The 71,199-nt window shown below is 37.8% G+C and overlaps 5 protein-coding genes and 2 non-coding genes across 14 annotated transcripts in view; 2 read left to right on the top strand and 5 right to left on the bottom strand.

The window, feature by feature from the left end:
- Nucleotides 1-2,190, top strand: part of LOC130945292 (protein MAIN-LIKE 1-like) — a 2,749-nt gene extending 559 nt beyond the window's left edge. Inside the window, exons 3-5 of the mRNA XM_057874023.1 lie at nucleotides 185-927; nucleotides 1,010-1,097; nucleotides 1,192-2,190. Coding sequence (XP_057730006.1) covers nucleotides 185-927; nucleotides 1,010-1,097; nucleotides 1,192-2,190 — 1,830 coding nt within the window. The remainder of the gene's footprint in view (nucleotides 1-184; nucleotides 928-1,009; nucleotides 1,098-1,191) is intronic.
- A 3,701-nt stretch (nucleotides 2,191-5,891) lies between these two features.
- On the bottom strand, nucleotides 5,892-5,999 carry LOC130947185 (small nucleolar RNA R71). Its single transcript, XR_009072586.1, has one exon. It is a non-coding gene; the product is annotated as a small nucleolar RNA R71 (small nucleolar RNA).
- Nucleotides 6,000-11,840: 5,841 nt separating this feature from the next.
- On the bottom strand, nucleotides 11,841-14,464 carry LOC130945290 (uncharacterized). The gene is made up of 2 exons (XM_057874022.1): nucleotides 14,160-14,464; nucleotides 11,841-14,112 (listed from the first exon to the last, which is right to left on the bottom strand). Exons 1-2 carry the CDS (start codon nucleotides 14,462-14,464, stop codon nucleotides 11,841-11,843), a joined length of 2,577 nt encoding a protein of 858 aa, XP_057730005.1.
- Nucleotides 14,465-15,743: 1,279 nt separating this feature from the next.
- LOC130944680 (uncharacterized) lies at nucleotides 15,744-21,424 on the bottom strand. 8 transcript variants are annotated; one of them, XM_057873127.1, is made up of 8 exons: nucleotides 21,369-21,424; nucleotides 21,173-21,257; nucleotides 17,881-19,134; nucleotides 17,263-17,329; nucleotides 17,089-17,189; nucleotides 16,428-16,518; nucleotides 16,295-16,342; nucleotides 15,744-16,188 (listed from the first exon to the last, which is right to left on the bottom strand). In XM_057873127.1, exons 3-8 carry the CDS (start codon nucleotides 18,972-18,974, stop codon nucleotides 16,129-16,131), a joined length of 1,461 nt encoding a protein of 486 aa, XP_057729110.1. In that variant the 5' UTR covers nucleotides 18,975-19,134; nucleotides 21,173-21,257; nucleotides 21,369-21,424; the 3' UTR covers nucleotides 15,744-16,128. The 8 variants fall into 8 exon arrangements, with proteins under 8 accessions (XP_057729110.1, XP_057729113.1, XP_057729114.1 ...); XM_057873130.1 differs by having other exon boundaries at nucleotides 17,881-19,130; nucleotides 21,369-21,400; XM_057873131.1 differs by having other exon boundaries at nucleotides 17,881-18,980; nucleotides 21,369-21,400.
- An 8,162-nt stretch (nucleotides 21,425-29,586) lies between these two features.
- Nucleotides 29,587-34,525, top strand: LOC130946328 (uncharacterized). Its single transcript, XM_057875023.1, has 5 exons — nucleotides 29,587-29,816; nucleotides 30,046-31,983; nucleotides 32,114-32,339; nucleotides 33,280-33,356; nucleotides 34,385-34,525. Exons 2-5 carry the CDS (start codon nucleotides 30,076-30,078, stop codon nucleotides 34,454-34,456), a joined length of 2,283 nt encoding a protein of 760 aa, XP_057731006.1. The 5' UTR covers nucleotides 29,587-29,816; nucleotides 30,046-30,075; the 3' UTR covers nucleotides 34,457-34,525.
- Nucleotides 34,526-45,689: 11,164 nt separating this feature from the next.
- Nucleotides 45,690-50,132, bottom strand: LOC130944695 (probable sodium/metabolite cotransporter BASS3, chloroplastic). The gene is made up of 5 exons (XM_057873157.1): nucleotides 49,599-50,132; nucleotides 48,404-48,499; nucleotides 48,004-48,310; nucleotides 47,662-47,909; nucleotides 45,690-46,348 (listed from the first exon to the last, which is right to left on the bottom strand). Exons 1-5 carry the CDS (start codon nucleotides 49,979-49,981, stop codon nucleotides 46,111-46,113), a joined length of 1,272 nt encoding a protein of 423 aa, XP_057729140.1. The 5' UTR covers nucleotides 49,982-50,132; the 3' UTR covers nucleotides 45,690-46,110.
- Nucleotides 50,133-59,097: 8,965 nt separating this feature from the next.
- Nucleotides 59,098-59,201, bottom strand: LOC130947113 (small nucleolar RNA R71). Its single transcript, XR_009072523.1, has one exon. It is a non-coding gene; the product is annotated as a small nucleolar RNA R71 (small nucleolar RNA).
- Between the last annotated feature and the right edge of the window lie 11,998 nt (nucleotides 59,202-71,199).

Here is a 71,199-nt window from a genome sequence, read left to right as displayed (position 1 = left end):
GCATCTGGTTTTGTTAATGGTATTTGCACGTGGTTTGAGTGAGCGGTTTGTGTATAAAATGTTGGTCGTTTGTTTCATATATCTTTTACCCATCACGATTTATTTTCTGGTTCCTTATGAAATATATTGTATATGTTAGTGGTTTGTGCATCTGTTCTAATTATGCGGTTTATGTACTGGCCAGCCTCATCGTTGCATATCCAGCGTTAGGCGGCAGCAGGGGATGCGTCTTGATGAGAGGTACGTTCCGTACTTGCAGATGGCCGGATTGTACCATCTTGCGAGACTGAATGACAGATGGTTCCGACTAGACGAGCCCCTAGTCAGCGCATTCGTCGAGAGGTGGCGGCCTGAGACGCACACCTTCCACATGCCATTCGGAGAGTGCACCATCACGCTTCAGGACGTCGCATACCAGCTGGGGTTGCCAGTCGACGGAGATTACGTTAGTGGTTACCTGACAGACTTCCACCTTTACATTGAGGGTGGGAGACCTACTTGGCAGTGGTTCCATGAGTTGCTCGGTGTTTTACCTCCCGAGAACCAGGTGCAGAAATTCGCAGTCAACTGCACCTGGTTTCAGGAGACATTTGCTGAGTGTCCAGACGGGGCTGATGAGGAGACAGTTAGGCGCTTTGCCCGGGCCTATATCATGATGTTATTGGGCACGCAGCTGTTTGCCGACAAGTCCGGCAATCGTATACACATCAGATGGCTACCTTATGTTGCTCGCCTTGAGGAGATGGGTCGCTACAGTTGGGGGTCGGCGGCACTAGCATGGTTGTACAGGTGCATGTGCCGAGTCGCCAACAGACATGTGGTGAAGTTAGCTGGCCCTTTACAGTTACTACAGTCTTGGATCTTCTGGAGGTTTCCCACTCTTAGACCATCTGGGTATGATGAGATTAGCTGGCCCCTTGCCTCGAGGTACCGTTATTGTTTTGTACTATATATTCTTCTTGTATTTATTTTCGATTATGCAACCAATTTTTATGTTTCTCGTACGCAGATGGTCTGGTTACAATCCTGGGATTAGCAACAAGGGACCTCGGGTACAGATGACCCGCATGAAGATCGACTTGTTACAACCTCGGCAGGTAAGTACGCAGAACATATGTGTATCTGAAGTCATTGTTTCAGTTTATAGTGTCTAACATAAGTGTACAAACATTTTTATTTTGATTTTTTCAGTTCATATGGATGCCCTATAGCGCACTCGACGTCATCCAGGTTGTCCATCCGGAGGTCTTGGAGCCTCGGCATACGATGTTATGGCGGTGCAGGACGTCCCTGATTTATTTTGCGGTTGTCGAGTGGCATCAGGTTGATAGAGTTTTACCTCAGTTTGGCGGCGTTCAGCCCACACCGTCTCCCGCCCTGAACATCGACTTCTTGATGTCGAAGGACGGGAGAGGAGGTGACCGTTGGTTCCCGGCACAGTACGCTGAGTGGCATCTTCACTGGCAGGAGCGTGCGGAGCACATTCTACAGTTTGACATCGTGCCCGACCCCGGTCCGTCACATGATTTCTTGACATGGTGGTATCAGCACGGAAAGAGGTTTTTATCGCCGGAGATGTTATTGGGGGATCCGAGAGGTATTCCTATTCCAGATGAGGCGACGCAGAGGGGTGCAGGCCGACTTCCAAATATGGACCGGGTCGAGGATGTTCCTGACAGACGTCGTATTGAGCGGAGAGCACGAGTTGGGACACGTCGTAGCCAGCGTGAGTGGAACTGGGTGGATCGGGCTATGGATGACGTCGACGACCCAGTTAGGGGTGGGGGGAGAGTTCGTGGTCGTGGAGGCAGGAGGAGGGTGGGTGCTGCTAGAGAGGGTGCCCAGATGCCTGGGGGAGGTGATGTTGCGGGGGTTGATAGGGCCCATCAGGGCGGGCATGATGGTGGGTCGCGTGGATCTGGTATGGGAGATCCCACGAGTCACACTGATGCTGGGCTTGGTGGTGGAGGTCTTGGAGATTATTTCGTAGGTGTTCCCGGTGATGATCATACCCTTCAGGAGAGTACTCCATGGGTGAGTCTGGGCTCGATGTTTGGAGACTTGCTTGCTAGTGATGGCATTGTGGCCGAGTTCGGTGGACCGCATTTCCTTGATGATATCCAGACCATCATGCAGGAGGATGAGGCTGCAGTCGGACGGGTTCAGACGACAGGGACACAAGCACCGTGATGAGCGGATAATTTGTACGCTTTTTGGCATTGTTTTTGGTATGTTTTTGGTTGTTTTAGTTGAGTTTTTATTATATTTTTATTAGTTTTTAGTTAAAATTCACTTTTCCGGACTTTACTATGAGTTTGTGTGTTTTTCTGTGATTTCAGGTATTTTCTGGCTGAAATTGAGGGACCTGAGCAAAAATCTGATCCAGAGACTCAAAAGGACTGCAGATGCTGTTGGATTCTGACCTCCCTGCACTCGAAGTGGATTTTCTGGAGCTACAGAAGCCCAATTGGCGCGCTCTCAACGGCGTTGGAAAGTAGACATCCTGGGCTTTCCAGCAATATATGATAGTCCATACTTTGCCCAAGATTTGATGGCCCAAACCGGCGTTCAAAGTCACCCTCAGAATTCCCAGCGTTAAACGCCCAAACTGGCACAAGAATGGGAGTTAAACGCCCAAACTGGCACCAAAACGGGAGTTAAACGCCAAGAAGAGTCTCTACACGAAAAATGCTTCATTGCTCAGCCCAAGCACACACCAAGTGGGCCCGGAAGTGGATTTTTATGTCATTTACTCACCTTTGTACACCTTAGGCTACTAGTTTTCTATATATAGAACCTTTTACTATTGTATTTTAATCTTTGGACATCTAGTTCTTAGATCATTGGGAGGCTGGCCTCACGGCCATGCCTAGACCTTATGCTTATGTATTTTCAACGGTGGAGTTTCTACACACCATAGATTAAGGTGTGGAGCTCTGCTGTACCTCGAGTATTAATGCAATTACTATTGTTCTTCTATTCAATTCCGCTTGTTCTTGTTCCAAGATATCACTTGTTCTTCAACTTGATGAAGGTGATGATTGACGCCCATCACCATTCTCACCCATGAACAAGGAGATTGACAACCATTCTTGTTCTACAAGCATCCGAGGCTTAGTGAATATCTCTTGGATTCTTTAATCGGAATCTTCGTGGTATAGGCAGGACCTGATAGCGGCATTCAAGAGAATCCGGAAGGTCTAACCTTGTCTGTGGTATTCTGAGTAGGATTCAATGATTGAATGACTGTGACGTGCTTCAAACCTGCAACCTACTGGGCGTTAGTGACAGACGCAAAAGAGGGATTCTATTCCGGTAGGGGAGGGAACCAAACCGGTGATTGGCAGTACTGTGACAGAGTGCGTGCATTAGCTTTCACTGCGAGGATGGGAGGTAGCTGCTGACAACAGTGAAACCCTACACGAGCTTGCCATGGAAAGGAGTAAGAAGGATTGGATGAAGGCAGTAGGAAAGCAGAGAGACGAAAGGGAAGGCATCTTCATACACTTGTCTGAAGCTCTTACACCAATGATATACATAAGTATCACTATCTTTACCTTTTATGTTAATTTCGTTTATATCACTATATCCATTTGAGTCTGCCTGACTGAGATTTACAAGATGACCATAGCTTGCTTCATACCACCAATCTCCGTGGGATCGACCCTTACTCGCGTAAGGTTTATTACTTGGACGACCCAGTGCACTTGCTGGTTAGTTGTGCGAAGTTGTAGTGATCACAATTTCGTGCACCAAGTTTTTGGCGCCGTTGCCGGGGATTGTTCTTGTGTATGGACAACTGACGGTTCATCTTGTTGCTTAGATTAGGTATTTTTTTTTTCTTCAGAGTTCTTAAGAATGAATTCTAGTGTTTCAGGGTGATGTTCTTATCATCGCCAAGGCTGATTGATTCTCATCAATTTAGCTCTTGAATGCAATGTCCCGCTGAAGCTTGGCCGGCCATGTCTAATTCCTTTAGACTAAAGCTTTAGACTAACATTGCATGATTCCTGGAATTCTAATTAAGAATTTTGATACCTTTATTTTCCTTTTCACTTAATTTTCGAAAAAGCACAAAAAAAAAATACAAAATCATAAAATCCAAAAATATTTTTTGTTTGAGTCTAGAGTCTCATCTTAAGTTTGGTATCAATTGCATGTTTCTGTTTTTCTTGCATTTTTCGAATTTATGCATGTGTCTTCACTAATCTTCAAGTTGTTCTTGATGATTTCCTTGTTTTGATCTTTGAATTCTATTGACTTGAGTGTTTTGTTGTTTCTCATATGCATTCTCATTTTGTTAGTGTCAGTAGTACACAAACTGCTAAGTTTGGTGTCTTGCATGCATTGTTATTTGATTTTAGTTGCATTTTGATTATTCCTCATTATTAAAAATCTAAAAATATTTTTAATTTGTGTCTTCTCAAGTCAATAATACAGAGAATTGAAGATTCAGAACATACTGCAGAGGAAGCACACAGAAAAAGCTGGGCATTCAAAAATGCCCAGTGAAGAAGACAGACTGGCGTTTAAACACCAGCCAGGGTGCCTGGCTGGGCGTTTAACGCCCAAAAGGGTAGTAGTTTGGGCGTTAAACGCCAGAATGTGCACATTCTGGGCGTTTAACGCCAGGATGGTGCTAGGGGGAAGATTTTGTTTTCAAAATCAATTTTTTTTCAAGTTTTCAAAGTTTTTCAAAATCAAATCTTTTTCAAATCATATCTTTTCAATCAAATGTTTTCAAAATCAATTTCTTTCCTTTTTCAAAGATACTTACTAACAATTAATGATTTGATTGAACATTTTTTGCCTCTTCTATTAAGAAAGGTTTTATGTTTGAATCATATCTTTTCTTGTTAGGCAAGTCATTAACTTTTAAAATCATATCTTTTCAAATTGTTTTCAAATCATATCTTTTAAAATTGTTTTCAAATCATATCTTCTCAATCACATCTTTTTAAAACCATAACTTTTCAATCAAATCTTTTTAACCTCATCTTTTTCAAAATAGTTTTCAATCAAATCTTTTTGACTTCTAATTTCAAAATATTTTTCAAAAAACACTTGATTTCTTTTCCACTTTCAATTTTCGAAAATTATCAATCAAATTTTCAAAATGTTTTCAAAATCTTTTGATTGAATTTTCGAAAATTCTCTTCCCTCCTCCTCACATCCTTTTATTTATGGAGTACTACTCCTTCTTAAATGCACAATTCGAACCTTACCTAATTAAAGTTCGAATTCTTCTTCTCCTTCTTCTTTCTATTTCTCTTTTCCTCTGACACTTCAAGGAATCTCTATACTGTAACATAGAGGATTCCACATTTTCTTGTTCTCTTCTCTTTCATATGAGCAGGAGCAGAGACAAAGGCATTCTTGTTGAAGCTGATCCTGAACCTGAGAGGACCCTGAAGAGAAAGCTAAGAGAAGCCAAAGCACAACTCTCTTTAGAGGACCTGACCGAATTCTTCAAGGAAGAAGAACCCATGGCAGCCGAAAACAACAACAATGCCAACAATGCAAGGAAGGTGCTGGGTGACTTTACTGCACCTACTCCCAATTTCTCTGGGAGAAGCATCTCTATCCCTGCCATTGGAGCAAACAACTTTGAGCTTAAGCCTCAATTAGTTTCTCTAATGCAACAGAATTGCAAGTTCCATGGACTTCCAATGGAAGATCCTCATCAGTTTTTAGCTGAGTTCTTGCAAATCTGTGACACAGTCAAGACTAATAGGGTTGACCCTGAGGTCTATAGACTGATGCTATTCCCTTTTGCTGTAAGAGACAGTGCTAGAATATGGTTGGACTCTCAACCTAAAGAAAGCCTGGACTCTTGGGAAAAGCTAGTCAATGCCTTCTTGGCAAAGTTCTTTCCACCACAAAGATGGAGTAAGCTTAGAGTGGAAGTCCAAACCTTCAGACAGAAGGATGGAGAATCCCTCTATGAAGCTTGGGAAAGATACAAACAATTAATCAGAAAATGTCCTTCTGACATGCTTTCTGAATGGAGCATCATAGGTATTTTCTATGATGGTCTCTCTGAACTATCCAAGATGTCTTTGGATAGCTCTGCTGGAGGATCTCTTCATCTGAAGAAGACGCCTGCAGAAGCTCAAGAATTGATTGAAATGGTTGCAAATAACCAATTCATGTACACTTCTGAAAGGAATCCTGTGAACAATGGGACTAGTCAGAAGAAAGGAGTTCCTGAGATTGACACTCTGAATGCCATTTTGGCTCAGAATAAAATATTGACTCAACAAGTCAATTTGATTTCTCAAAGTCTGTCTGGAATGCAAAATGCACCAAGCAGTACTAAGGAAGCTTCATCTGAGGAAGAAGCCTATGATCCTGAGAACCCTTCAATGGAAGAGGTGAATTACCTAGGAGAACCCTATGGAAACACCTACAATTCTTCATGGAGAAATCACCCCAATTTCTCATGGAAGAATCAAGAGAGACCTCAACAAGGTTTCAATAACAATAATGGTGGAAGAAACAGGTTTAGCAATGGCAAGCCTTTTCCATCATCTTCTCAGCAACAGACAGAGAGTTCTAAGCAGAATACTTCTGACTTAGCAACAATGGTCTCTGATCTAATAAAGACCACTCAAAGTTTCATGAATGAAACAAGGTCCTCCATCATAAATTTGGAAGGACAAGTGGGTCAGCTGAGCAAGAAAGTTACTGAACTCCCTCCTAGCACTCTCCCAAGTAATACAGAAGAAAATCCAAAAGGAGAGTGCAAAGCCATAGACATGGCCGAATATGGAGAGGAAAGAGAGGAGGAGGACGCCACTGAGGAAGACCTCAGTGGGCGTGTACCAATCTCCTCTGAGTTACAATGGGAATCTGAGGCTCTAAATGAGACCATAGAGATTCCATTGGACTTACTTCTGCCATTCATGAGCTCTGATGAGTATTCTTCCTCTGAAGAGGATGAGTATGTCACTGAAGAGCAAGTTGCTAAATACCTTGGAGCAATCATGAAGCTAAATGACAAGTTATTTGGAAATGAGACTTGGGAGGATGAACCCCCCTTGCTCACCAAAGAACTGGATGACTTGTCTAGGCAGAAACTGCCTCAAAAGAGGCAGGATCCTGGAAAGTTTTCTATACCTTGTACCATAGGCACCATGACCTTCAAGAAGGCCTTGTGTGACTTAGGGTCAAGTGTAAACCTCATGCCCCTCTCTGTAATGGAGAAATTAGGGATCCTTGAGGTGCAAGCTGCAAGAATCTCATTAGAGATGGCAGACAATTCAAGAAAACAAGCTCATGGACTTGTAGAGAATGTTTTGGTGAAGATTGAGGACCATTACATCCCTACTGACTTCATAGTCCTAGAGACTGGGAAGTGCATGGATGAATCCATCATCCTTGGCAGACCCTTCCTAGCCACAGCAAAGGCTGTGATTGATGTTGATAGAGGAGAGTTGATCATTCAAGTGAATGAAGAATCCTTTGTGTTTAAGGCTCAAGGATATCCCTCTGTCATCATGGAGAGGAAGCATGAAGAGCTTCTCTCAAAACAGAGCCAAGCAGAGCCCCCACAGTCAAACTCTAAGTTTGGTGTTGGGAGGCCACAACCAAACTCTAAGTTTGGTGTTGAATCCCCACATTCAAACTCTAAGTTTGGTGTTGGGAGGTTCCAACACGGTTCTGAGTATTTCTGAGGCTCCATGAGAGTCCTCTGTCAAGCTACTGACATTAAAGAAGCGCTTGTTGGGAGGCAACCCAATGTTTTATAATTAACTATTTCCTTTTGTTATTTTATCTTTTTTTTTGTAGGTTGATGATCATAAGAAGTCACAAAATCCATTGAAAAAGTAAAAACAGAATGAAAAACAGGAAGAAAAACAGCACACCCTGGAGGAAGAACTCACTGGCGTTTAAACGCCAGTGAGGCTAGCAGTTGGGCGTTTAACGCCCAGTCTGGCACCATTCTGGGCGTTTAACGCCAGAAAGGGGCACCAGACTGGCGTTAAACGCCAGGAAAGGGCTAGAACCTGGCGTTAAACGCCAGAAATGGGCACCAGCCCGGCGTTTAACGCCAGAAATGGCTCAAAACGTGGATTTTGATGCCATTTGGTGCAGGGATGACTTTTCCTTGACACCTAAGGATCTGTGGACCCCACAGGATCCCCACCAACCCTACCACTCTCTCTTCTTCTTCACCCATTCACCATTCACCTCAATACCTCTTCACCACCTCCATCTCCTCCATCTCTTCTTCTTCTACTCTCTTCTTTCTTCTTTTGCTCGAGGACGAGCAAACCTTTTAAGTTTGGTGTGGTAAAAGCATTGCTTTTTGTTTTTCCATAACCATTTATGGCATCCAAAGCCGGTTCAACTGAGAAGGCCTGACCTCAAGCCCATCACTAAGAAGAAGATGGAGCAAACAAGAGACCCCTCTCATCAAGAAATCCCTGAGATACCTCAAGGGATGCACTTTCCTCCACAAGACTACTGGGAGCAAATTAACACCTCCCTAGGAGAACTAAGTTCCAACATGGGACAACTAAGGGTGGAGCACCAAGAACATTCCATCATCCTCCATGAAATTGGAGAAGATCAAAGGAGCAACAAAGACAAGGAAGAAACATTGAGGAGCTCAAGCACTCCATAGGATCTTCAAGAGAAAGAAAGAGCCGCCATTACTAAGGTGGACCCGTTCTTTAATCTCCTTGTTCTTTATTTTTCTGTTTTTCGAATTTTAGTGCTTTATGTTTATCCATGTTTGTGTCTTATGATCATTAGTGTCTTAGTGTCTATGCCTTAAAGCTATGAATATGAATCCATCACCTTTCTTAAATGAAAACTGTTTTTATCACAAAAGAACAAGAAGTACAGGATTTCAAATTCATCTTTAAAACTAGCTTATTTAGTTTGATGTGGTGGCAATACTTTTGTTTTCTGAATGTATGCTTGAACAGTGCATATGTCTTTTGAATTTGTGGTTCATGAATGTTAAAATTGTTGGCTCTTGAAAGAATGATGAAAAAGGAGACATGTTACTGAGGATCTGAAAAATCATAAAAATGATTCTTGAAGCAAGAAAAAGCAGTGAATACAAAAAAAAAAGAAAAAGAAGGAGAAAAACGAAAAAAAAAGGGAGAAAGAGAAAAAGAAAGAAAAAGAAAAAAATAAAGTTGTGATCCAAGGCAATAAGAGTGTGCTTAAGAACCCTGGACACCTCTAATTGGGGACTTTAGCAAAGCTGAGTCACAATCTGAAAAGGTTCACCCAATTATGTGTCTGTGGCATGTATGTATCCGGTGGTAATACTGGAAGACAGAGTGCTTTGGGCCACGGCCAAGACTCAATAAGTAGCTGTGTTCAAGAATCATCATACTTAACTAGGAGAATCAATAACACTATCTGGATTCGGAGTTCCTAAAGAAGCCAATCATTCTGAATTTCAAAGGATAAAGTGAGATGCCAAAACTGTTCGGAGGCAAAAAGCTACTAGTCCCGCTCATCTAATTTGGAGCTTAGTTTCATTGATAATTTGGAGTCTATAGTATATTCTCTTCTTTTTATCTTATTTGATTTTCAGTTGCTTGGGGACAAGCAACAATTTAAGTTTGGTGTTGTGATGAGCGGATAATTTGTACGCTTTTTGGCATTGTTTTTGGTATGTTTTTGGTAGTTTTAGTTGAGTTTTTATTATATTTTTATTAGTTTTTAGTTAAAATTCACTTTTCCGGACTTTACTATGAGTTTGTGTGTTTTTCTGTGATTTCAGGTATTTTCTGGCTGAAATTGAGGGACCTGAGCAAAAATCTGATCCAGAGACTCAAAAGGACTGCAGATGCTGTTGGATTCTGACCTCCCTGCACTCAAAGTGGATTTTCTGGAGCTACAGAAGCCCAATTGGCGCGCTCTCAACGGCGTTGGAAAGTAGACATCATGGGCTTTCCAGCAATATATGATAGTCCATACTTTGCCCAAGATTTGATGGCCCAAACCGGCGTTCAAAGTCACCCTCAGAATTCCCAGCGTTAAACGCCCAAACTGGCACAAGAATGGGAGTTAAATGCCCAAACTGGCACCAAAACGGGAGTTAAACGCCAAGAAGAGTCTCTACACGAAAAATGCTTCATTGCTCAGCCCAAGCACACACCAAGTGGGCCCGGAAGTGGATTTTTATGTCATTTACTCACCTTTGTACACCTTAGGCTACTAGTTTTCTATATATAGAACCTTTTACTATTGTATTTTAATCTTTGGACATCTAGTTCTTAGATCATTGGGAGGCTGGCCTCACGGCCATGCCTAGACCTTATGCTTATGTATTTTCAACGGTGGAGTTTCTACACACCATAGATTAAGGTGTGGAGCTCTGCTGTACCTCGAGTATTAATGCAATTACTATTGTTCTTCTATTCAATTCCGCTTGTTCTTGTTCCAAGATATCACTTGTTCTTCAACTTGATGAAGGTGATGATTGACGCCCATCACCATTCTCACCCATGAACAAGGAGATTGACAACCATTCTTGTTCTACAAGCATCCGAGGCTTAGTGAATATCTCTTGGATTCTTTAATCGGAATCTTCGTGGTATAGGCAGGACCTGATAGCGGCATTCAAGAGAATCCGGAAGGTCTAACCTTGTCTGTGGTATTCTGAGTAGGATTCAATGATTGAATGACTGTGACGTGCTTCAAACCTGCAACCTACTGGGCGTTAGTGACAGACGCAAAAGAGGGATTCTATTCCGGTAGGGGAGGGAACCAAACCGGTGATTGGCAGTACTGTGACAGAGTGCGTGCATTAGCTTTCACTGCGAGGATGGGAGGTAGCTGCTGACAACAGTGAAACCCTACACGAGCTTGCCATGGAAAGGAGTAAGAAGGATTGGATGAAGGCAGTAGGAAAGCAGAGAGACGGAAGGGAAGGCATCTTCATACACTTGTCTGAAGCTCTTACACCAATGATATACATAAGTATCACTATCTTTACCTTTTATGTTAATTTCGTTTATATCACTATATCCATTTGAGTCTGCCTGACTGAGATTTACAAGATGACCATAGCTTGCTTCATACCACCAATCTCCGTGGGATCGACCCTTACTCGCGTAAGGTTTATTACTTGGACGACCCAGTGCACTTGCTGGTTAGTTGTGCGAAGTTGTAGTGATCACAATTTCGTGCACCACACCGCTGGATGTAGATCTGAACGAGCCTGCCACGGTAGCTCCTGCGCATCCTTTTGCCATGGGTGGGACCCCAGCATCGGCCCAGACTATTGGGTCACATTCAGTTGCCGGCCCGTCATCATCCAGACCCGTGCATATTGCGCCTATGACCCCGAGACAGCCAGTTCCGGATGACAGCGACGAGTCGATTGAGGATGAGGAGCCACTTATACGTAGGGGTTACCGGACACGGGTGCCACGCCGTTGCGGCACTGGATCGCACCTATTTAGATGATTTATGGATAGTGGTGTATGTCATGTTGTTATATTTATATTGTGTACCTTATTGGTTGGTTATCATTGTTATGGTATGTACTTTGTTGTTATGTTATTTGATGTTATGTTATGTACTTTGATGTTTTGTTATGTCATTTACTTTGACGTCTTCTACTTTTATGTTATGATATATAGTTTGATGTTATGTTATTCATTATCAGTCATCCCATGATATAATGTTGTTTGTTTTAGATATTAATTTCAATCATTTAAAAGACATTCAACAGAAATATTTGGTACGAATAACAAGTTTCATTACTCATTGGAAACAACTTAGTTGCACGGAGAACAATGGTTGCTAACTGAAGTAGAAGACAAGTGCTAATAGATTAACAAATAAAAACAGACAAACCAAATCTCCTATTGATTTCCAGCAGTCCCGCTGGGGCCTACGGCTTGTGGACAACTACGCCTGGTGTGACCTGGCTGCCTGCAGAGGCCACATCTCTTTGGCCAGTTCGGATCTGCTTCATCCATGTTGGTGCGAATTCTTGTGGATCTAGGACGACCCTCCCTCGCACGCCTCATATTCGGATCCGGTATAACGGTAGGCCCGGCATAAGGTGGCCAGAAACCCTCTGGAATGGGAGGTGTAAATCCCATCTGATAGACACCGAAAACGGAACTCAGGCGATAGACCTCGTGGACGTAAGGCTGCCATGTAAGTCGTGAATAAGCACAGCATGCCAGTGCGTGCGGACAGGGAAAATGAAGTGCTTGGAAGTATCCACAATCACAAGTCTTAGACCCTAATGAGACCCTGTACGTACCAAGAGAGAATGAACCTGTCGGAGTCGTCTCAGCAACGGTGTACTCCGAGTTATCCCTGTCGTAAACAGTCACCGTGAAGCACCTGGCTATCTTCAGGTTGGCCTCGATACACTTTACTAGGTATTGACTGAATTGTTGTCTAGTACCCATCTGAGCCTCGGCCTCCCTACCCTTACGGACAAATAGCTCAGCTAGCCTTCCGTATGTGGCCTTCACCAGCGAGCAAACAGGGAGGTTTCTTACCCCCTTCAGGATTGAGTTGACACATTCCGAAATATTGGTCGTCATGTGCCCGAATCTCCGACCCTCATCACAGTACTGTGTCCACAACGAATACTCGATTCGGTTCGCCCAGTCACACATTGCCGGATTCTTAGAGCGCAGAATGTCAAACCAGTAGTCGAACTCCACTTCGGTCTTGGCATATGCGGCGTTAACAAGAAGCCTCCGGGCATCTTTTTCCTTGAACGTCAAGGCAAAATTCGCTGCAACGTGTCGAATGCAGAACGCCCGGTACGCAGCCGGGGGTAGCCATCCCCCATCCGGAGCCTCGAGGGCTGCCTTGATGCCGTTATGCCTATCTGAAATAACTAACAGACCCGGCTGAGGTGTCACGTGCTCACGGAGGTGGGAAAGAAAGAAAGACCATGACTCAGCATTCTCACCCTCAACTAGTGCAAATGCCACGGGGAGGATGTTCGAGTTTCCGTCCTGTGCAATGGCGATTACCAATGTTCCCCCATACTTCCCATATAGATGGGTGCCATCAATACTCACCAAAGGCTTGCAATGACGGAATGCCTGGATACAAGGGGGGAAAGTCCAGAACAGCCTATGAAAATAAACCTGAGACTCGTCAACCTGTCCCCCAACTCGAACAGGGCAAGTCCTGAGGACGGCTACAGTGCCAGGCATCGTCAGCTGAACTCCTAAAACCCACCTAGGGAGCTCATTGTACGACTCGTCCCAGTCCCCATATATGACGGCAACGGCCTTCTGCTTCGCCATCCATACCCTCCTGTACGTTGGCCTGAACCCAAAGTGTGCGGCCGTGGCATTTTGAAGCACCTTGATGTTCACAGCTGCATCAGCCCTAACCATCGGCATAATGAAGGTGGATATCACATGGTAGTCCAGACTCCTATGGTCGCTGGAGATGGAGCTGGCGAGACATGTATGCGGTCCGTTGTATCGCTTCACTTCCCAGATACCCTTCCGCTGTCGGAGACTCAACCGAATCAGCCATGTGCACCCATTCCGAAACTCAGAACACTTTTCCACATACCTGCGGTAGTCAGACTCAACGACCTTGTACTGGACCCCTCGGCGGATACTGTACGTCTTCACACTCAACAACGCCTCATCTTTATCCTGAAATTGTTGGCCAACCTGGAACTCGTTCATACCGGCAGATCCCTCGGTATCTCTAGCGCCAAATCCTGAGGGCTGCAGAGCATTTTCGTCCTGCCGCATGGCATCCAGGTCCAACGAGAAAAAATGGAGTGGATACTGCTGTGTGCCAAAACTAGATCCACCTGTAGCCCTTCTCGGAATAGTAGTTCCAACATCATCGCCGCTTTCATCAGCGATCATATCCGGCTCCACGTCATCGTCATCTGGATCATCAAACAAACCATCACCAACACCAGCCGGTGTGGGACAATGTACCTCGGTGGGAATATGTTCCCCATACCGAACCTCGTCTCCAACATTGCCGCTCAGATCAACGGCAAACGAAGGGGACGCAACAGGCTGCATCGGTGGCTCATACACAGGAGCAGAGGATGAAGCAACAGCAGATCTCGAGCTCGAGCCGGCAACCGCGGCTATAGTATTGGCATTCCGGTTCGAACCACCCGAGCTAGATACCACATCAACCAACTTTGCCAACAACTCTGGTGTCCTTACCTCGGGAAACTACGACAAAGAAACATAACCTGCAAGTCCTCGTCACTACCGATTGTGGAACAATCAAACTTCACGGTGTCATGGAGCACCACTGTTGGAATGCGGTAGAAAAACTTCTTGACCCTTTTAACTCCTTCAAGACCAAGCTTCTCCAGCACAGAGCTAACAAGAGCATCGTAGGTGGTTGTTGGCGTCACGATAATACATAGGGGATCCTTATCAGTGAACTTCACGCCGGACCGAGTTTTTCTCTTAATCGACCCTCTGTAATGTACCAGAACTAGGAAACTCTCCTCACTAGCCATCTCCCCTCTTTGTTGAGAGCATCATGAGTTCACAGCATATATATACAGCTCTGGTTCGCACTATATATATATAATTCGAAACAATTTGTTTCGAATTATGTTGTATCACAAGCTAACCTAGTAATTCGAATTAACTAAATTCGAATTAGTTAAGTATAATTCGAAACAACTTGTTTCGAATTACTTTATTTTGTTTCCTTCCTAGTAATTCGAATTAACTCAATTCGAATTACTTTAATTCATTGCATGCACATAATTCGAATTATATCAATTCGAATTACTTGATAGTATAATTCGAATCTTATTGATTCGAATTATATAATAATTCGTCCTGGTGGATTCAGGTGTGGATTTTTGATTTGGCTGATTTGGGTAATTTGGAGCTCTCCTTGGCTTATTTGGGTTTTTTATCCAAAAAGTTTTATTATAAGAGTCACTTTTCTTAACTTCTATGTAAGTACTTAAATAGTCTTTTAAAAAGTTATAAGTTGTGTTTTGAAAATTATATAAAATATTAATGCCATAACTTTTTATAAGTTAAAAGTTAGAAAAAAAATTACTTATAGAACTATCTATATTGGCCCTTAATGCAATTAACTATTCAAATTTACCATTTTATGAACGTATATTAAAAGTAGGTGTACCTGTTACTAAGAAATATAAATCAATTTACTGGAGTTTGCATAAACATGATTCTAAGATTCAACATTACCTTTCAAATTCTAAAAGAGACAATTTCCATTGGTTGTGTCATTTGCAAGGATCGCTCTCAACATAGTTGCGTTGAACTTACCCAAGTCGGATTTTACACATGAAGAACCATATGTTACTTTGTCAATGATTAAATCTAAATTAGATTTGAGAGTGTTGATTCAAAATAACACATACATATCTTCTTCAACCACAATAAATATTGTATACTTCTAAAACATACGTTAGACTTTAACTCATTAATTATGCTGTATAAAAAATTTCGTTGTTATATCATTTTTTTCAATAATTAATCATTATGTTTGCAATAAATAATTCAAAAAAATTACTTAAATAGCTATCTACATTCGTTTTTCTTCCAAATTAACCTAGACATTTATTAATTCGCTTTTTGAAATTGCAACAAGTGTTGGCAACTTCAGCCTCATGCATCATTCTCTATTAATATTTTAATTATTCGATTCCTATCTTTATGTCGAGTTTTAGAAACACTATATACTCGAACATATTTTTTCCTTTAATTGAAAATTTTGTTTTAAACTATATAAACCAATAATGTGCCAATAGCCCACCACAGTCGAACATAAAAACAACAATACATATAACTGACATACTTAATCGTACAATGGAATTATCTTAAACAATTAATGTATATGATCATTCTCATTGGCAAACATCCTGACACAAAATAAAGGCCAACAATTGCTTTCCAATATGTTCATACAACATTTCTTTAAGTTGAACATATTTTTTCCCAAGCACGGATTACTACGCTAGTAAACACATTCAGCGTGATCAATCCACGTTAGTACTTGATAGTAGTCCACAGTAGGTAAAGAAGGCTGAACATTTGTTTTGGTTGGAATGCATGGCCATATGGATTTGTAAACCAAATTTTACAATTGCTTGAGGACAAAAAGCATAAGCTATCATCAATATACTACTGTACATCTTCAATCACCACTGCTATTGCAATCTGATTTTCTCTGTTTGGCAGTAAGTTGAGGCCTTAGCTGTATGGCATATACGTGAGTGAGAATCTAAGCCATGAGATCGAAACTACTAATTAATCAAGAAATTCCTTTGACATAAAATTATCAAAACACAGTTTAAACGTACCATTTCTATATACTTAAGCTGCTTTAGAACTTGATCTGTTTCGAGCTCCTGCAGCAAATCAATATGCAAAGCTCCAGAAATCAGAAATTGCTGCGGCAAAGAATGTAATATGAAGGGTTAGAATGTATTTCACCTGGGGTACGGCACAATCAGCATGATATGGATCCCAATGGATACCACAGAAGCACTCCCAATCATCAGCTTGAACTTCAAAAAGTGGAGCTCTGCCAACAAATGCTTTAGCTAGGTTAAGACGTTTCAAGCACAATTTCCTAGACTTATTCACACACTTATTTTAAGCTGATCCAAATTATCATACTATATCCTATGGTGACGATGATAATAATGAACAAGACTTTTATATTTCTTCCACTATTAGATGAAACTTGAGTTTTACAATGAAACAAAACCAAATAATCTGTTGCCAGTTTAGGCATGCAAATTTTAATGTTTTTCAGATAACAAAGGATGATGATGTCCCCATTGCCTACACAAACCCCAGGACCCAATAAATAAATATGCATAAAGTTTAAATTACACCATTCTACAACAATTTTCTTTTCTTTTCTTTATAAAGAAAGAAAACTCTAGGTGAGACCGATAGAAAACTTGGATCTAAATGGCCACTCTAAACATTTGGCTTATTACAAAACGTAAAAGCATCATTTGATCTTAGTAGTTGACCCTCCCAAAAGAACCTAATGAGAAACGCTTCGATGTTGTTGAGAAAGGAAAAAATTTGATAAGACTGTCCCACAAAATAACTGCATAGAAAATTTCTACATGAGACGTACCTGCGCCATTTTCCACACACAGTTCCATTGTCTCTATTTATAATCTCCTGACACTGAAGCCAATTTCCTATGGAACCAAGTCTAGTTGGATTTCTTGGATTCTCTTCCTGAAAATGTGAAATGCATTTCAATCACACAAGTTTGAATGAAGATCATAAAATAAATAAAGAAAACCCTTGCCTGCAGTGTTGAAAACTCCGAATGATTTATTTCCAATGGTTCAGGAAGTTCATCTTCATCACTACAAGAAACAATAAAATGATGTCGGTGACAATATAATAATAGAAAAATATAGCTAAAACAGACTTTAATGAACAATGATTATGGATAGAGACAAACCAGACATGTCCATTGAAAATAAGAAAACCTCACAAAAAGAGTGCAAAAGAAAGTGAGGCACCTCAATTCCTGATGAAGAAACCAAATAACAAAACTAATCTTATGAAGGCAAACCATGCAACAACACATAACAATCCCTTTGTTTACCAAGTAGTGATGTACTACTCTGCATTGTTGCCTTGTTTTTCCCTACTTTTACTCATGGTCAAGTCTAGTTCTGTCATATTATTATATGTTGTAGTACAAAGCATAACAACAACACACACTGATAACTGAACTGGTTAAAATGGATAAGCAAAATAGAATTGGGTTTGGCCAAGCATGAAATAAAATAAAGTCAGTAAAATAAAGTCAGTAAAGTCCAAACTCAAGGCAATGTAAGAAACACTTAAGTAACAATCAATGGATCTCATGGAAACGCTTTAAGAACATTTGTGATTAAAACTTAGATACCTTCCCTGAGGACCTAACCAACCAAGTACTTCAGCTTGAAAACCTTTACCAACCCGCACCTTGGTTGTATATGGCTCAGTTTCTCTCAGCATCAACAGTATGGGATTCAATTCTGCCTTAACAGAAGCAGTTCTACATTTACCCAGTTCATTGTGAATACCTGGTGATTTGATTATTGTCTCTCTGAGAATTTTGTGACTTTTTGTAAGACATGAATGGCAAAACCACTCATCGGTTGGTAATTTTTTAAAACGTGGGTTATAGCAAGTTGGATGATATGCATCTTCGCAATGATCACATAGAAGCATGTTCAATGAACTGTCCAACCTACCACATGTTTTGCACAATCTGGAACAGCAGATATTACCAGCAGTAACAACAGTTTCCAAAGAGGCAGCATTATCTGCAAAACAATCTCCTCTAAGACCATAGCTTCTTAGAATATTCATGCAAGAATCTTTTTCTGTCTTTGCTTCCCTTGTAACATCCAAAACTATTGCACTGGATGAGGAGCATTCACCAGGTTCATCAATTTCAGTTTCTACTGAATCTGAAACAAGTTCCATATTTGATTTTGAAGAAGAGCAACTATCATTTACACTGTCAATTCCTAAACTTTTCTGAATGTTATCTTTAACTACCCCATCCAACAGCACAGAAGAAACAACAAGATTTCTTATCATTTCAGAATGGTCTTTAACTTGGAAACTACCTGGCCGATCCTCAGCTGATGATAAACGCACAGAAGAACTTATGACTGACCGGCAATTGGAAAGAGGAGCATTTAACCCCTTACGTAGCTTTTTTCTCCTGTATACCATGTTAGGTGCAGTATTATCAGTCATGATACTAGCAGTTGATGGCTGACCTAAGCCACTTAGACAGTTCGAGTTGCAGGGATTATCAGCATTCCTTCTATCCTCTTTCGTTTGTTCAGCTTTTCCACACCAGTTAAGAGGGTAGTTGCTGCATTTCATGTATGCCTGCCAAGTTTGACCACTAGGCATCCGGTCACAAAGAATATCTTTTCCATCATCAGTTACATAACATGAACCAGCCTCAACTGAACTTAGAAGGGAACTTTGTATTAGCATTATCACCTGGATCAATTTCAAAACAAAATTGTTGTATAATGCTATAGAGGACCAAAGATAAACAACCCAAGAAATGGCAATTCCATGTTTCGAACTCAAGGCTACTGCCCTGTTGGAAGCATGTCAGTCAACCTCATCCACTCAACACATTGAAGGCTACCTGATTTAAAAATCACAAAAAGACCATAAAGAAAAGATAGGAAACAAGTATAAAGAGGGCCAATACAATCGCACTCATAACTAACTAGAAACATCACTATCTTTAGACATAAAACAGAACTTATGATGACTCAAACCCAGCTAAGTTTCCGTTTCCCTAAATAACCAGTCATAGGTAGCATGCCAATAACTAATCTTCAGTTTGAACACTTAAATGAAATGAAGCCCTTAGTTTGATTTACATTAATCACCATATTTGAACTAGACCAACAAGTTTGAATCCTAGTTGTTGTTAAATATTTTATATTTTATTCAACCTGTTTCAGAAGAAATAATACTTGATTGTGGTCCATTCCTGTTGTTCCAAACTGCAACTAACAAAACCACATTCGTCTCTCTAATTCCAACCAGCTAAACACATAAATGTCAATCCTAAATACAGCTTAGGGCAGATTTCAAAATTTGGTAACCTTCAAATAACTTAGCCAACTAGATTCTCGTTGATGCAACAAGAAGATTCACAGAATATGCAACCGCCATAATTGATGTATATAGTATTTATAATACCATTTATATGCTATGGCCAAAAGTTTTTCAGTGGAGTGGAAGTGATAGAAATACGGAAATAGAAACAGGATAGACGGGAAGTTAATTTCCTTGTTTGGATATTTAAACACAAAAAAGCAGTGAACTCTCCTCCCCTTGTGAGGATGCAAAAGAATAAGGCAGTGCCCTGCTTAAAGGGGCCTTTAAGGGAATTTCCCTTCCTTTAAAACCTATCAAAATAGGGTCTGCTGTCAATTTTCCCCTTCTCCCTCCACCACCTAACAAGATGATGGAAGAATTTATGGAGAGAACAACCTTTATAACATTATGCACAAATATTCCTCTCACGAAGACTTTTGGGACTGAATTAGACCCATTTCATTTTGAGATGGTATCATTATGTGCCATCCACATGTTTCCAACCTTGCAACCTTCACATTCAGATGTTTAGTCTTGGGCCATGAGAGGTGTGCGTGAGAGTCCATGCTGCTTGACTAAGGGTATGACCAATATTGCTTTTAGTTTGAGCAACCTTTAGGATTGACTTAGACACACTCAATTTAACATATTTTAATTGTAGCTACACTATAAATTGTCCTCCTTAAATACAAAATGACCAAGCATTTAATTTGGCAAGGAACAAACTAAATCTGTCCTGCTTAAATACATAACAAAATGGAAGGAAGATAGTGAGTAGTTGAAAATTGCTTGGCCAGATAAGAGACTAACATTAGTAGTTGATGAAGTTTCCTTTCCCCGTAAAATGTAGTAACTTTTGGAAAATTAGCAACTTGAACTAGGTTATGTAAGTTATGATCCTTAGGGCAGGTCCATTTCGTAATATCACACAGAATAGGACCGCTGAGTTCATCGACTAATTTATAGCTTAACAAGCCAAATACAGAATACTATTACTCCAGAGATGAATGGATTCATATTTCATTAAAGCAAGTAATTACAATCCATGCCAATAAAAGCTTCCTCCAGGGCATGGAATAAATTTGTAACCTAATACCTCTTTACTCCGAGACCAATTATAAGAACAGGTGTTCTCTTACCGATAAAAGTATTCGAAAGCAGAAGTAAATCACAGCTTATTGAATTATGAAAAAGGGGATGAACTATGTAGTTATGGCTTACAAAGAAAGATTAATGTAGATGTAAGACAAAGCCCTATAGGTCTCAGAAGCATTAACATTCCAAAATTCTTCTTTACGGAGTAGCAAATTTAGAGCGATCCCAAGTATCAAGTCATTCAATAACCAATTTTAGAGTGATCCCAAGTATCAAGTCATTCAATAACCAAATTTAGGGCTTCAAGCAAATTTAATGGCCTGGGCATCTCCAAAGGGAAACAATCACAAGCAATTCAAACCAACAAGAAATGAAATCTATGGCCATAGAGAGCAGACAGCATCTTTCAAGAAAACAGAAACACTAAAACGTCAAAAAGTTATCCGAGAGATTAGAAGACAAGAGAAACGAAGCATTACCTAATCGGACCAAGATGAAGATAGGAACTAGGAAGAAATTGCTTGCTTTTATTAAGTTGAAGCTTTGAGACCTCGGAAAATAGACCTGTTATTATTTAGAACAAGAACAAACAACAAAAGAAATTAGACTTAAACTTTCGATTCCCTTCCTTTGCATCATCGCTTTGTATTATAGCATCAAACCTTACGTACTCACAAGTAATAACACTCCCCTCCGTTCCCCTTTCTTCCGCCTACAAAGCTAACGGCTTATTTGGATAAATTTATAAGAAAAGTTTATTTTTTTGAGTTATTTATTTTTTTAAAGATTTTATAAAAAGTAATGTTTGAATATTTTATGCAAAAATTTTTTTGTTTATTAATTTTGTTTAAATATAATAATATAAAAATATTTATTTATTTATTTATTATATAAAAAATATTTTTTAAAAAAATTAAAAAAAATGTAAATCACAACCTTTTAAACAAGATTTTTTTAGTATATTTATTTTTATTACTAAAAATTTGTTAAATATATTAAAAAATAAAAAAAATTATTAAAAAATTTTTTTTATCAAAATAATAGGGCTCAAATAAGTATTAAAAGTCTAAAATTGATTCCCAATTAGATGCACGAAAGCCTCACGATATTTAGTTATATACATATATGCTCTGTGAATGAAGTGAATGAATCACTGTGGTGGGCAAATCCAGAAATTCACCTTTCTCGCCATGTGCTTGATAAAATTTTAATAGTAAGAGTCAAAGCATTAAAAAAATAAAAAAATATTTTTTGATTTAAAAACAAATGTTTTCAACATAATAAATTAATAAAAATTATTTTATATTATTTTATCTAAACATAATTGTTAAATAAAAAGATACTTTTATATGAGATATTTAAATCATGATTCTAAAAATCAGATCAAAATAGTCAGTTCGACTAAGTTAACTGAAAATTGATCTCCTGTTTAATTCGGTTGAGCTCAGAAATTGCTTGACAAAAAATCAGTGTATAAATTGAACGAACCGATAGTTAATTGGTGAACCGACAAAACTAGTTTGGTTTTTGGAGGATTTTTTATTCGGATCAGGTGCCTCATAATGGCATCGTTTTGCATTTTTTATTAGCATTCTAAGTTTGGCAAGGGAAAGGGGAGAATGGGAGGAACATGACAACAAGAGAGAAGATGAATTACAAGGTTGTAAAGTTCATTTTCCTCTCATTTGTTTTCAGCACTTCAAATTGCATGATTTTCTTTACCTTCTCTGTATGCATGTGTGGTATGAATAAGCATAGCCTGAATTTTGATTTGCAACATGCTGCTGTGACATTATGACTACCAACTTGAGTTTTGTGAATTCAAAAGCAATAAAGTATCATGATCATAAACAAACAAGGAATTAAAGAAGAACTTAGCATATGCATACAAGTAGTGGAAAGCTAGTATGATTAATTGTTGCTCAATTGCATTAGATTTTATTTAATTGAAGTTTTCATCTAGTACATTTTGTGAAATCTTTTGAAATTATGAAAACCTTGAAAAAGCAAATGCAATTAAAGGCAAGAAAAGAAAAAGGGGAAAGAATGAAAAAGCTGAAGGCTCTGAGTACCAATGACAACTTCATTATTAAGTACTTGTGGTGTTTATGTATCGAGCAAAAAGCTTGAAAACAAAACACTTAGAGTCAAGGTTAGGCTCAAACCATGAACATTAGAGTCAAGGTTAGGCTCAAAGTGCAAATGCACTCCCTCAAAGCTCAAGGCTCTGAGCATCAATGATTAGAGAGTCAAGAAAAGAAACAAATGAGCTTAATGAAGTCATCTAATTGAATGCTTGTGGTGCTTATGTATCAAGTGGTAATACTTGAAAACAAAGCATTTAGAGTCGTAGTTTTGTTATCAACTCATGGGGCAAAGCACCCAAAAGGAGAAGCTAATAAGAAAATCAAAAGCTTTCTTCAAGGAAGAAGTATAAGGAAAAGATTTCATAAATTGAGCTAGATAGAAGCATCAATCATTTATATTTCTTTTGTGATTGTGGCATGCATAGAAAACTGGCCAACCATGAACATTAACTTGCTATTCTTCTTACCTTGAACTGTCAATTTTTATTGCATGATTCTTTTTTTGCTTGGGGACAAGCAAGGTTTAAGTTTGGTGTTGTGATGACATGTCATCATGTCATGTTTTTTTATGCTTTTTCTTACAAAAAAATTGATGATTTGTGCTTAAATATTGAATGCTTTTGTGCTTAAATGGTATATTTCCTTGATCTTTTGATTTTATAAATTTTGTAGGAAATAAGTGAAAAAAGAAGTAAAAAGAGCACACAATAAGCTAAAAAGAAGAAAAAAAGAATTTTAAACATGCTTTGAAGATTGAGCACGCTTTGAAACATTAGGCCACTCTTTTAAAAGCGTGACCCATGACCATGATAATGCCAAAGAATGAACGCTAATGGCATTACTAATTAATGCTGATACATGCATTAAAAATTTATGCCATGCATTATCATAAAGGCATGCATTTAACTAAGAATGAATTAAATGAATGCATGCTACGTTGGCTTAACTAGTATCATTGGCTTATTCATTAAATAAATGCCACGGCCAATGAAAGTATGCAAGCATTTAATCATTTATGCTAAGTGAGAATGAACGTAATGCATTGGCATTAGTTAATAAATGCATGCATGATTATCAAATGCCAATGGATAAATAAATGAACACTAGCGTTCATTAGGAAATGAGCGTTACATTCACAAGCAAGGAAGCGCGCACAAGGAAGCGCTGCGCTCTCTTCACCAACCGAGCGCTACAAATTCAAGGAAGAGCGCTCAAAGAGAGAGCGCTAAGTTAACTTGGTTAACTTTATCGGGACTTGGCACAAGAAAATGTAAGGGTAAATGTTTGCTAGTGGAAGCCACAAGATTCGAACCCATGAACCAAGCGTGCATTTGGTTAGTGGGTGTGTCTTCCCAAGACATAGACACGGAAGCACGCGTTCTTCGTTTAGTTAGTAAGACACAAAATTCTGATAGACACGGAAAGACACAAAGACACACAAAGACACAAAATTTGTGTATAGCAGGGAGGGGTGGAACACTAAACTTGAGACATAGACACACTATTTTTAACACTTAATTTTCATAATTACCCTTCAAATTTTTCTCCTTCCTCAGTCTCCTTTCATCCATTTTCTCTTCCACTTTCAAAATGCAGAGAGTTTAACCTCTCATCTTCTCTTCTTGTCACTCCAACCACCATCGCCTCTCCTCCTATCGTACCACTAGTCTGCCACCGTATCTCTTCCTCCTTTCCTTCCACCCAAATCACTGCAGCCTCTCTTCCTTCTTTCCTTCCACCGCCTCTCTTCCACCCAGACCACCGTCTCTCCTCCCATTCTTCCACCCAGACCACCGCTACCACCCTATCCCTTCCTCCCTTTTCTCCTCCCTCACTTTTTTTTGTCGCCGCCACAGTCACTTTTTTACTGTTGTTGCCTCTGCTTCACCTCTCGTTGATGCTCGTCTTTCACCATCTTTTCAAATCCGTTATCCGTTCTTCTGCGCATTGTGTTTCTAGATCTATTACCATGTTCCAGATCTATTCTCCCTTTTGGCACTATTTTTTGTATAATTTAATTTTTTATTTGTTTGAATTTTTGTTAAATTTTGTTAAAATAATTTTGTTAGATTGAATTTTTTTGTTGATATTTGTTAGATTAAATTTGTTATTTATAGATTGTTATTGGTAGTTATTTTTTGTTGAGATGGTGGCTGATTGTTAATGGTGGTTGTTTGGTTGAGATAGTGGTTGTGTAGCGGTGATACTGATATCAGTTTGCAATAAGGGTAATATTGAAATTTAACAAGATTGTGCTTTGTGTCTTCTGATTTATATTTGTATACCAAACAAGTTTAAAAAATTTGTGTCTTGTTGTGTATGTGTCTTCAATGTCTATGTCTCTGTGTCTATGTATTAAAGAATACACAAAACAAACGCAGCCCAAGGGAAGAAAGGAGCGCTGATCCAAAGAAAAATGAGCCAAAAGGGGCTCAACAAAGTTCGAACCCAGGACATGGAGGACCCAAGAGGAGCACTACTCTTCAAAGAGTTTTTCCAAAATGCTCCTAGCAAGCCTCGAAGCTGGGGACCTCACCAACGCAACAAAGGAGCTGCACTCTCTCCATTCACCGAGCGCTATTGTTTGACACGGACAAGGAGCTAGGATGCACCAAACTTGGCAAGGCCAAGGCCCAGGGAGCGCTGCACTTTTTGTGATAACCGAGCGCTACCCTGATGCTTGGTCCAAGGAGCTTATCATGCAGATTGGAAGGTTCCCGCCCACCAAACCAATTAAACCAAGGCCATCCGGATCCACTCTTCCTCAAATCCAATGCAAGTAAAGCCCAATTAACATCACTCAAAGGTACAAGGATCAGTTAGCTTAGGAATTTATTTTAATTGTAATTTGTTTTAATATTATTTTTATTTTGTAAAAAAACCTATATAAGGCATCATTTTCATTTTTTAAAGAAGGTTGGCTCCACTAGGGAGCAGTAGGAGTAGAAAGCTCTCTCTTTTAGTTTTCCTTTTTGAATTTGAATTTTCGATTGGGATTGAAGGAATTTTGTTTCATTCTTGATCTGAAACTTCTCTTTGTTCTTCTTCTGCATAATCTTAGTGAATTTAGAATTGAATATGAGTTTTCATTTACTGCTTCTATCTTTCTTTCTTCTACAAACTGTTTTCTGCTGAATCAAGGAAGGAATTGAGATCTAGACTTGTTTTCTAGTCTCATTGATCCCCTGAGATCTTCACTTATCTTTTTGGATTTCGCAATTGAGTTGAGTTTTCTTGCTGTTTTGAATTTTTTCAAGCAATTTCTATTTTCTGCTTAAGATTTGTTGCAAGTTATTGCATCTTTTACTTCGCTGTTTGATTGGTATTTACACTTTCTTGTTTGATTTCTTGAATTCCATCTCCCAAAATCCTTTTTATTCTTCCCGCAATTTAAATTTTCAGTTGCTTGATCTATTGCTTTCTCTAATTTCCAGCTCCCACTCCCCTTTACATTCACTGCAATTTACATTTCTTGTCATTTAAGTTTCTGCAATTTACATTTCTTGCTCTTTAAGTTTCTGTCCAATTTACTTATTGCACTTTAAATTTTCTTGTCATTTACTTTTTGCTGCATCAATTATCACTCACCAATGTTAGCTTGACTAAACTAATCACCCACTAAAGTTGCTTGATCTATCAATCCCTATGGGATCGACCTCACTCATGTGAGTACTTACTACTTGATGCGACCCGGTATACTTGCCAGTGAGTTTTGTGTTGGATCGCTTGAGTCTAACTCAGCCTTCATGGCTTCTTTCCACTTTGGCCAATCATTTCTTTGTCGACATTCTTCGACTGATCTTGGCTCAAGATCCTTACTTTCATGCATGATATTTAATGCCACATTATATGCAAATATTTCATTGACAATTGTCTTATTTCGGTCCCATTTCTTTCCTGTAAAGACATCATTTATTGAGATCTTGTCATTTTTACAAATTTCAGATACCTGAACGTCTTCTGGCCTTAACACTATATTAGAATTTTGGACAACTGTAGGTGTCTTTACTATATCTTTTTCAATAGGAATAGTATTTACCTCTTTTCTCTTTCGAAGATTTTTGTCTTTGGAACCGACAGGCTTGCCACGCTTCTGGTGTGTATTTGTTTCGGTGGCAATTTGTCCAACTGGGACATCAATTCGAATTGGGGCATTTTCTGCTGGTACATACGACTTGGTTATCCTCTTTGTATCGGAAAATGCATCAGGCAATTCATTTGCTATTCTTTGCAAATGTATAATCTTTTGAACTTCTAGTTCACATTGCTCTGATCGAGGATCTAAATGCATCAAGGATGATGCATTCCAATTAAGTTCCTTTTCAGGAAGCTTATTCTCTCCCCCTAATGTTGGAAATTTTGATTCATCAAAATGACAATCCGCAAACCGGGCTTTAAATACATCTCTAGTTTGTATCTCAAGATACCTCACTATAGAGGGAGAATCGTATCCAACATATATCCCCAATTTTCTTTGGGGTCCCATTTTGGTGCGATTGGGTGGTGCGATGGGAAAATATATCGCACACCCAAATATTCTTAAATGGAAAATATTTGTCTGTTGGCCAAAAGCTAATTGCATAGGAGAGAACTGATGGTAACTTGTTGGCGTCAAACGAATAAGTGCTGCGGCATGTAAAATAGCATGCCCCCAAACTGAAGTTGGGAGATTTGTTATCATAAGCAATGGTCTAGCAATTAATTGGAGGCGCTTAATAAGTGATTCTGCTAACCCATTTTGTGTGTGAACATAAGCTACTGGATGTTCAACACTTATTCCATTAGCCATACAATAAGCATAAAAAGCTTGGGAAGTAAATTCACCAGCATTATCAAGGCGAATTGCTTTGATTAGATTTTCTGCAAATTGTGCTTTTAATCGAATAATTTGAGCCAGTAATCTCGCAAACACCAGGTTGCGAGAAGACAATAAGCACACATGTGACCATCTCAAAGATGCGTCTATTAGGACTATAAAAAATCTAAAAGATCCACATGGTGGATGAATAGGTACACATATATCACCTTGAATCCTTTCTAGAAATTCAGGGGACTCAAATCCAATCTTTACTGGTGATGGCTTTAAAATTAACTTCCCTTGAGAACATGCAGCACAACAAAATTCACTAGATTTAAGAATCTTCTGGTTCTTTAGTGAATGTCCATGAGAGTTTTCAATAATTCTCCTCATCATGGTTGTTCCCAAATGACCCAATCTATCATGCCAAGTTATGAATTTATTTGGGCTGGTAAACTTCTGGTTTACAATGGCATGTGATTCAATTGCACTAATCTTGATATAATATAACCTAGATGAAAGAGAGGGCAACTTTTCTAATATAACCTTTTTATTTAAATCATGAGTTGTGATATATGAATACTCATGATTTTCCTCATTCATTGTTTCAATATGATATCCATTTCGGCGAATATCTTTGAAACTCAACAAGTTCCTCAAAGACTTGGTAGAGAATAGTGCGTTATTTATTATAAATTTTGTTCCTCCAGGAAACAAAATTATAGCTCTTCCGGAGCCTTCTATCACATTGTCTGAGCCAATAATAGTATTAACATATTCTTCTTTTGGCATAAGATGGGTAAAATATATAGTACTCTTAAGAATAGCGTATGAACTTGCACTATCCGTAAGGCAAATATCTTCAGAATATGTCCTTGCCATTTTTCTTCAAAAACAAATGATAATAATAATAAAATGAGTAGAAGTATATGCACAGTAAAATTATTCACATGAATACTTAACAAACATATACATGTATCAAACTATTCCATCATTGATTAAATAGCCAATATTTCTTTCAGAATCCATAAAGAAATTAGATACATATTAATGAGTGGTGGAATTTTCATCATTTGAAACAAAATTTTTTTCCTTTCCTTTGTCATCTTTTTTCAAGGATGCTTGATAAAGATCAACTAGGTGCCTTGGGGTACGACAGGTACGTGACCAATGGCCATTTCCACCACAACGGAAACATTTATCCTCAATTGATATACTTTGCCCATTGTTTCTTTCTTTATCCCACTTCTGGTGAGATCCTTTCTTGTGAACATAATTTCTTTTCCTTCCATAATTTTTCTTGTTATCAAAATCTTGTCATTTACCTCTTTTAGGGTAATTTGCCGCATTTACTTCAGGAAATGGGGCGGCGCCAGCCGGGCGTGCTTCATGATTTCTTAAGAGCAACTCATTGTTGTGTTCAGCAACAAGAAGGTAAGAAATTAACTCAAAATACTTTTTAAATCCTTTTTCTCGATACTACTACTGTATGAGCACATTCGAGGCATGGAAGATCGAGAAAATTTTCTCTAATATATCGGGTTTGAGGAAGTATCACCGTCTTTTGATGATTGTACCTTTCTTCAAGGTCTTTTCACATATCTGCAGGATCTTTTAATGTGGGATATTCATTTTTCAATCATACGTCAAGATGACGACGAAAAAAAATTATGACTTTGGCTATATCATTCTGGGATGTATTATTTTCAATAAAAATGATTCATATATTTATATATAGTAACGAAAAGAGAGAAAGAGAGAAAGAAACTATATATAAAGAGAGAGAATGATATTTTATTGCTTGTGTGTGTATTTCTTAAAAATTTATCTTCTATTTATATATATAAAAATTCTATATTTTTAAACCCTGATTTAATTCATTTACTATTAAGAATATTAAACCGTCCATCATAAATGGACATCCACCTTGTCCTTATCACAACATTGTTGATATTGATATCAGTTATAAAAAATGTGGAATTTAATCAATTTATGCATGACCCGGGCCGGTAAATTTCCTATGCATAACAAAGGGGCAGTGCGTTTGCGCGGGTAACCCTAATTTAGCTTTTTCTTTACCCTTTTACTGTTACGCAATGCGGCGCGCGGCTGTGTAGAGTCTAGTCCTTTCTTCACGGTGTCCCTGTGTCATTACGGTGTGATCTCCCGGCCCGCAAGTCAGCCCTCGTGGTCCGATAAGTGCTCCACTCGAACCGAGCACCTCGCTCATAGTCGTTGGTTAGAACACTTTTCGATTGATTCTTGTTTCCTTTAAGAAAAATATTCCTGTTTGGTTGTCCAAACGAATTGAAAATTTCATCTATCAATGCTTATTGATGCATTTAACTAATTCGTATTTGCTTTCTACAGTAAATAATGTTCCTTCAGTTATTAATTATTGCCCTAAGTTTTTACGGGACTATTCTTCTTTTTTTTTTCTTTAATGGGTTCTTATTGGCCTTTTCAGTGAATGTACGGATACTTTTCTCTTTAAAATATGCGGGATTCAATCAAGTTTGAATCAGGAGATTCACATATGCTTGTGAAAAGAGAAGATTTTTATTCTGAGGAACAGAGAAGAAGGGCTGAAAGGCGATGGAAGAGAAGGGGGCTCAGTTTGAAGTATGATTCAAAACCCAATTGCTTTGCCAGTGCTACCAGGATATCTGTCAAGAGTTGTGGAGATGTGGCCTTTTCATCGGACAATGATGTTCATATCGTAGAGGATGAAGTAGATGAAGATTACAGAATTGTCTTGGATGGTTATCTTTCTGAAATTTCTAATGATATTTCCGAGATTGAGGATGATGAAGTAGATGAAGATTACAGAATGCTCTTGGATAGATGTCCTCAATATTATTATGACATTTCCAATATTGGGCATGATGAAGTAGATGAAGATTTCAGACTGTTTTTGAATACATATAGTTCTGATAATTATAAAGATGATTCTGACACTGTTTACATCAGTGACAATGATCATGATTTGGATAATGAGGATAAAATGTTTGCGGAAAACCTAAGGAATGAAGGAAACTCCTATATTTCCTTAATCAGTATGCATAACCAGCATATTGATATAAGCTATGGTGGCAAAGAAAGGGAGTTGGAGGAGACAGGTGATGCATTGGAATCTCAGCAAGTTCCAGAGTCAGAAAAAGGACCTCCTAGTGAAATTACAGGTTCAGATGTTTATAGAGCTCCAGGCAACAATTGCAACTCTCAATTGCAGTTCAATGATGCAGATGAAGAGTACGAAACATTATTGCCTTTCTGTAGGAATGATGATGGTTTGGTGCGTTCAAATGTTAAGAACAATCCACTAGTTTTCAATCATGCATTCGATAATGCCAATGTGGAGTGCGACGTCAACAAGGAGCAGACAGTTGACAAGATGGAATGTTACCACAATCTGCACTCTGAAGGAGGACCATTTGATATAAGGCCTTCTTCAGACGATTCTGTAGTTCCCAAAAATATTTGCAACACTGGATTGGACTCTCATAATGTAGATGAAGATTACCAAATATTCTTGAATACTAATGGGATGGTTGATGAAAGTTTGCAATCGTTGGTTGGAAGTGAAGCTGGAAGAAGCTCAAGTACTAGGAACAAGTCTCAAGTTTCTGATCATGCTTTTGGTAATCCCAGTGTCCAGTTTGATGTTGTTGAAGAACATACAGTTGACCCAGTGGAATCTGACCAAACTGAAAGAGGACAATTTATCAGAAGGGAATGTTCAGATGATTCTATAGCTCCCAAGAACAATTGCCATGCTGAACTGGAATCTGATAATTTTGATGAAGATTACAAAGCATACTTGAATTCTTATTCTTCTTATAGGGGTACTGATGAAGGTTTGATGTCTCAGGAGGTGGGAGGCAAATTAGATGGAAGAAGCTCATGTGTTAGGAACAATTCGCAAGTTTCTGGTCAAGGGTATCATACTCCAGAAGGACAATGTGATGTTGATAAAGAACAGATAGGTGGTCAACTGGAATCCCAGCAAAGTCTACAGACTGAAGGAGCACCTGTTGATAGAAGCCCACATTTAGATGTTTCGGGAGTGTCCATGAGCAATACTGAATCAAGGGTTTATTGTGTTGATGAAGATTACGGGAGATACTTGAATTCTTATATGACAGATGATGAGGGGCTTATAACTGTCAGGGTAGAGAGTGACGACAAAAGAAAGAGTTCAAATGTTAGGCACAGTTCACAAGCTTCTGATCAAGCATTTCTTACTGTTGATGGCAATTTGATGCATATGCAACACAAGAGTATCACAAAGACATGCAAAGCAGACACCAGTAAAAGTTGCTCTGACTCAGATGTGATTCTTTTAGAACCTAATCAAATTGGTGAAAACAGCCCGTTCATTTTTTCCAGAGATTTTGATTCTTCAGTAAGTGCCTTTAACTATTTACAGCCTAACCTTGCTATTTGTAATATGCAACTTTGCACACCTGCACTTCTAAGAAATTTGAAATAATTACTTTCTAACTTATGCATAATATTAATTGGTGTATGTTCAGTACTTTGAAAATGAAACCAACCCCAGAGACAGCGGGAAATTATCTGAGTTAAAGACAAGACTTCTGAAAGATCTTAACAGGCCTTATAACCAAGAAGAACATGATAAACTTCTGGATTTAGTACATGTTCGACTGCATAAGGAACGACATGCTGAAACGCGCCAAGGGGTTGTTAAATCATACCGCTCACATGGTGTTAACAAATCATACCTTGAATTGTACCCTGGTTGGTCCAGCTTTTCTTTTTTTTTTTCTTATTCTGAAATTAAAGTTATTCAGTTTCCATTTATAAAGATTGGCATGAAGTTTATGATCTCTCTTCGACCAAGATTCCATGCTTCCTCAATTGAGATTAACGAGTATCACTACACTTTATATTTGGGTGTATCAAATTTTGTTAATTAATTAAGAGAAAGTTCTCCATCCCTTTTGGAGTAAACCTGCAACTGCATAATTTTGTGTTTTGTATTTTAGTACGACAGATATGATGTATACGGTTTCCGGAATATAAATATGGTCTATCAGAATTTCATGATCCATGTTGTATGTTATGATCCAACTGCAAGATATGGGATTCCAATTGGTGGGGAGAGACAGCCAGGGGGGGGGGGGGGGGGAGGGTAATAAGCATTGATCTCTCCGATCACAATTTTGATGTGATTCTCTCAACTTTCTTATCAATTGGTACCAAAGCATTCCACCATATCTCTCATCTGAAGTCAGGTGACAGGTGCTGGCCAACCATGTTGTGTTCAATTGAGACTAGTAAAAGTGGGAAGTACACAGCCAGCCTGCATGGGTACCAGGCCGTGGCTCATGGTGGGATGTTAGGATCCAATTGCAAGGTATGGGATACATGTCCCACATCAGAAGTATTGGATTGTAATTTTTTTGGGCTCCAATCACAGTGGCTAGCTTTTTTGGTCTGGTTCTCTCATGGATGGTAGTAAAAGGTGCTAGGTGTTATTGAACTCAACATATATCAGCAATTGTACACTTTATTCTTTGACTGATAATCATTGATTTTTATCATCCGTATTTTTTAAATGGTCTGTGCCAGTTGTTAGGTTGCTTCTATTCTTCTTGTTGCATAATAATGTCTATGCTGACACTGCTGTCAATATTTTTACAGTTCTTTATCAACTCCTTGTTTGATAATTGTGCAGATCTAGCATTAGCAATTAAATTCAAGGAACCACACAAGGTTTTGGTTCTGTTACGTGGATTCTCTTTCTGGCTGCAAGTAAGTTAATGCATCCATACTTCATTTAATTTCATGTTTCTAATCATTAATGTTTGTAAAGAGTTTATTATTGCCTGTTGAAGCAGTACCTCCTGTATCATTTGCCTGTTAAAAGTTTTTTCTTATGGTGATTCATATGCTTTGAAGGGAGAAAAAGAAAACCTGTTTGAACCAGTGAGCTGAGCTAAGTGGTGCATGTTTGGCAATCATATTTACTGAAAACAACTTGTTTTCTACCTTCATAAAATCTATTTATCTATCTATATTATCAATTGAGGTATTTGGGACATTAGATAGAATTGATTGTAATTGTTAGCAGATTTTACTTACACTAGAAAGGCGCTTTTTTGAAAAAGGATAATTTTTTAGCATATTGGTTATAATCATTATTTGATTCTTTTGGAGTTAGAACATGTATCTTGAAATTGGATCTAGCCCTACTGATCGGGTAGAGACTCATTCCGTTTGAAAGTGACACTTTTTAATTGAGATATCAATATATCCTGACACATTTCTGTCCAAATAATTTTAAGAGAAAAGGACAAATCGATCCCTAACTATCTTGTCCGCGGACATTTAAGTCCCTGAAGATTTAAAAATACATGTAAGTCTTTGATCTCTTCAAAATCTGGACATATCGATCCCGAGTCTAATTTGTCCAATTTTAAAAACTCTCTTACGTATGCATCCGTATCAACCAGGTTAGTACAACGGGGTCATGTTTGATTTGTCCGATAAGTCCGACAGACCCAAGTGAATATGAGGGATCGATATGTACAGGTTTTGAAAAGGTCAAGGACTTAAATGTATTTTCAAATCTTCGAGGACTTAAATGTCTGCGGATCAAAAGGCTAAGGGCCTCTAATTTTAATTTTTCAACGGATCGAAATAGTGAAAGTGACAATTAATGGAGTAAAAAATTGTCCATTGGCAGCATTTTATGGATTTGGTGGCTGTGATGCCTTAGCCTTTAGTCCTTACGTTATCTAGATTAATGGTAGTTATATTTTTGTCTTTCTGTTTTTCAGAATTTGACCCATGCCGGAGTAACGATGCGTTGGATCGAGGAATCATGTTTGGAGATTTTACAAAGAATGTGATTTGGAATCTTGCTACTTTTAAGATTTGGAATGAGAAATCAAATAGCAAAACTAAGTTTTTTTGCAGAATCGTGGCTAGAATTGTTAGTACTCGTTAAGAACTCTTTCAGGATGCAAACCATGTATGTAACGTTTTCCAGTCTCAAATCTTAATCCTATGCTGACCCCATGATTTTCTTTTTAGCCGCGACTTTTGCCACACCCTTAATAACAAGCAGGGATTATATTGAAAGTAGGGTTTTATAAAAAAAATAAAAGGGATTTTAGAGTAAACTACCAAAATCTCTCCTAATCTTTAATACGTCAATAAAAATACCTTCCACTTTTAATAACAACGAAATATCTTCAACATATTATAAAACGTGACAAAAATAAATATTATTCTTTTATAAATAACAAATAACTTTTGTATTTTTCAAATTAATTTTGCATTTTGATCCAAAATTTTGTAAAAATATTTAGATAATTATAATTCAATCTCTAGAATTTTATTTTCTATTTTTACGGTAGTCATTAACAAAAATAAATCATAAATTTTTTTTATGTAAAATCACTAAATTTTACAGAAAAATATCTTATTTTTTCAACTATGCTCATAAAAACTACGTCAAAATTTAATTTTTAAAAAATATCAATTTAATTTCTAAAATATTTTTTAAAAATATATATTTAGCGTTAGGTATATTGATCTGTTTTATAGGCTGAGAGTATTTTTATCATTAATAAAAGTAAAGGATATTTTTGTCAAAATGTTTAAAATTCAGGTACGTTTTTGGTTGTTTATCCAAAATTTTAGTACAAAATAAAGTTTTATTCCATTAAGGAGTCGTCTACATGGATCAGATGATGATATTATGTTCTATTAACCATTTGTATGTGATTTTTTAGGTATTCTGTCTTCTGTTACTTGTCCAAATCTTTTATCAAATCCACCTTAATCGGATTTTTTTGTCAATTTTCTTTACACTAGTCTTTCTCTATTCTATCTTTATCTTTATTTTATCCATGTGTTTAACTGTTCATCAATCTAATCCCCTTGTCTCTATCACAATAAGTTTATGTTCGTGTTTATTTTTTACCGCTCAACACTCCTTTCATATAACATAAGTGGCATACAGTGCAATAAAATTTACCACTAAATTCTAAAGATATTTTCAAGGTTTTCAAACTCATGAGTCTAGGTAAACTCGACTCATAGACTTGACTTACAAATTCATACGAGTTTACTTGTATGAATTTATTTTTTTTAAAATCATATATATCATATATAAGATATATATTTACTCAAATCTAAGCATTTAAAATTAATATTTTTATCACAAAACTCATAATAAACTAAAATAGTAGAACAAGTTATAATTAAGGATGGCAACACTACCCGAATCTGCGGGTACCCACCCTGTCCCTACCTGCTCGGGGCGAAAAATTACCCGCCCTGCACCGGGGCGGATTTTGAGCGGGGCGGGATTTTAGGAGGGGCGGGGTGGGGTCGAGTTTAGGTAATACCCGCCTCGACATATATATAATATATATAATTTTAATATATAATATACGTAAAATAATTAGTAAATGATTAATAATATTGTATCATATTTAAATTTTTACTTTAATTTATATTATGTATGTGATGATGGTTATATAAATTTTGAAATTTAATTTTATTTATTGGATTTTAATAATTATTGGGGCGGGTAGGAGCGGGGCGGATACCCGCAAGGACGGGTTAGGGTTCAACATTTTACCACCCGCGGGTAGAAGCGGGACCGCCCCTACCCATCCCGTTGCCACCCCTAGTTATAATAAATGTATTCAAATCCTTCACAATTAAGCAATAAGTATGAAGTAGCACATAAGCACACAAAGCAGAAGTAAGGCTCGAATCAGGGGTAGAAGCACAAGCATGAAGCAGAAACAGGGGTTAGAACTTATAAGCTCGAATCAAGGGTAAAACTTAGAAACAAATGCAGCAACTGCCAGAATGACAAATCAGAACAAAAACAAGTGAATGACGAAGAGAAGCAGAGGTAGAAAGGGTGTAAGGAGAAGGCTGAGAAGTATTATTATCTAATGATTCGGCTTATCAAATGGAGTCTAACCGTGTCATTCAGATTTCGCAAATTTTCAGCATATAAAATCCAAAAAGTCAGTTATCGAAAATCTAAGTTGTTGCAATGTATGCTTTGTAAAGTATACAAGTATGTTTCATGTGTATTTTATAAAATTGTGAGCTTTTCAAAAATAATTCTTCATTTCAATAATTCTAATAAATTCAAGATTTACAATAAATTGATATTTATTCTTAAATGATGAATTCAGGAATTCAATTAGGCAAAATTAATAATATATTTAAAATAACTGTAAACATAGTATATACTCATAACTTAGTTTTAAAGAACTGGAAGTATTTTTGAGCACATCATTGAACTAATAATTGATGGACAATAATTCTATAATTCTATAAATTTCACAATAATAATAGAGTAAACTACCATTTCTATCCACGAAAATTGAAAACACTGACAGATCTATCCATAAAAAAAATAAATTACCATTTGTACCCATAAAATATGGGTTCCATACAACAAAATTAAGCAAACTCTACAGAATCACATAAAAATCCGAAATTATCCTTATCATCATCGTTTTCAACTTTTCATTGAATTCAGAACATAATGTTACCACCTAATGCCCTTGCAACAAATCAATTGCCAAACTCAAATAGACCATGTGAAAAATTGAACGAATTGTTGAATGAATTGAGCAATTCTCACCTGAGCCAAATTTTGAGAGGCAGGGGGTGAGCTTGTTCTGTTTCAGCTTTGTTTCGGGTAGAGAGATGCTAGTTAGGGTAGTTGCTCTGAAGGTTCGGCAATTGAGAAGCTGATGATGATGGTGACGTCGCCGACAGCTCGTTGGAGTAGAAAACAGAGTGAGAATTGGGGTTGAGTTAGGGCTCGTGGAGGAGGTGCGAGACTGGTGAGTGGCTCGCTGGCAGTGGTCTGGATCGAGAGAAAGAACGACTTGGACGGTGAGGGTGACTCGGTTTGTCACAGATGGTGGAGACGACAGTGATTCGCGGCAGTTCTGGCGGCTGGAAGTGTGGACGGCGATGATGGCAGGGCTGTGATGGTGGTTCGGAGGTCTCTGGTTCTTGAAGAGGAAAGAAGAAGGGGAAGCAGAGGAGAAGGAGAAGTGAATTAGGGTTCGGTGGTTTAAAATAGATGGCGAAAGAAACAGAAAGATAGAGAGCTCACCGCGGTTTTAGTTCGCAAAGGAGACCGCTGTGGTGGCGGCTAGTAAGGAGAAGATAGCCACGGTAGGTGAGGGTGGTAGGCGGTGAAGAGAGGAGAGGTGGGGCACTACGGCTCTAGGGTTAGTGGCGGCGGCGAAGTAAGGGTTGGTGCAAAGGTCCTCTGGTCGGCGAGGGCGAGACAGAGAAGGAGAGAAGGAGGGGGTGGCCACGACGGAAGGAGGACGGCAGCAGAAGGAGGTGTTGCTGCTAGGATTTTTTGAAAATCAATTGATTATTGATGAGAGATAGAGGATTGGGTTAATAGTGGTGGTGGTGTAAGGGGGTTTGTGGTGGTAAGGTGATGAGTAGATGAGGATGATGGAGTGGTTAGTGGGGAGAAGAAAGATGATGTGGATGATTATAAGGATAATTTGGGGCTTTTATGTGATTATTTAGGATTTGGATAATTTTATTGTATGGAACCTATGTTTTATGGATACAAATAGTAGTTTATTTTTTTTATGGGTATATTTGTTAGCATTTTCAATTTTCGTGAATAAAAATGATAGTTTACTCATAATAATATTTGTAAGTTAATAATATTATCAATTAATATAATTTTACTCAATTTAATAAATACTTTAAATTTTTTAATCTTATGAATTCTAATTCAAATTTATAGATACTTATAAATATTGGTATAATAAAAATTATAAATATAATTAATTATCAAATAAAAAATGATCCTAAAATCTCAATAATATCTGAAACTTAAAAATAAAAAATTTTCCTCATTTACTAACTTTAAACTCCATTAATAGTGTTGCGAGAAAATAAGTTTTTCTTTTGGAGTATACATGATACATCAAAATGAAGATAAGATAAAGTAAATAATAGCATAACGTGGTGGATGATGTGTTATAGAGCATTAAAGAGAAAAATTGAAAAGAGGAAAGGGAGCAGAGAAAGAGCACTTATTGTTTGAAAAAAAAAAACTGAAGAATGAATGAGCGAAAGGAAATCAGTGAGGTCCTCGGAAGTATCCAGAAATTTAAGAATGGATGGGGCGAAAATTAAAATATTGTATAATCAAATATAATGTTATATATTTAATAATAGATATAAGTATAACTAATTTTTTAATTAAAAAAATTAATAAATATTTGTCAAATAAAAGAATTATTTTATTTTTTATAATTGTTTTATAATTTTACATCTAATAAAATATAAAATTATATATTTTTAAATATTTTGTTAATTAATTTATTTTATTAAGTATTTATGTGACAGTAAGTTATATTTTTATATTTTATATCATTAAAAATATAACATAAAATAATATAAGTTAATTGTACTAACAATTTTGTTATGTGAATTTAAAATATATTAAAGTATTTTTATATAATAATAGGGATAAAAATTAATCAAAAAAATAAAAATAAACAACTAAATAAAATTAGAAAAAAAATATCATAAATAATATTAAAATATTTTTTATATAATTATAAATGTTAAAATTAATCTTAAACAAATGTAAAAAAAATTCTAAATTAAAAAAAATACAAATAATATAAATATATATATAGAGAAATTTAAATCCTAATACATAAAGAATAATAACTCTTTTTATTATTACTATATTATTAAATTTTACTCTATATAATACATCTATTATAATAATTTATGAGCTTTTAAAATTTGTTTAGGGGCCAAGGCCACTACTTACCCCCTTGAGTCCATCCATGTGAGGGCATGATGACACATAAAAAATAAAGAATTTAACTAAAATATGTGTCTCCACGTAATGCATATTCCTTTTAGTTTCTTAGTTATTATATCCACAATTAAAAATGATTGGAAAATATTTGTATTTGGGATAAATACTATTTTAATTCTTAAGATTTAAAAGTTAAAATTAAAATTATTCTTGACTTTTTTTTTTGAAGTTTAAAATGATTCTTAACGTTTCGTTTAGCATTAAAATCGTTCTTTGGATAAATTTATTCTTTAATCATTATCATTTTTTAAGGAAAATTATCAAAAATTTACCTGAATAATTTTATTGTTGACAAAAATACACCTAAAATTTATTATCGACAAAATATCCTCAAATAATTTAAAAATGTGACTAAAATGCCCAAAAAGAATATTATTTTTTGTAAGTGGCAAACGACTTTTTTATTTGACAAACAAAATTTGATCCAAAATTTTATAGAAATATTTAGATAACTGTTTAAAATATATACATAAAAGAGAGATAAAAAGTTGATCTCAATATTTTTATTTTATTTTTTAAAAATATTATTTGTTGTTGAAAAAAATAACAAAAAAATATATACTTAGCAAAAAAAGTCAAATTTTAAGGATAAAAATATACCATTTTTCTAATCATACTTGCAAAAAATTACATTAAAATTTAATCTCTAAAATATATTTTTAGAATACATATTTAATGTTGGAAGTTTTTGTCTTGTTTTAAAATTATTTGAGGACATTTTTGTCGATAACAAAATTTAAGTACATTTTTGTCAACAACAAAATTATTTGGATATATTTTTAGTAGTTTATCATTTTCTTTAAAAAAAATATCACCCTTAAAAATCATCTTCCATCATCGTCATCATCCGAGACCAACAATTTCTTCCATCATCCTCCATTTGCATCCACCATCATCATCATCATCCTCAATCTCTATCATCATCGGTCACCTCTATCAAATTCATCTACCACCACCACCACCTACACTTAATCATCCATATTTTCACCTTTATCCATCAGATAGATCAGAGAGATTGATTACACAGAGAGATAGAGAGAGAAAGAGAGACAGAGAGTGTGAACTAAACTAAGCAAGGTTGTGGAGCTGGCAAAGGACTCGAACGAGTCCAACCATGGCAATAGCTTCAAGAAAAGTCTTGGGGTCATCCTTATCGGTAGTGCGGTGGAGCTTCGGATTGGCCAAAGTTGTGCTTGCTCCGAATGTGGAACCTCAAAATTGGCATTCTTTGAGTTTTAGTCAATAAATCACCATTTGCTGCTGGCACTGTTCTCTGATCTTTTCTTTAGTAAAGTTGTATGTTTTGGCCATTGCACTATGGAAATGGAAGAGAGAAAAAAAGATAGTGAAAAAAATAGAGGATATTTTTGTCATTTAAAAAATTATTGTGACAAAAAGGACGATTTTAATGTTAAAAGGAATATTGAGGACCATTTTAAATAAAAAAAATGTTAGAGACAATTTTGATTTTAATCCCAAACTTTAGGATTAAAACAATACTTATCACTAAATATTATTTTTCAATTCAAACCACCCATCCACTAAGGTGGCGTGGCAAAGAGTGAATGTAACCGCCAATGTCTTAGTCACTTAATTTTGATTTTGATCCCAAACTTTAGGATTAAAACAATACTTATCTCTAAATATTATTTTTAATGGCAAACTATCAGTGACTAAACCCTAATGTCTTAGTGATTTAGCCTCCTCTAACCTAGTTAACCGCCAATGTCTTGGTCACTTAATTTCAATTAGAGAGATAGGTTTAATTCTAGTTTATAGGCCACAAAAACCCTAATTACCCAGATATAAGAGGATTATATGTCACGTATCCCGTTAAGTCTAAGTAATTAGCAATTTAGGAGGAATTTACTTTCAAGCTAGTGTTCAAGTGAGAGAACTCTTCCAAGAATCACAAGAATGCATATAGAATAAGGGTTATTCTTTCGATTTACCTAGATTCATAAGATGAAAAATGAAAGTAATCCTTGAAACTGAATCAATATATTAATTAAAATAGAACAATAATAGTCATAATCCATAAAAATAAACAGAGCTCCTAATTTTTACTAAGGAGGTTTAGCGACTCATGACTCAAAGAAAAAACTAAGGTTCAGAAAATGTGAAAGTGCAGAAGTGAGAAGATCCCCAAAGGCTGAATCTTTTTCCTTTTATATCTAACCTAATTTGATTTAAAACTAAAATAAAATAATAAATTCTAAACCTAAAAGATTTTGTTTGTAATTAAAAATAACTAAAATAAAATAAAATAGAGTAATTAAAATCTAAATCCAACTAAATATGCTTCATTAGTGAGAATGTGATCCGGATTGCTTGGCGCTAAACGCCAGTTACAGCATTTAACGCCCTTGTGGGCAGAAAGCTTCCATTCATCTCTGGCTTGCTGGTGCTAAACGAGCACCCTAGTAGGTAGAAAGCTCTTTAGCATTGCTGAGTTGTTGGTGCTAAACGCCCAGGTCCGCGTTTAGCATCAGCTTGGCATATTTGAATTCTTCTTCTCTTCTTGCATACAAACTCTTCCAAACTGATCCAAACTTCATCTGAAGTAACTAAAACACGAAAGAAACTCAAAGTAGAATCCAAAGAGGTTTCAAACACTAAAATAAGATTAAAACTCACTTAATTTGTATCTAAAATAAATAGAAAATATAGATAAGATGCTCACGCATCAGACCTTTAAATTTCTAATGGAGGCTTCTTGATTTTTGAAATTTATCCTAGTTTCTTTCATAAAACTAGAAGTTTGTTGGATCAATGTGGAGGTATATTCAATGAGTTTCTCCAAGGCAATTTTAAGAGGGATGGTCTTTGTGGGTTTTGTGATGGTTGTGTAGGAGGTTTTTATGAATAGTGAGGGTTGTTGAAAGTATTAAAGTTATTGGTTCTTTGATTTTTTATTTTTCAAGCCAAAGTTAGGGTGGTTCTTCCATCCCAAATTATAGGTTTTAGAGAATGGGTCATTATGTGGCCTAGAGGGATTTCCCATGTAATTAACTTGCTCAATAGGGGGTTGACCATGATTAAAAGGCTCTGAAACTTCACTTTGATGAACTTCTCCTCCTATATCATAGGTGATACCCTGTGTTCCCACTGCAGAGGCTTGCATGTGTCCAAGTTGCTTAGTGATTGCATTGATTTGATGAGATATAGCCTTATTTTGTGCCAGAATAGTGTCCAATGTGTCTAGTTCCATCACTCCTTTCTTCATGGCTCTTTCAGAGGAATACAAATATTCATTATTGGCCACTATCCCAATTAATTCCAAAGCTTCTTTAGTTGTCTTCATGTGCAAAGATATCCTCCAGCTGAGGAGTCCAATGAATATTTTGAAGTAGTAGTGATCCCATCATAGAAAATTCGAAGTTGCAACCAGACAGCAAACATATCTGGGAGATATTTTCTCAACATACCTTTGTACCTCTCCCAAGTTTCGTAGAAAAATTCTCCATCTTTCTGCATAAAAGTCTGCATGTCATGTCTCAGCTTTGCTAACCTCTGTGATGGGAACAACTTGGTTAAGAACTTATTGATTAAATCATCCCATAATGTTATACTCTCCTTCGGTTGAGTCTCGAGCCATTGCTTGGCTCGGTCCCTTAAAGCGAATAGGAACAACCTCAATGGATAAGTCTCAGCAGAGACACCATTAGATTTGACTGTGTCACAAATCTACAAGAAGTTAGAGATGAACAAATTAGGATTTTCTTGAGGGCTCCCATTGAGTTGGCAATTTTGTTGCACCAAAGTGTTGAGTTGAGACTTCAATTCAAAGTTATTTGCCTCTACAGCGGATGCTACTATACTGCTTCCATAATTTCCAACAGCGGATTTTGTGAAAGATCCTAAAGTCCTTCTTGAATTAGCATTATGATTGTTCTTGTTATTGTCTATCATGTTGCTCTCTAGTTCTTTTTCAATTTCTTCTACAACCCTCTTGTTTCTAGCTTACTTTCTCAATTTCCAGAGGGTTAGTTCAATTTCAGGATCAAACTGGAGAGGCTCCTTCTCTTGGTTGTCCTGCATAAACATAAAAATAGCAAGAAAAAGTAGAATTTTCTATATCAAAGTGAGGAAAATCCCCAATGAGGTAAATAACAAAAAGAAAGAAAAGTTCTAATCTAGGTAATCAATCAATTAAGTAGTTTATTGTTAATCTCTATTAATCCCCGACAACAGCGCCAAAAATTTGATGCGAATTTTTACAAACCACATCGTATCAAGTAATACCACGGAAGTGGGTTATCGTTCCCACGAGGATTAACTGACCAAGCAAACAACAATCAATTAATTATTCTAATTAGATAATCAAAACTAAGGTTTCAAAGACAATGTTGCATAAAAACGGTAAATTAAACAAAAGCAAGTCGTAAATGGTTTAAAAAGTGATATGATTAAAAGAGTTAAGATTTCAGAGATGTTAAAACTTCAAGAATAGTACTTTTTATTCTCTACTTTAATCATGCAAGATGTATTTAAAGCAAATCACAGGTGACCAAATCCCAGTTCTCTGGTAATTCAATTTCTCTTTTCTTAATAAATTGTCAATTTCTTGAGCAATTGATTATGACAAGAGGTGAAGAACATGCACTGATTTAAAGCCACATAATTCTTAAGAACTAATCCTAGTAGATTCGATGTCACTTATCAATTCCAATTTTAAAACTTAAAGAACCATGAGAAAGAGTTTTCAAGCTGAATTCCAAAAATCAACTTTTTCAAGATGTTAAGAGAATTTAGGTTAGATTAGAATTGTTTTCCAACACATTCAAATCTTTATGATGAAGAACAAAAACTCTTTCTTCAAATAACATTAATGCATTAATCAAAAGTAGAAAATATATAGCATTAATCCATTAGAATCAACAGAGCTCCTAACCTTAACCGATGAGATTAGTGACTCATCGTGTGCTTGGAAATCAAAAAGAAATGAATTAAAAAATAGCCGAGAGAAGAGCCACGTGAGTGTCTCTCCCCCTTTAAATACTAACCCTAATTTAATATTCAAAATTAAAACAGAATCAAACCTAAACTAATTAATATTTTTCAAAACAGTTTTTCCCTCTCAAGTCAAGCTATAGATAATTTTTCATAACTGCCAATCAATGCTTCAAATCATGAGCCTTGTGCTAAAGCTTTAATCATCAACTTAAGTGCTTCAAAAGATTGGAGATTAAGGGAGATTTGGCAAGGAATATCAAGCCCTAGGAGTAGCCCAATTTGGTGTGTGAGGCACATGAAGCCTTGCGTGAAGCGCAAGCCCAAATTGGAGAAGTTGGAGGTATCTGTTTGGTTGTTACCTGAGGCGCATGAGGTCATGTGAAGCGCAGGATGAGAAGCAGGGCTGGGAGGTCTCTAGAGTGCATGCGTGAGGCGCATGGTTGATTATGTCCCCTGAGAGTGGTCTTCGAGGATACTTGGAGGCTTGGTTGTCCTAGGAGCTCTTTGTGATGACACAACTCCTCTGTTAGCTCCTTCCTTCTTGTTTTTGCGTGGTTTCTTCCAAGATCTCCTATAACAAAAAAAATTCACACACTCAAAGTAATATGCACTAAACCATGACACGATTACTCAAAATAACAAGAATCATTAGCTTATAGACTAAAATTAATAAGGAAAAACTACTAAAGATGTGGATGCATCAACTATGGTGGAAAAGAGAGCAGCAATGATGGCAACACTAGCAACTTGCAATACGGCAACATCTATAGGCCGTTTCAGGAAGCATCATGCGATATAACACCCAAACAGCAACACCCACAGACGACATGACACCAGGAGGCAGGGTGGTGAGAGTACAGCAGAGCGAGGCAGGGAAGCACACCGCACGAAGACAAGATTAAGGATGCAACAAGGAAGGGCGAGCGGGAACAGAGAGATGAGGATTGGGTGAAACTTTTTGCCTGGGTTAGAGTTTGTTCATCATATTTTGTGCAACTTTAATGTTGAGAGAGGAATTAAAGCAAACACATCATTTTTTTAGTTATTTGATTTGATTTTTTTTCTGAAGGTATTAGATTGATGCCATTTTAATTTTAATTTTGATTGTAAAAGAGTGATTGACTTTTTCTCACAAAAATAAAAAAATTATTTAATCATTTAACATAAATAATTATTAGGATATATTTGTCCTTTTGTGAGAATATTTTTGTATACGTAATAACATAATATTTTTTAAAATTTAAATAGAAAATAAATGCCGATGCAAATAAATATAATCCACGTGGCAAATTTTTATTTGTTCACCTTCTATATTGTACCGATATATAATCATACCGAAGCAATCACCTAAAAAGACTTGCATAATAAAGCACCGTCCGGGCTACGTGTTTGCTCTAGGTACATAAATAGAGCGACAAAGGTAGAGAAATTTCTGATGTTGGTAAATCATACTTTGAGGCTATGTACAGAAACTAATTTAGCAGCTATATAATAATAGTTGGTACTCATCTATAAATCTACATTTCGTAACTAAGTAAATCTTTAACTGATCTGGTGTATATCAGTATTCCTATCCAAACCTCATTCTATACACTTGGAATTCATATATCTACCCCTTCCTAGCCATAAAATTAACATTATCCGGCTTCCAGGCGCCACCAGATGCTATCACGAAGTTATAAACAAAAGTTAAGCCTTGACAGTGTAATTGGTTCTCAGGGAAAATAGTGAGAACAGGTCTCTAATTCGAAAGCCGCTTCCCCAGAAGGAGGCAAGGCAGAGACCCATTATAGCCATTACGACAACAGAACATGCAGCTGGAACCGTCTGACTACTTCCCAAAAACTGGGTGGCTAGAAGCCCTGCAAGTGTGGAGCTCTGCATCCCAGTGCATAATGAAATCGTCTTGCTTACCTGTTCTTCCTGCCTGTGACAGTATCTATGTCATACATTTGGAATATGGCATCCAAGGAAGCAATTGTACTATAAGTGGCTTCTGGCATCAACTTGCATATAAAAGTTATGATATTCAATGAATTCCAAAGTTATTACTAAGTACTAAGTTTCAGTAAGAAATATATTACTGCTTCCTATAGAAGAAAACAGACAAACTATCATCTTATTGAGAACGGTGAGAAATCTTTGGGTGCTCTTGGGGCAAATCTCTTGCTCTGCACCAATTAATTTTTCTCAAATCATTCCTGTGGGTCAATTAAATCACTTATAAATATTATGAATTTCCAAAATAACTATAGTTAATACTGATCTTATGTTTTCTTCTCAAATTTAAATCCTTGTTTTATCTCCTCATCTACTTATTAAAGATATAACTGTTCATGTATCTAGAGTTTGATCATTGTTATTCCTAAAAGAAAGAAATTCCGTATATGTCAAAACTAAAAAGAGAGGAAAAGGCATATGCACACTCACGCTTCATACCCAAAAGGAAAAGTAAATTTCTGAGTTTACCATTGGCATTCAAGATTTACAATACCAAGGATATAAGAATTTCTCCAACTTTCAAATATGTTGTCCTACAAACACACAGTATCGTTGTGTAGCATTGGTTATGTGCCAAAAGAGGTTTTTGCTGTTTACTTTGAGAAGGAAATTTTTAGCACAACTATGTCAGATTCCCCTCATTATCATTGTAAAAATAAAAATGAAAGAAGAATCTGGATTAATGTCAAAACGCTGACGTTGAATAGGTAAATGGAAAGTGCAGATGAGAAAAAAAAAAACCCTAAAACGGTGGACAGTGATTTCTTTTCTTCTCTTTTCTTCTTTCAAAATATTGATTTGTTTCTCTTAAAGGGAAAGGTGCCAATGATTTATTCTTAGAAATAGCTGAGGCAGACACAAAAGATGAGCAATTGCTAAGAGGTAAACATAAAATCAGTACTAACCAAGGTTATTTTAGAAAATTCATAATATTTTAAAGCAACTTAACAGGCCCACAATAATGATTTGGCAAACATCAATTGTTGGTGCAGAGCAAGAGGTTTGTCCCAAGGGCACATAAGAACTATTCTGGTTGGAGAGTTTATATCAGAAATTTATCAATGTCATCATATTAAATCATAACTCAATATGTGACACCAATCAAAAATCTGGATTGCCAACTCCACGAAAGGACAAGCAGAAATCACTTCCTATTTACAGTGAAGCCACATAAAAGGCAGAATACAACTAAACACTGAACTGTGGATTCTGAATATTGCCAAGTTTCAGAAATCATACCTCCAAGACGGATTGTCTGAGAACCAATATCCTAAAGTGAAGGCAACAGAATGAAATATTATTATTGGGAAAACCAATCGGAGTCCTTCAACAGACAAAATTTGACTTCGGTTTAGAGCAAGAGGGCTTCCAATGCACATGGAAGTACATATCATAGCAACAAAGGGCATCACAGGCTGAAGAACAGATACAACTGGCTTTGCATATGCATTGAGAAGAAGACCAAGTGTAACTGGTCCAAGAACAACCTGCTTGAAGTTACAGCTAAAACAGTCACCAAATTGAATTCAAGTAGAATAGTGTACAAGTTCAAAGCTGGGTATTTTCTGAAGTGTTACTTACCTGTAGTATGGACTTTGACATGGAAATTGCATCAACTGGGACTACTGATCCGATCAGAAGCTCAGTTAATAGGGGGGTAAAAATAACTGATGCAATAGTGGTAGAGCTTGTGAGAAGAATGCTTAGGGCCACATCCCCTTTGCTTAAATAACTGGCATAGCTGGATAGCTGAGCCCCTGAAACACAAGACATGAGGATAAATCCAGCATAGAACATTCTAGAGACACCAAAAACCTTTGCAATCAAAACACCAAGGGCAGGTTTCAGCACATATTGCGCAATAAACCCTAATGAAAGTGGTAGAGGTCTGCAACAGAAAAATGATGAATTGGAATAAGTATGAACAGTTGCTAATAAAACATAATAAAAAGAATAAACAGAACAGTGGTGAGAGTCGCACCTTTTAAATGCAAGAGCAAAATCATCTAAGGATAGTTTTATCCCAATGGACAACATAATCCCACCAAGTGCAGGTGCATATAACCCTTTAGATACCCTGAACCAGTTAAAAGCTCTCAGTTCTTCCACTGATTGATTATTACAAGCTACCAATAAATGGTAGAATTTAAAAATTCTTTTTAAGGAAACAAAGAAAAAAAAAAAAAGAAATGGATAAAGAGAGAAGAGTTTGTTTGGCTCAGCAGCATATGCACATAAATTTCAGTCAGAGTACCACAAAAACGTGTATTTCTACAACTTTTAAATGAACAGATAGTAGTTATAGTCTCAAATAAATTGGAATCCAAAAACTCTATCGTACAATGACAAAAACTCGGAAATAAACAATTAACTTCATCAAGACATAAGTCAATTGCTAGAAAACAAAGACCTTTCATGCACAAATACAAATTAAAAATTCAGATACCAGTATCGTGAAAGCGGGATATGTCAACAACAGATGAAATCAGTGCTATTAAATAATAAGTGGTAAGTAGTAACCAAGAAAATTTTCGAGCACAAGTGTTTCATCCAATTCTTTGTTCTCTATCCATATATAGCGAGAATAAGAAACAAACAAAACATTTAAGTAAATAAACAAAGTAAATTATAATAAATTCATCAAAAAGGATCAACAGAACGTCAGAACCATAAAGGCCTGTTTTGTTTAACCATATTTTTCTATTCTAGATACTGTGGGAAAATAAATAAATTCAAAAGGGTGAACTATTATTTTGCCATTTGAAAATTTCAATTCTAATTCAGTTCAGAAACCGATTATCTCAAATTTTTTTTTCCAATTGATGACCCTAAATTGTGATCTCTCGATATACTAATTTATTGGAGATCAAGAGAAAATACCTAGAGAAGATGTTGAATTTTAAGAATTTGACAACATCTCCATTCCCAGTTCAGAATGAAAGAAACGCACCCGTAGCGCCTCCAAAGATCACAAAAGGTTGGCACAACTTCATAAATCTTGTGTGATTTAGAGGGTCACAATATTTTTTTTTATTAAGAAACCGTTTTGTTTATAACTATAATCTATTGGATGACAAAAATGATGATATACCAATTAAGCAGTGAAATCCTATCATAACTTTTTTTTTTTCTTTTTCACAAAAGTCTGAAAGAAAAAAGTACGATGAGAACCACACCAAGTGAAAGTGGAAGGTTGAACAAGAGCGGCAACTGCAGTGGCTGCAACAACGAAAGGAAGTAATGCGGACAAAAGCTGAGACCAATTCTTTTCTCCAACTTCAGCGACGGCACTTCCATCAACCCCAGAAGGAAGAAACGAAGCGTTAGCGTGCCTCCGGAGGAACCCAACCCTCCACTTGAAGTGCAACGTCGAGCACGCGAAGCTCAAAACGGAGACACCCTTCGAAACTGAAGCAGAAGCAGAAAAGGAGCCACAAGTGCGAGCGAAAGCGAGAGAATTGATGGTTAAAGTGGAATTGGTGCGAGTTCCGTGACGTAAAAGGGGAATTGAGGGAACTTGAAAGGAGCAGGAGGTTCCGGCCATGGAGAGAGAGAACATGAGGTTCCGCCGGCGATGATCGTCCGGTATCGCCGGCGAGTTCGGGAGGAGGAGGAGGAGAGAGAAAAGAGAAAGCAGCGGTGTTGCAGAAAAGATGAGATTAGGGAAGAGATTGGCATTCTATTTGCGTACATGTGGGTGTGAAAGAGATATAAGATGAGATGCTTATGGTTGTTCGTCATTTGATTGGGTTTGGAATTTGGAGTGTGGTGTGAGTGAACACGGGTCAAGATTAGCCCCTGGAAGCATCCTGTTTGTATGTTAGAAGTCGTAGTCGCAATAAATGTAGCCTATTGTCATGGCCTTGGACACACTCTAACGTTATTGTGTCAGTACTCGGACTTTATTCAACTTTTTGGCTGCGTTTGTTTTTTAAGAACATGACAGGACAAGACACTGATAATAGGATAAGACAAGACATTAATGGACAGAGACACAAAATTTTGTGTTCTTGTATTCTGTTTGGCAATAAACTAGAACAAATTATAAAAATTCAATTTATTCTTATTTTTTTCCATTCAAAAAATTTGAGATGAAAAATATAATAATAAAAAATATAATTATGAAAAATTAACAAAAATAATGAAAGAAAAAATAAAAAATAAGTTGTGTCCCTTGTTAGTGTCTCTGTGTCCTTCCTGTCAGGATGGACACAAAATACACTAATTCAGTGTCTCTGGACACATTGTCTCTGTCTATGTCTCCTCTGCCAAACACGATTTTGTGTCTCAGTGTCCTGTCTCTGTAAACAAACGCAGCCCTTGAGCTAAGATCAAGTCAGCCTAACCCTCAATACTTAGCAAGAAAGTTAAGAACACAAGAGAAAAGAAGCTTTGGTAGAAAGAACATTTTATTACTCAAGTGTTGGTTACAAATTATTCACACACACATAACTCTAACTTTCACCCTATTTATAGCCATCCACCTCCTCAATGGATGGTTAAGATTAAATCTAATCAACGGTCTAGATTGATCATCTAGAACATTCTTTACAAATATCCATCATACCACAACTCTCTAAATACTTCTAGATTCTTCCATACTACTCTTTATACTCCTATATACATCCACACTCTTCTAGAATACTCTATGGTCTTCTAGAGTATTCTAGAACCTTCTAGAGTATTCCGGGACCTTCTAGGACATTCTAGAACGTTCCGGAACCATCTAGAGCATTCTCAAATTCTCTAGAAAGCTCTACAAACACTGTTAAATTTAACCTTCTAAAATTTACCGTGACATTCTCCCCCACCTAATGCGCAGACGTCCTCGTCGCATTCTATTCATGATAGCGCTGTAGGTGTTCTTGGAATTGCCACAGATCTTCACGAGTTTTCCAGCTTGCTTTGGTTATCGGGAGTCCTTTCCACTTGATCAAGTATTGGATACTTGGTGGTACTCCTCTTCGTCGTACGACGCGATTAGCTAAGATCTCTTCGATTTCTTTATCAAAGGATCTAATCACCACAGGCGGAGCACGACTCGAGTCACCTCTACTCGGTTCATCTTGGTCTTCATGATATGGTTTAAGCATACTCACATGGAAGACCGGGTGGATCTTCATAGAGGGTGGATCTTCATCGAAATTGTGATCATCAACAATGGCGCCAAAAAATTGGTGGCACTCTCAAACGTGAATCACACTTTGTCACAACTCCACACAACTAACCAGCAAGTGCACTGGGTCGTCAAGTAATACCTTACGTGAGTAAGGGTCGATCCCACGGAGATTGTTGGTATGAAGCAAGCTATGGTCATCTTGTAAATCTCAATTAGGCGGATTCAAATGGTTATAATGGTTTTCAAAAATATAAAGATAAATAAAGCATAAAATAAAGATAGAGATACTTATGTAATTCATTGGTGAGAATTTCAGATAAGCGCATGGAGGTACTGTGTTCCTTTTGAATCTCTGCTTTCTTACTGCTTCATCCAGTCATTCCTACTCCTTTCCATGGCAAGCTGTATGTAGGGCATCACCGTTGTCAATGGCTACTTCCCATCCTCTCAGTGAAAATGGTCCTCTACGGTTTCCCGCATGGCTAATCAGCTATTGGTTCTTGATCATGTCGGAATAGGATCCATTGATCCTTTTGCGTCTGTCACTACGCCCAACACTCGCGAGTTTGAAGCTAGTCACACTCATTCAATCCCTGAATCCTACTCGGAATACCACAGACAAGGTTTAGACTTTCTGGATTCTCATTAATGCTGCCAATGGATTCTAGCTTATACCACGAAGACTCTGATCTTACGGAATGGAAGGCTCTGTTGTCAGGAGAGGGAAACCATGCGTCGTGCATCAGGAATCCAAGAGATACACACTCTAGCTCTTGCTTGTAGAACGGAGGTGATTGTCAGGCACGCGTTCATAAGGATGGATGGTGATGAGTATCACGAATCATCACATCCATCAGGTTGAAGTACAAGTGATATCTTAGAATAAGAATAAGCGTGAATTGAATAGAAAATAGTAGTAATTGCATTAAAACTCGAGGTACAGCAGAGCTCCACACCTTAATCTATGGTGTGTAGAAACTCCACCGTTGAAAATACATAAGTGATAGTGGTCCATGCATGGCCGAATGGCCAGCCCCCAAAACGTGATCAATAGTCTCCTAAGATGAGCAACAGATTAAAACTGAGACCAAAGATGTCTAATACAATAGTAAAATGTCCTATTTATACTAAACTAGTTACTAGGGTTTACAGAAATAAGTTTAAGTGCAAAAATCCACTTCCGGGGCCCACTTTGGTGTGTGCTTGGGCTGAGCTTGAGCTTTACACGTGCAGAGGCTTCTCTTGGAGTTAAACGCCAAGTTGTAACGTGTTTTTGGCGTTTTACTCTGGTTTGTGATGTTTTTCTGGCGTTTTACTCCAGAATGCAGCATGAAACTAGCGTTGAATGCCAGTTTGCGTCATCTAAACTCAAACAAAGTATAGACTATTATATATTGCTGGAAAGCTCTGGATGTCTACTTTCCAACGCTGTTGAGAGCGCGCTATTTGGAGTTCCGTAGCGCCAGAAAATCTTTTTCAAGTGCAGGGAGGTCAGATTCCAACAGCATCAGCAGTCCTTTGTCAGCTTGAATCAGATTTTTGCTCAGGTCCCTCAATTTCAGCCAGAAAAAACCTGAAATCAGAGAAAAACATACAAACTCATAGTAAAGTCCATAAATGTGAATTTTGCATAAAAACTAATGAAAACATCCCTAAAAGTAGCTAGATCCTACTAAAAACTACCTAAAAACAATGCCAAAAAGCGTATAAATTATCCGCTCATCACAACACCAAACTTAAATTGTTGCTTGTCCCCAAGCAACTGAAAATCAAATAGGATAAAAAGAAGAGAATATACTATAAATCCCAAAATATCAATGAATATTAGTTCTAATTAGATGAGCGGGACTTGTAGCTTTTTGCTTCTGAACAGTTTTGGCATCTCACTTTATCCTTTGAAGTTTAGAATGATTGGCATCTATAGGAACTTAGAATTTCAGATAGCCTTATTGATTCTCCTAGTTAAGTATGTTGATTCTTGAACACAACTACTTTTATGAGTCTTGGCTGTGGCCCTAAGCACTTTGTTTTTCAGTATTACCACCGGATACATAAATGCCACAGACACATGACTGGGTGAACCTTTTCAGATTGTGACTTAGCTTTGCTAAAGTCCCCAGTTAGAGGTGTCCAGAGTTCTTAAGCACACTCTTTTTGCTTTGAATCATGACTTTAACCACTCAGTCTCAAGCTTTTCATTTGGACCTGCATGCCACAAGCACATGGTTAGGAACAGCTTGATTTAGCCGCTTAGGCCTGTATTTTATTTCCTTGGGCCCTCCTATCCATTGATGCTCAAAGCCTTGGATCCTTTTTACCCTTGCCTTTTGGTTTTAATGGCTATTGACTTTTTCTGCTTGCTATTTTTTCCTTTCTCTTTTTTTTTGCAAGCTTTTGTTATTCACTGCTTTTTCTTGCTTCAAGAATCAATTTTCATGATTTTTCAGATTATCAGTAACATTTCTCTTTGTTCATCATTCTTTCAAGAGCCAACAATTTTAACATTCATAAACAACAAGATAAAAAATATGCAGTGTTTAAGCATTCATTCAGAAAACAAAAAGTATTGTCACCACATCAATATAATTAAAATAATTTCAAGGATGAATTCAAAACTCATGTACTTCTTGTTCTTTTGTATTAAAACATTTTTTATTTAAGAGAGGTGTAAGATTCATGGAATTATTCATAGCCTTAAGACATAGTTACTAAATACTAATGATCATATAATAAAGACACAAACATAGACAAAATATAGCATAAACCGAAAAACAGAGAAATAAGAACAAGGAAGTTAAGGAATGAGTCCACCTTAGTGATGGTGGCGCCTTCTTCTTGAAGGACCAATGATGTCCTTGAGCTCTTCTATGTCTCTTCCTTGCCTTTATTGCTCCTCCCTCATAGCCCTTTGATCTTCTCTAATCTCATTGGGAATGATGGAGTGCTCTTGATGTTCCACCCTTAGTTGGTCCATGTTGTAACTCAAGTCTTCTAGAGAAGTGTTAAGTTGTTCCCAATAGTTGTTTGGAGGAAAATGCATCCCTTGAGGTATCTCAGGGATTTCTTGATGATGAGCTTCCTCATGCGTCTCTTGAGATCCATGAATGGGCTCTCTTGTTTGCTCCATCCTCTTCTTAGTGATGGGCTTGTCCTCTTCAATGAGGATGTCTCCTTCTATGACAACTCCAGCTAAGTAGCATAGATGGCAAATGAGATGAGAAAAAGCTAGCCTTGCCAAGGTAGAGGGCTTTTCGGCTACTTTATCGAATGCAAGAGAGATAACTTCATGAACTTCTACCTCCTCTCCAATCATGATGCTATGGATCATGATGGCACGATCCACAATCACTTCGGATCGGTTGCTAGTGAGGATGATGGAGCGTTGGATGAACTCCAACCATCCTCTAGCCACAGGCTTAAGGTCCAGTCTTCTCAATTCAACCGGCTTGCCTTTTGAGTCTCTTTTCCATTGAGCTCCTTCCACACATATGTCCATGAGGACTTGGTCCAACCTTTGATCAAAGTTGACCCTTCTAGTATAGGGGCATGCATCTTCTTGCATCATAGGCAAGTTGAACGCCAACCTTACATTTTCTGGACTGAAATCTAAGTATTTCCCCCAAACCATTGTAAGATAACTCTTTGGATTCGGGTTTGATGAGCGGATAATTTGTACGCTTTTTGGCATTGTTTTTAGTATATTTTTAGTATGATCTAGTTAGTTTTTAGTATATTTCTATTAGTTTTTAGTTAAAATTCACTTTTCTGGACTTTACTATGAGTTTGTGTGTGTTTTTCTGTGATTTCAGGTATTTTCTGGCTGAAATTGAGGGACCTGAGCAAAAATCTGATTCAGAGACTCAAAAGAACTGCAGATGCTGTTGGATTCTGACCTCCCTGCATTCGAAGTGGATTTTCTGGAGCTACAGAAGCCCAATTGGCGCGCTCTCAACGGCGTTGGAAAGTAGACATCCTGGGCTTTCCAGCAATATATGATAGTCCATACTTTGCCCAAGATTTGATGGCCCAAACTGGCGTTCAAAGTCACCTACAGAAATTCCAGCGTTAAACGCCGGAACTGGCACCTAATTGGGAGTTAAACGCCCAAACTGGCACTAAAGCTGGCGTTTAACTCCAAGGAGAGTCTCTACACGAAAATGCTTCATTGCTCAGCCCAAGCACACACCAAGTGGGCCCGGAAGTGGATTTTTATGTCATTTACTCATCCTTGTACACCTGAGGCTACTAGTTTTCTATAAGTAGGACCTTTTACTATTGTATTTAGATATAGAGAATCGGGGTAGCTATCTACACATTTTTATGCTATCTTAGATCATTTGGGAGGCTGGCCATTCGGCCATGCCTAGACCTTGTTCTTATGTATTTTCAACGGTGGAGTTTCTACACACCATAGATTAAGGTGTGGAGCTCTGCTGTACCTCGAGTATTAATGCAATTACTATTGTTCTTCTATTCAATTCCACTTGTTCTTTGTCCAAGATATCACTTGTTCTTCAACTTGATGAATGTGATGATCCGTGACACTCATCATCATTCTCACCTATGAATAAGGTGACTGACAACCATTCTTGTTCTACAAGCATTCGAGGCTTAGTGAATATCTCTTGGATTCTTTAATCGGAGTCCTCGTGGTATAGGCGAGAACTGATGGCGGCATTCAAGAGAATTCGGAAGGTCTAAACCTTGTCTGTGGTATTCTGAGTAGGATTCAATGATTGAATGACTGTGACGTGCTTCAAACTCCTAGCAGGCTAGGGCGTTAGTGACAGACGCAAAAGAATCAATGGATTCTATTCCGGCCTGAACGAGAACCGACAGATGATTAGCCTATGCTGTGACAGAGCATCAGGGACGTATTTTCACTGAGAGGATGGGAGGTAGCCATTGAAAACGGTGAAACCCTACACGAGCTTGCCATGGAAAGGAGTAAGAAGGATTGGATGAAGACAGTAGGAAAGCAGAGAGACGGAAGGGAAGGCATCTTCATACGCTTGTCTGAAGCTCTTACACCAATGATATACATAAGTATCTCTATCTTTATCTCTATGCTTTATTTGTTTATCACTATACCCATTTGAGTCTGCCTGACTGAGATCTACAAGGTGACCATAGCTTGCTTCATACCACCAATCTCCGTGGGATCGACCCTTACTCACGTAAGGTTTATTACTTGGACGACCCAGTGCACTTGCTGGTTAGTTGTGCGAAGTTGTGTTTATGCCATGGTATTGAGCACCAAGTCTTTGGAGCCATTACTAGGGATTGTTTATGTTTTGAAAAGTATTGATCACAATTTCGTGCACCAAGTTTTTGGCGCCGTTGCCGGGGATTGTTCTTGTGTATGGACAACTGACGGTTCATCTTGTTGCTTAGATTAGGCATTTATTTTTTTTCAAAATTCTTGAAGATGAATTCTAGAGTTTCATAATGATTTGTTGAAATCTGGCTGGCTGTAAAGCCATGTCTAATTTCATTGGACCGAGGTTTCAACTTATCATCACAAGAGCTTGTTGATCTTGCTTTTGGAGCAGTGATCTGCTAAGGCTTGGCTGGCCATTGGCCATGTCTAGTGTTTTGGACCGAAGCTTTCTTTGAAAGCTTGGCTGGCTGTGAAGCCATGTCTAATTCCTGGACCGGAGTCTTAGACTAGCATTGCACTGATTCCTGGAATTCTCATCAAGAATTTTGATATCTTTTTCCACTTAATTTTCGAAAAACACAAAAAAAAATTATTATAAAATCATAAAATTCAAAAAAAATGTTTCTTGCTTGAGTCTAGTGTCTAATCTTAAGTTTGGTGTCAATTGCATACATTCATTCATGTGTCTTAAGGATCTTCAAGTAATTCTTGATGATTTCTTACTCTGATCTTTGAATTCTTTTGACTTGAGTGTTTATGTGTCTCATATAGTGTCAGTAGTATACAAACTGCTAAGTTTGGTGTCTTGCATGCATTGTTATTTGATTCTTGTTGCATTTTGATTATTAAAAAAAAAATCCAAAAATATTTTCAATTTGTGTCTTTTCAAGTCAATAATACAGAGAATTAAAGATTCAGAACATACAGCAGAGGAATTATACAGAAAAAGCTGGGCATTCAAAAATGCCCAGTGAAGAAGGACAGACTGGCGTTTAAACGCCAGCCAGGGTACCTGGTTGGGCGTTTAAACGCCAGCCAGGGTACCTGGTTGGGCGTTTAACGCCCAAAAAGGGTGCATTTTGGGCGTTAAACGCCAGAATGTGCACCATTCTGGGCGTTTAACGCCAGGATGGCTAAGGGGGAAGATTTTGTTTTCAAAATCAATTTTTTTTTTCAAGTTTTCAAAGTTTTTCAAAACCAAATCTTTTTCAAATCAAATCTTATCAATCAAATGTTTTTAAAATCAATTTCTTTCCTTTTTCAAAGATACTTACTAACAATTAATGATTTGATTGAACATCTTAAATTTGTTACCTTTTCTGTTGAGAAAGGTTTTATGTTTGAATCATATCTTTTCTTGTTAGGCAAGTCATTAATTTTTAAAAATCATATCTTTTCAAATTGTTTTCAAATCATATCTTTTAAAATTGTTTTCAAATCATATCTTCTCAATCACATCTTTTTAAAACCATAACTTTTCAATCATATATTTTTAATCACATCTTTTTCAAAATAGTTTTCAATCAAATCTTTTTCAAACTTCTAATTTCAAAATCTTTTTCAAAAATCACTTGATTTCTTTCCCACTTTTATTTTCGAAAATCAATTAGTGTTTTTCAAAAATGTTTTCAAAATATTTTAATTAATTTTCGAAAAATTACTTCTCTCCTTCTCACATCCTTCTATTTATGGAGTACCACTCCTTCTCAATGCACAATTCGAACCTTATCTAATTAAAGTTCGAATTCTTCTTCTCCTTCTCCCTTCTATTTTTCTTTTCCTCTGACACCTTAAGGAATCTCTATACTGTGACATAGAGGATTCCACATTTTCTTGTTCTCTTCTCTTTCATATGAGCAGGAGCAGAGACAAAGGCATTCTTGTTGAAGCTGATCCTGAACCTGAAAGGACCTTGAAGAGAAAGCTAAGAGAAGCCAAAGCACAACTCTCTTTAGAGAACCTGACCGAATTCTTCAAAGAGGAAGAAGACATGGCAGCCGAAAACAACAACAATGCAAACAATGCAAGGAAGGTGCTGGGTGACTTTACTGCACCTACTCCCGACTTCTATGGGAGAAGCATCTCTATCCCTACCATTGGAGCAAACAACTTTGAGCTTAAGCCTCAATTAGTTTCTCTAATGCAACAGAATTGCAAATTCCATGGACTTCCAATGGAAGATCCTCATCAGTTCTTAGCTGAATTCTTGCAAATCTGTGACACAGTCAAGACCAATGGGGTAGACCCTGAGGTCTATAGACTGATGCTATTCCCTTTTGCTGTGAGAGACAGAGCTAGGATATGGTTGGACTCACAACCTAAAGAAAGCCTGGACTCTTGGGAAAAGCTAGTCAATGCCTTCTTGGCAAAGTTCTTTCCACCTCAAAGATGGAGTAAGCTTAGAGTGGAAGTCCAAACCTTCAGACAGAAGGATGGAGAATCCCTCTATGAAGCTTGGGAAAGATACAAACAATTAATCAGAAAGTGTCCATCTGACATGCTTTCTGAATGGAGCATCATAGGTATTTTCTATGATGGTCTCTCTGAACTATCTAAGATGTCCTTGGATAGCTCTGCTGGAGGATCTCTTCATCTGAAGAAGACGCCTACAGAGGCTCAAGAGCTAATTGAAATGGTTGCAAATAACCAATTCATGTACACTTCTGAAAGGAATCCTGTGAACAATGGGACTAGTCAGAAGAAAGGAGTTCTTGAGATTGACACTCTGAACGCCATTTTGGCTCAGAATAAAATATTGACTCAACAAGTCAATTTGATTTCTCAAAGTCTGTCTGGAATGCAAAATGCACCAAGCAGTACTAAGGATGCTTCATCTGAGGAAGAAGCTTATGATCCTGAGAACCCTTCAATGGAAGAGCTGAATTACCTAGGAGAACCCTATGGTAACACCTATAATTCTTCATGGAGAAATCACCCAAATCTCTCATGGAAGAATCAAGAGAGACCTCAACAAGGTTTCAATAATAATGGTGGAAGAAACAGGTTTAACAATGGTAAACCTTTTCCATCATCTTCTCAGCAACAGACAGAGAATCCTAAGCAGAACCCCTCTGACTTAGCAACCATGGTCTCTGATCTAATAAAGACCACTCAAAGTTTTATGACTGAAACAAGGTCCTCCATTAGAAATTTGGAGGCACAAGTGGGACAGCTGAGCAAGAAAGTTACTGAACTCCCTCCAAGTACTCTCCCAAGCAATACAGAAGAAAATCCAAAAGGAGAGTGCAAAGCCATAAACATGGCCGAATTTGGAGAGGAAGGAGAGGAAGTGGACGCCACTGAGGAAGGCCTCAATGGGCGTGCACTGACCTCCACTGAGTTCCCCAATGAGGAACCTTGGGAATCTGAGGCTCAAAATGAAACCATAGAGATTCCATTGGACTTACTTCTGCCTTTCATGAGCTCTGATGAGTATTCTTCCTCTGAAGAGGATGAGTATGTCACTGAAGAGCAAGTTGCTAAATACCTTGGAGCAATCATGAAGCTAAATGACAAGTTATTTGGAAATGAGACTTGGGAGGATGAACCTCCTTTGCTCACCAAAGAGCTGGATGACTTGTCTAGGCAGAAATTGCCTCAAAAGAGACAAGACCCTGGAAAGTTTTCCATACCTTGTACCATAGGCACCATGACCTTCAAGAAGGCTCTGTGTGACTTAGGGTCAAGTGTAAACCTCATGCCTCTCTCTGTAATGGAGAAATTAGGGATCTTTGAGGTGCAAGCTGCAAAAATCTCACTAGAGATGGCAGACAATTCAAAGAAACAAGCTTATGGACTTGTAGAGAATGTTTTGGTTAAGATTGAAGACCATTACATCCCTACTGATTTCATAGTCCTAGAGACTGGGAAATGCATGGATGAAACCATCATCCTTGGCAGACCTTTCCTAGCCACAGCAAAGGCTGTGATTGATGTTGATAGAGGTGAACTGATCATCCAAGTGAATGAAGAATCCTTTGTATTTAAGACTCAAGGATATCCCTCTGTCACCATGGAGAGGAAGCATGAAGAGCTTCTCTCAAATCAGAGACAAACAGAGCCCCCACAGTCAAACTCTAAGTTTGGTGTTGGGAGGCCACAACCAAACTCTAAGTTTGGTGTTGAACCCCCACATTCAAACTCTAAGTTTGGTGTTGGGAGGTTCCAACATTGCTCTGAGTATCTGTGAGGCTCATTGAGAGCCCTCTGTCAAGCTACTGACATTAAAGAAGCGCTTGTTGGGAGGCAACCCAATCTTATATTTTATATATTTTCCTTTGTTATTTTTTGTTATTTTGTAGGTTGATGATCATGAGAAGTCACAAAATCAATTGAAAAGGCAAAAACAGAATGAAAAACAGGAAGAAAAACAGCACACCCTGGAGGAAGAACTCACTGGCGTTTAAACGCCAGTGAGGATAGCAGTTGGGCGTTTAACGCCCAGTCTGGCACCATTCTGGGCGTTTAACGCCAGAAAGGGGCACCAGACTGGCGTTAAACGCCAGAAAAGGGCTAGAACCTGGCGTTAAACGCCAGGAATGGGCACCAGCCCGGCGTTTAACGCCAGAATTGGCTCAAAACGTGAATTTTGATGCCATTTGGTGCAGGGATGACTTTTCCTTGACACCACAGGATCTGTGGACCCCACAGGACCCCACCACCACTCTCTCTCTTCTTCCCCCATTCACCAATCACCTCAACACCTCTTCTCCAAAAACCCTTCACCTATCAAATCCCATCTTTCTCTTCACCACTCACATCCATCCTTCACAAAACCCCACCAACCTCACCCTTCAAATTCAAACCACTATCCCTCCCAAACCCACCCTCAAATGACCGAACCCTTCCTCCCTCTCTCCTATATAAACCCTTCTTCATCCCTTCATTTTCACACAACCTAAACGTCACTTTCCCCCCTCTTTGGCCGAATACACCACCATCTCCCTCTTCCTCATTTCTTCTTCTTCTACTCTCTTCTTTCTTCTTTTGCTCGAGGACGAGCAAACATTTTAAGTTTGGTGTGGTAAAAGCGTTGCTTTTTCGTTTTTCCATAACCATTATGGCATCCAAGGCCGGAGAAACCTCTAGAAAGAGGAAAGGGAAGGCAAAAGCTTCCACCTCCGAGTCATGGGAGATGGATAGGTTCATCTCAAGGGTGCATCAAGACCACTTCTATGAAGTTGTGGCCTTGAAGAAGGTGATCTCCGAGGTCCCCTTCTCACTCAAAAAGGGTGAATATCCGGAGATCCGACATGAGATTCAAAGAAGAGGTTGGGAAGTTCTTACCAACCCCATTCAACAAGTCGGAATCTTGATGGTTCAAGAGTTTTATGCCAATGCATGGATCACCAAGAACCATGATCAAAGTGTGAACCCGGATCCAAAGAATTATCTCACAATGGTTCGGGGGAAATACTTGGATTTCAGTCCGGAAAGTGTGAGGGTGGCGTTCAACTTGCCTATGATGCAAGGAGATGAGCATCCTTACACAAGAAGGGTCAACTTTGATCAAAGGTTGGACCAAGTCCTCACAGTCATATGTGAAGAGGGCGCACAATGGAAGGGAGATTCAAGAGGCAAGCCGGTTCAATTGAGAAGGCATGACCTCAAACCCGTGGCTAGAGGATGGTTGGAGTTTATCCAACGCTCAATCATTCCCACTAGTAACCGGTCCGAAGTTACTCTAGACCGGGCCATCATGATCCATAGCATCATGATTGGAGAAGAAGTGGAAGTTCATGAGGTTATAGCTCAAGAACTCTACAAAGTGGCGGACAAGTCTTCCACCTTGGCAAGGCTAGCCTTTCCTCACCTCATTTGTCACCTCTGTTATTCAGTAGGAGTTGACATAGAGGGAGACATCACCATTGATGAGGATAAGCCCATTACCAAGAAAAGGATGGAGCACACAAGAGACCCCTCTCATCATGAGATCCCTGAGATACCTCAAGGGATGCACTTTCCTCCACAAGGCTATTGGGAGCAACTAAACACCTCCCTAGGAGAGTTGAGTTCCAACATGGGACAACTAAGGGTGGAGCATCAAGAACACTCCATTCTCCTCCATAAAATTAGAGAAGACCAAAGAATCATGAGAGAAGAGCAACAAAGACAAGGAAGAGACATTAAGGAGCTCAAGCACTCCATAGGACCTTCAAGAGGAAGGAAGAGCCGCCATCACTAAGGTGGACCCGTTCCTTGATTTCCTTGTTCTTTATTCTTCTGTTTTTTTAGTGCTTATGTTTATCCATGTTTGTGTCTTGTGATCATTAGTGTCTTAGTGTCTATGCCTTAAAGTTATGAATGTCCTATGAATCCATCACCTCTCTTAAACAAAAACGTGCTTAATTGAAAAGGAGAAGGATTGCATGAATTTTAAATATTATAACAGTTTAATTATTTTGATGTGGTGGCAACACTTTTGTTCTCTGAATGTATGCTTGAACAGTGCATATGTCTTTTGAATTTGTGGTTCATGAATGTTGGCTCTTGAAAGAATGATGAAAAAGGAGACATGTTACTGAGGATCTGAAAAATCATAAAAATGATTCTTGAAGCAAGAAAAAGCAGTGAATACAAAAAAAAAAGAGAAGCAAAACAAAAAAAAATCGAAAAAAGAGAGAAAAGAAAGAAAAAGAAAGAAATAAAGTTGTGATCCAAGGCAATAAGAGTGTGCTTAAGAACCCTGGACACCTCTAATTGGGGACTTTAGCAAAGCTGAGTCACAATCTGAAAAGGTTCACCCAATTATGTGTCTGTGGCATGTATGTATCCGGTGGTATACTGGAAGACAAAGTGCTTGGGCCACAGCCAAGACTCAATAAGTAGCTGTGTTCAAGAATCATCATACTTAACTAGGAGAATCAATAACACTATCTGGATACTGAGTTCCTAAAGAAGCCAATCATTCTGAATTCCAAAGGATAAAGTGAGATGCCAAAACTATTCAGAGGCAAAAAGCTAAAAGCCCCGCTCATCTAATTAATACTGATCTTCATAGATGTTTTTGGAGTTCATTGCATATTCTCTTCTTTTTATCTTATTTGATTTTCAGTTGCTTGGGGACAAGCAACAAGTTAAGTTTGGTGTTGTGATGAGCGGATAATTTGTACGCTTTTTGGCATTGTTTTTAGTATATTTTTAGTATGATCTAGTTAGTTTTTAGTATATTTCTATTAGTTTTTAGTTAAAATTCACTTTTCTGGACTTTACTATGAGTTTGTGTGTGTTTTTCTGTGATTTCAGGTATTTTCTGGCTGAAATTGAGGGACCTGAGCAAAAATCTGATTCAGAGACTCAAAAGGACTGCAGATGCTGTTGGATTCTGACCTCCCTGCATTCGAAGTGGATTTTCTGGAGCTACAGAAGCCCAATTGGCGCGCTCTCAACGGCGTTGGAAAGTAGACATCCTGGGCTTTCCAGCAATATATGATAGTCCATACTTTGCCCAAGATTTGATGGCCCAAACCGGCGTTCAAAGTCACCTACAGAAATTCCAGCGTTAAACGCCGGAACTGGCACCTAATTGGGAGTTAAACGCCCAGGGTTCATACTTTGATCATGGTTCCTAGTGATCCATGCATTAGCATAGAATTCTTGAACCATTAAAATTCCGACTTGTTGAATAGGGTTGGTAAGAACTTCCCAACCTCTTCTTTGGATCTCATGTCGGATCTCCGGATACTCATTTTTTTTTAGCATGAAAGGGACCTCAGGGATCACCTTTTTCTTGGCCACAACTTCATAGAAGTGGTCTTGATGGACCTTTGAGATGAATCTCTCCATCTCCCATGACTCGGAGGTGGAAGCTTTTGTCTTTCCTTTCCTCTTTTTAGAGGTTTCTCCGGCCTTAGGTGCCATAAATGGTTATGGAAAAACAAAAAATCTATGCTTTTACTACACCAAACTTAGAATGTTGCTCGCCCTCGAGCAAGAGAAGAAAGAATAGAAGAAGAAGAAGAAGAAGAAGAAGATATGGAGGAGAGGGAGAGAGGTGTGTATTTGGCCAAGGGAGAGAAGAGAGGGTTGCATTGTGTGAAAATGAAGAAGGATTGAGGGGTTTATATAGTAGAGGGAGAGGGAATGGGGTTCGGTCATTTAGGGTGGGTTTGGGTGGGAAAGATTTTTTAAATTTGAAGGTAGGTGGGGTTTCTGGGAAAGAGTAGATGGATGTGAGTGGTGAAGAGGTGATGGAGAAGAGATATTGAGGTGATTGGTGAATGATGTTTGGGGAAGAGTATTATGAAAAGGTGTGAGAGAGAGGGAGAAGGTAGGTAGGGATCCTGTGGGATCCACAGATCTTGAGGTGATCCTGTGGGGTCCACAGATCTTGAGGTGTCAAGGATTTATCATCCCTGCACCAATTAGGCGTGTAAAACACCCTTTTTATGCAATCCTTGTGTTTAACACCAGACTGTAGCATGTTTCTGGCGTTAAACGCCACTTTCATGCTTGTTTTGGGTGTTCAACGCCAATCTGCAGCATGTTTCTGGCGTTGAACGCCACTTCCATGATTGTTCCTAGCGTTAAACACCAGGTTCATGCTCTGTTCTGGCATTTAACACCAGCTTTTCTTAGGGTGCAATCATGGCGTTTAAACGCCAGATTGCTGCTTGTTTCTGGCGTTCAACGCCAGATTCATGCTCTGTTTTGGCGTTGAATGCCAGCCAAATGCTCCTTACTGGCATTTAAACGCCAGTAAGCTCTTCCTCCAGGGTGTGCTTTTTCTTCTGCTGTTTTTGATTCTATTTTTAATTTTTGCAATCGTTTTGTGACTCCACATGATCATGAACCTAATAAAACATAAAAGAACAATAGAAATATAGATAAATAAAAATTGGGTTGCCTCCCAATAAGCGCTTCTTTAATGTCAATAGCTTGATAGTGGGCTCTCATGGAGTCTCACAGATGTTCAGAGCATGATGAGAGCCTCCCAACACCAAACTTAGAGTTTGAATATAGGGGCTTCTCAACACCAAACTTAGAGTTTGGTTGTGGCCTCCCAACACCAAACTTAGAGTTTGATTGTGGGGGCTTTTCAACACCAAACTTAGAGTTTGGTTGTGGTCTCCCAACACCAAACTTAGAGTTTGATTGTGGGGGCTTTGTTTGACTCTGTATTGAGAGAAGCTTTTCATGCTTCCTCTCCATGGTTGCAGAGGAGGATCCTTGAGCTTTAAACACAAGGTAGTCCCCATTCATTTGAAGGACTAGCTCTCCTCTGTCAACATCAATCACAACTCCTGCTGTGGCTATGAAGGGTCTTCCAAGGATGATGCATTCATCCTTCTCCCTCCTAGTGTCTAAGATTATGAAATCAGCAAGGATGTAAAGGCCTTTAACCCTCACTAACATGTCCTCTACCAATCCATAAGCTTGTCTTATTGACTTGTCTGCCATTTCTAATGAGAAAGTAGCAGCTTGTACCTCAAAGATTCCCAGTTTCTCCATCACAGAGAGTGGCATAAGATTTATACCTAACCCCAGGTCACGCAGAGCCTTCTCAAAGGTCATGGTGCCTATGGTACAGGGTATTAAGAATTTACCAGGATCTTGTTTCTTTTGAGGTAGAGTTTGCTGAACCCATGTATCTAGTTCACTAATGAGCAAGGGAGGTGCATCTTCCCAAGTCTCATTACCAAATAACTTGGCATTCAGCTTCATGATAGCTCCTAGATATTGAGCAACTTGCGCTCCAGTTACATCTTCATCCTCTTTAGAAGAAGAATAGTTCTCAGAGCTCATGAATGGTAGAAGGAGATTTAATGGAATCTCTATGGTCTCTATATGAGTCTCAAATTCCTTTAGGTCCTCAATAGGGTAATCCTTCTTATCTGGGAGACGTCCCAGGAGGTCTTCCTCATTGGGATTCACGTCCTCCCCTTCCTCTCTAGGTTCGGCCATTTTGATTATGTCAATGGCCTTGCACTCTCTTTTTGGATTCTCTTCAGTATTGCTTGGGAGAGTACTAGGAGGAGTTTCAGTGATTTTCTTACTCAGCTGACCCACTTGTGCCTCCAAATTTCTGATGGAGGACCTTATTTCACTCATGAAACTTAAAGTGGCCTTAGACAGATCAGAGACTATGTTTGCTAAGCTAGAGGTGTGATGAGCGGATATTTTATACACTTTTTGGGGGTAATTTCATGTAGATTTTAGCATGTTTTAATTATTTTTTAATAGAATTTTATTAGTTTTCAAGCAAAAATCATATTTCTGCACTTTACTATGAGTTTGTGTATTTTTTTGTGATTTTAGATATTTTCTGGCTGAAATTGAGGGAGCTGACCAAAAATCTGATTTAGGCTAAAAAATGACTGCTGATGTTGTTGGATTCTGACCTCCCTGTACTCGGAATAGATTTTTTGGAGCTACAATAGTTTAATTGGAGCTCTCTCAATTGGGTTGGAAAGTAGACATCCAGGGCTTTCCAACAATATATAATAGTCCATACTTTGTGCGAAGATAGACGACGTAAATTGGCGTTCAACGCCAGTTTCATGTTGCAATCTGAAGTTCAGCGCCAGAAACACGTCACGAACCAGAGTTGAACACCAAAAACACGTTACAACTTGGCGTTCAACTCTAGAAACAGCCCAAGAACGTGAGAAGCTTAAGTCTCAGTCCCAGCACACACCAAGTGGACCCCAGAAGTGGATTTCTGCACTATCCATCTTAGTTTACTCATTTTCTGTAAACCTAGGTTACTAGTTTAGTATTTAAACAACTTTTAGAGACTTAGTTTGTATCTTATGACATTTTTAGATCTGAAATTTGTACCTTTTGGCAGCATGAGTCTCTAAACCCCATTGTTGGGGGTGAGGAGCTCTGCAGCGTCTCGATGAATTAATGCAATTATTTCTGTTTTTTCCCATTCAAACATGCGTGTTCCTATCTAAGATGTTCATTCGCGCTTAACTATGGAGAAGGTGGTGATCCGTGACACTCATCACCTTCCTCAATCCATGAATGTGTGTCTGACAACCACCTCCGTTCTACATCAGATTGAATAAGTATCTCTTAGATTCCTTAATCAGAATCTTCGTGGTATGAGCTAGAATTGATGGCGGCATTCATGAGAATTTGAAAAGTCTAAACTTTGTCTGTGGTATTCCGAGTAGGATTCTGGGATTGGATGACTGTGACGAGCTTCAAACTCACGAGTGTTGGGCGTGATGACAAACGCAAAAGAATCAATGGATTCTATTCCGACATGATCGAGAACCAACAGCTGATTAACCGTGCTATGACAGAGCATTTGGACCATTTTCACTGAGAGGATGGAAAGTAGCCATTGACAACGGTGACACCCTACATAGAGCTTGCCATGGAAGGAACTTTGCACTTTTGCATGAGAAGAAACATTATGTTACAGGAATTCAGAAGACAAAGCATCTCCAAAACTCCAACATATTCTCCATTATTGCACAACAAGTAATTATTTCACGCTCTTTTATTTTTTTAGTAATTCAAATTGATAATTATAATTGATCTCCTGACTAAGAATAATAAAATAATCATAGCTTGCTTCAAGCCAACAATCTCCGTGGGATCGACCCTTACTCACGTAAGGTATTACTTGGATGACCCAGTGCACTTGCTGGTTAGTTGTGCGGATTGCAAAAGTGTTATTGCAATTTCGTGCACCAAGTTTTTGGCGCCGTTGTCGGGGATTGTTTGAGTTTGAACAACTAAAGGTTTATTTTGTTGCTTAGATTAGGAATAGAGTATTGTTGCTATAGAGTCATTAAATCTAAGTCCTTTATTTTCTTTTCAAAAATTTCCAAAATTATTATTTTCAATTTTCAATTTTTTTTTGTGAGTTTAGTGTTTTGTTCTAAGTTTGGTGTCAATTGCATATTTTATATTTTTCCTTTTAATTTTTCGAATTTGTGTTCTTCATTCTTCCTTGATCTTCAAGTTGTTCTTGTTTATTTTTCTTGTTTGATCCTTAGTTTTTCTTGTTCTGTGTCTTTTCTTGTTTTTCTTGTGCTTTTCCAAAGCATTAGTCTTCCAAAAAAAATATATATCTCTTCAAAACAAGTGTTACCTTTACTGCCAATTAGCTAGAGCGTTGGTCTATGTTCTTGGTAATTGGGTATCTTCTTTTTAAAATCTTTTTCAAAAATAATTTTTCTTTGATTGAATCTTGTGCCAAACTTTAAATTTGGTGTTTTATTGTTAATCTTTTTATAATTTTCAAAAATTTTATTGAAGTTTTCTAAAAATTTTAAGTTTGGTGTTCTTTCTTTTGTTCTTATTGTTCTTGTGAATCTTCAAAGTGTTCTTGAGTCTTCTTTGTGTTTTGATCTTAAAATTTTTAAGTTTGGTGTTCCTTGGTGTTTTTCCTCCAAAATTTTCGAAAACAAGGAGGATTAGATCTAAAAATTTTAAGTCTTGTGTCTTTTGTGTGTTTTTCTCTTTCATCATAAAATTTAAAATTCAAAACAAATTTATCTTTTCTAACTATTTTTAAGCTACTTTTTCAAAATTTTTTTAATAAAAATTCAGATTTCAATTTCAATTCAAATCTTATCCTTTTAAGATTTTAAAAAAGAAATATATATATATATATATATATATATATATATATATATTGAAAATATCCTAACCACTTTCTCTCTCCTCACTTTTTCGAAAATCTTCATAAAATATTTTCTAATTTTTATTATTTTTATCCTTTTCCAATATTTCGGTCTTCCACAGGAAGAACCTACAGAATTTCTGGCACAGTTTTTACAAATTACTGACACAGTACATGATAAGAAGGTGGATCAAGATGTCTATAGGCTATTACTGTTCCCATTTGCTATAAAAGACTAAGCTAAGAGGTGGTTAAATAACCAACCTAAGGACAGCATAAAGACATGGAAACAGCTGTCAGAAAAATTCCTGAATCACTATTTTCCTCCAAAACGGATGACACAGCTAAGGCTGAGCATCCAAGGCTTCAAACAAGGAGATAATGAATCTCTTTATGATGCTTGGGAGAGATACAGAGAGATGCTAAGAAAATGCCCCTCTGAAATGTTTTCAAAGTGGGTGCAATTAGACATCTTTTATTATGGACTTACAGAAAGAGTTCAAATTTCTCTAGACCATTCAGCTGGTAGATCTATACACATGAGAAAGATAATAGAAGAAGCTCAAGAGCTCATTGATACAGTTGCCAGAAATCAGCATCTGTACCTAAACAGTGAACCTTCCATGAAAGAAGAGGCTAAAACAATAACTGCTGAACTGAGTCCTACAGAACAAGTTACCGAATTCAATCAGCAACTGGATTTTCTAACAAAACAGCTAGCCGAATTCAAGGAAATATTACAAGAAACAAGAATGGCTAATATGAATATGGAAGTACAGTTGAAGTAAACAGAACAGCAGTTATCAAAACAAATAACAGAAGAGTGCCAAGCAGTTCAATTAAGAAGTGAAAAAATATTAAATACCTCACTTCAAGATAGCAGGAAGCCAAGAATTGAGCAAACCACCCAAAATCCATCTGAGGACAGTAAGAGCCCAGAAAGGAATAATTCGGGCGCTCAAACACCAGAAAATAGGTGGGAAGCTGGCGTTGAACGCCCAACCCATGCTCAGTCCTGGCGTTCAACGCCAGAAACAAGCAAGGAGTTGGCATTGAACACCCAAAGGAAGCACAGTTCTGGCGTTCAAACGCTAGAAACAGGTAAGGAGTTGGCGTCTAACGCCACTCCAGCTTCCACCCCGGGATGTTTTCATTAGTTTTTATGCTAAATTCACATTTCTGGACTTTATTATGAGTTTGTATATTTTTTTGTGATTTCAGGTAATTTCTGGCTGAAATTGAGGGACCTGAGCAAAACTCTGATAGGAGACTGACAAAGGACTGCTAATGCTGTTGGAATCTGACCTCCCTTCACTCAAAATGGATTTTCTGGAGCTACAGAACTCCAAATGGCGCGCTCTCAACGGCGTTGAAAAGTAGACATCTAGAGCTTTTCAGCAATATATAATAGTCCATACTTTATTCGTAATTAGATGACATAAACTGGCGCTCAACGCCAGTTCCATGCTGCATTTTGGAGTCAAACACCAGAAACACGTCACAAACCAGAGTTGAACGCCCAAAACACGTTACAACTTGGCGTTCAACTCCAAGAGAAGCCTCAGCTCGTGGATAGATTAAGCTCAGCCCAAGCACACACCAAGTGGGCTCTAGAAGTGGATTTCTGCATCAATTACTTACTTCTGTAAATCCTAGTAGCTAGTCTAGTATAAATAGGACTTTTTACTATTATATTTTCATGCTGGATTGTATTTTTGATCCTGTGATCACGTTTTGGGGGGCTGGCCTCTCGGCCATGCCTGGACCTTCATCACTTATGTATTTTCAACGGTGGAGTTTCTACATACCATAGATTAAGGGTGTGGAGCTCTACTGTACCTCGAGTTTTAATGTAATTACTACTATTTTCTATTCAATTCGACTTATTCTTATTCTAAGATATTCGTTGCACTT

Source organism: Arachis stenosperma, chromosome 8 (assembly GCF_014773155.1).
Source record: "Arachis stenosperma cultivar V10309 chromosome 8, arast.V10309.gnm1.PFL2, whole genome shotgun sequence".
NCBI classification, from domain to species: Eukaryota; Viridiplantae; Streptophyta; class Magnoliopsida; order Fabales; family Fabaceae; genus Arachis; species Arachis stenosperma.
The sequence above is the reverse complement of the archived record's forward strand: the minus strand, read 5'-3'. Positions and strand labels throughout refer to the sequence as shown.

Coding starts and splice junctions, on each gene's coding strand:
- LOC130945290 (XM_057874022.1), bottom strand. CDS start 14,464: ATGGCTAGTGAGGAGAGTTTCCTAGTTCTGGTACATTACAGAGGGTCG. Junction 14,113..14,159: donor CTTTGTCGTAGTTTCCCGAG/GTAAGGACACCA, acceptor TGTGGTATCTAG/CTCGGGTGGTTCGAACCGGA.
- LOC130944680 (XM_057873127.1), bottom strand. CDS start 18,974: ATGCTAATACAAAGTTCCCTTCTAAGTTCAGTTGAGGCTGGTTCATGT. Junction 17,330..17,880: donor TGGTTAGGTCCTCAGGGAAG/GTATCTAAGTTT, acceptor TGTTTCTTGTAG/TGATGAAGATGAACTTCCTG. Junction 16,189..16,294: donor AGCTTAAGTATATAGAAATG/GTACGTTTAAAC, acceptor TATGCCATACAG/CTAAGGCCTCAACTTACTGC.
- LOC130946328 (XM_057875023.1), top strand. CDS start 30,076: ATGCGGGATTCAATCAAGTTTGAATCAGGAGATTCACATATGCTTGTG. Junction 31,984..32,113: donor CCAGAGATTTTGATTCTTCA/GTAAGTGCCTTT, acceptor GTGTATGTTCAG/TACTTTGAAAATGAAACCAA. Junction 32,340..33,279: donor ATACCTTGAATTGTACCCTG/GTTGGTCCAGCT, acceptor ATAATTGTGCAG/ATCTAGCATTAGCAATTAAA.
- LOC130944695 (XM_057873157.1), bottom strand. CDS start 49,981: ATGTTCTCTCTCTCCATGGCCGGAACCTCCTGCTCCTTTCAAGTTCCC. Junction 47,910..48,003: donor TGTCAAAGTCCATACTACAG/GTAAGTAACACT, acceptor AACTTCAAGCAG/GTTGTTCTTGGACCAGTTAC. Junction 46,349..47,661: donor TCAGACAATCCGTCTTGGAG/GTATGATTTCTG, acceptor ATACTGTCACAG/GCAGGAAGAACAGGTAAGCA.